This window comes from Rhamphochromis sp. 'chilingali', assembly GCF_963969265.1.
Source record: "Rhamphochromis sp. 'chilingali' genome assembly, chromosome: 13".
NCBI lineage: Eukaryota > Metazoa > Chordata > Actinopteri > Cichliformes > Cichlidae > Rhamphochromis > Rhamphochromis sp. 'chilingali'.
In genome coordinates, this window is record NC_137940.1 from 17,753,256 (window position 1) to 17,825,344 (window position 72,089).

General features: G+C 43.8%; 1 long non-coding RNA gene across 1 annotated transcript; it reads right to left on the minus strand.

Moving 5' to 3' along the window:
- Positions 1-25,185: 25,185 nt before the first annotated feature.
- On the minus strand, positions 25,186-30,136 carry LOC308409214. Its single transcript, XR_013973964.1, has 2 exons — positions 29,408-30,136; positions 25,186-26,892 (listed from the first exon to the last, which is right to left on the minus strand). It is a non-coding gene; the product is annotated as an uncharacterized lncRNA (long non-coding RNA).
- Between the last annotated feature and the right edge of the window lie 41,953 nt (positions 30,137-72,089).

Below are 72,089 nucleotides of genomic sequence, written 5' to 3' on the forward strand. Positions count from 1 at the left end.
TAATTGGAACCACATCCAGCACGAATCAGCAGCTGTGAAAAAGACAGCAGCGAGGAGAGAATTAGAGGAGAAATTAAGAGAAGTTTTAACACATAAAATTGGGGCCAACGGACTTGTGGAGGTTGGGAAGGCGTCCGGAGCATCACAACAAAAAGGTGAAACAAAAACACACACAAGCAGAGAAATCTGAGAGAAAGGCTCCTTTTAAGGTAACGCCTAGTTTGAGAAAAGATAAAATTAACCTGCTTTTATACAAATGCACATACACGCAATGAAGAAACAGCTTACACTCATGAACACGTGAAGATTTTCCAGCAAGGTTAAAGAAAAATTAACATACTTAAATGATGAAGTCTATACATTACTGACAAAGAAACCCTCTGGGTTGCAGGACAACAATTTAACTAAAAAAAAAAAAAAAAGGAACACTGGTCTAACCAACCAGGCAAGACGCAACAAATTTAGTGGTAAAAAGAGTCAAATTGTGACATGTTTTCTGTTGATTGATTAATAAAAGTGATTACTGAATGAAAGAAAATTCCTTTTTTGGGTTTTTAAACATGATCTTAAGAATTTTAACAGGTGCATGTTGTCCTGTCAACTTGGTGGGTTAGGAGTTGATTATATCGGGAGAGAAAAAACAAAAAAAAAAGGGGGAGAGAAGGCTGACACAGGGCCTGGTCCCGGTGTGTCTCCCCTCTGAATAACACAGCCAACACAACATCATTTTCCTGTTCGTTTGTTTTTGTTTTGTTTTGTTTTTGTTTTTTCTATACATATTTAATTACAGGCTGCTTTGCCGGCCCTGAAAGCCGAGGCTGACTGGACTCCTGCTCTCCCCCATACGTGACACTGACCAAATGCTGCAACAGCTGGACCCACAACAACGACCTGAGAATGTCAACAGACCTGCAGGAATGTGATCTCATGCAGCCGAGACGGAGAGCACTAAACCTAAGGCCCGTTTCACTACACGGGGGAAAATTCCCAGACTGCGTCAGCTGACAGAGCTGTGACGAGACGCCCGCCAAGCCCGAATGAAAAGTAAGGCCGAGCGAAAGAATGCTGACCTTGATAACTTTGCATTCACACTGTGCAGGACAGTGATGGACCAACACGGATGATCGGGTGGCGAAAAAGGGCGTGACCGAGACAAGAGGAGTAACTGAGGACAGAAGGCACCTCAGAATGGACAAAAACACAGAAGAAGATGCAGGTTTCACCTGCGGTGAACATCGACACTGGAGAAAGGACTGCCCCAATTGGGGTCAGAACCAGGACGGACTGAATTTTGAGCAGCAGCAGCAGCAATGGTCGCAAACAAACTGAAAAGGAGGGGGGCAGGACCCCAGGGCATGCTTCAGGCCGTGGTTTACCCAGAACACCAGAACAGGAAAGTGATGAACACAAACAGTGCCGTAGCTCCGCAAACGCACATAACGCACACTGCGTAGGGCACCAAATGGCCGGTAGGGCACCAAAAAAATCAGGGTCGTAAAAAAAAAAAAGTAAACCATATTAATACTATAAATATCATATGCATTAATATGGTTAAACAATACAAAAGCAACATAAAACAATTTTCCCGAGAAAAGGGGTGAATCTGCTTTGTGCCCTGTCTCCAGTCTCCTCCTGGTGCCCCCCCACTCCCAGTGGTCTGTTCTATAATTGGTAAACACCTGTTTGAACATGGCCTCGAAACGGCAACAGGAGTCGGGAGCGGAGAAAAGAAAGAAGAAGAGGAAGCGTGATGAAACTCAGGCGTCGCTTGCCGGTAAGGCAATGTTTAAATAATAATAATAAAAAAAGTTCATTATTGTAGCCCTTGCTTGCACGCTCATGTCCGTCAACTCTGTGATAGCTCCTGTTAGCAGTGTTCATACTGTGTTAACAAATGTTGCAAATGATTGATGTTGGGTAGTTTGTTTACGTTGTGGATATGAATATAGAATGGACTACTAAAAGCAACTCATCATGGTCACTCAATTGACGGTTTTCAGATAACGTTAGCAATCGTGACTCACGATTGCTAACGTTATCGTGATTCGTGAGACTAGCATTTCCCTCCTCAGGTTGCTAGCTGGCTAACGTCATGCATGCTACTGATTAACCTTAACTTTGGGATAGGTCAGTGATGCAGTCAAGTATTATTATCAGATTAGACAAGATTACTTTGTATGTTGCTGCATTTCAGGATATCTATAAAGACGCATATCTTATTTATGCCATTGACGTCTGAACACATAAATAGTTCTCGTCTTTCTTTAGGTTCATAGATCAAGGGCGACATCTGTTGGTGAAACTGTAATATGAAACCTATATCTTCCAGTAATATAGATTTCCTACTTGCGCATTTATATCAAATTATGTACAGCATGTTTATATTGCCATTTGCCATTATGAAAATCTATACATGTAAAATATAGTTAGTAATTTTTAAATGTACCAGTGACTTACTTAATTTATTAGTCTTATAATGCAATCTTTCGTAGGCCTACTGTAGATTCAAAATTGTATTTCTGTAAAATCCCTGAATATTTTCTCTTGTATGCAGGGTCAATGCTTAAATATGTTCAAGGAGGATCTCAAGGACAGGATGAACCATCCAGTAGTAGTGCCATCCCTGGACATCAACCACCAGCCATTGTAGACCCTGCAACAATCCCTAGCCAAGAAGAACAAGAACCATCAACCACCAGTTCAGGTACAGTTCCATACACAAGTACCACTGAGAGTCCTGTCACTGAGAGACTATCAGAAAGTGACACTGTGGAGACATGTGTGCCCCCTTCAACCGATCCTGCTCTTTGGCCAGCTCACATTGTAGATGCTGATCGTGTTGAAATTGTGCGGAGAGGTCCTTTTAATGTCAGCTCTGATTTTAATTTTCCAAAGGGGCCTGATGGAAGAGCATTTCACACTAGCCTTAAGTTCAAAATTCTTCCCAATGGAGAAAAGGTTCACCGGAGCTGGTTAGTGTACTCACCGCAGAACAATGCTGTGTTCTGCTTTGCATGTAAGCTTTTCAGTGTGAAGGATATAAAGCTGAGTACAGAGGGCTTCAGTGACTGGTCGAACATCAACATCCGTTTGAGGGGTCATGAGTGTAGCCAAGACCACATACAGTGCATGCTTAAGTGGAGAGAACTGGACACACGGCTAAAGAAAAGCATGGCAATAGATCAACAGGAGTTGACCTTACTAGAGGCAGAAAGGAAAAAGTGGCGAGAGATTCTCAAACGATTACTCTCAATAACTCTCTCACTGGCTTCCAGAAATTTGTCTTTTAGGGGCTCTTCTGACTGTCTTTATGAGCCGGACAATGGCAACTTCTTGAAGGAAGTAGAGCTTATGGCAACATATGACCTTGTAATGGCAAATCACTTGGCCAACATAAAAGATGAAGGTTCCCACACACATTACCTCAGCCCTGAGACACAGAACGAACTAATTCAGATTATCTCTTCAGAAACATTCCGCGCCATTGTGAAGCAAATCCAGTTGGCAAAATACTTCTCCATCATTCTTGACTGTACTCCAGATGTGAGTCACACTGAACAAATGTCAGTCATAGTACGCATTGTTTGTTTCCAAGCACAACCAGATATTAAAGAATACTTTCTTGGCTATATAAATGTGGAGCAAACAACTGGCCTTAACCTGTCCAATGTTGTCCTTGACAAGTTGAAGGAGCTTGGCATTCCATTTGAAAACTGTCGAGGACAGGCCTATGACAATGGGGCCAACATGAAGGGGAAGAAGCAAGGTGTTCAGGCCAGACTGCTACAATTAAACCCGAGAGCATTGTTTGTGCCTTGTGGAGCTCACACGATGAATCTGGTCATAGCTGATGCTGCCAAGTCCTCTCCAGATGCAACTGGCTACTTTGGGTATTTGCAGAAGTTGTTCAATTTCTTTTCCAGTGCCACCCAGCGATGGGCCATTTTAACAAAACATGTGAAATTGACACTTAAATCTTGGAGTGACGTTAGATGGGAAAGCAGGCTTCAAAGTGTAACTGCTGTCCGGAGTCAGACAAAAGAAGTGAGGGATGCTCTCCTGGAGGCCAGAGAAGCTGTAAGTGATGCAGTCGCAAAGGTGGAGGCTCAAGTGCTTGCTGAGGAAGTAGCCTCATTTCGATTTTTGATTTGCTCCATCGTGTGGTGTGAACTTCTTACAATCACAAACCAGGTGAACAAGTTACTACAGTCCAGCTCCATGCAGCTCGATGTTGCTGTCAGGCTCATTGACACTGCCAAAAGTAACCTCTCTAAATACAGACAGTCTGGGTTTGATGAGGCTGTGTCAGCTGCCAAAGAACTCTGTGAGGCCCTGAACATAGAACCACAGTTGAAAGAGAAAAGGCTCAGGAGCACAAAAAGGCAGTTTGCATATGAAGCTGTTGATGAGCCCCTCCATGATGCCCTTAAAAAGCTTGAGGTCACATTTTTCAATTGTGTTGTGGACTCTGCTTTAATCTCCCTACAGGAGAGGTTTGAGACCATGAATCAAGTGAAGGAGAAATATGGAGTGCTGCTTGATTTCAGCAAAGTGAATGGGATGTCCAAGGAGGATTTAAAAAAACACTGCACTGAAGTACGGAAGACACTGACAGATAAGGGAGTAGCTGACATTGATGGACCTGAGATGATGCAGGAAATCATCAACCTTCCTCAGCTGCCACCACAGACGTCTGCTTTGGAAATGCTGTCATTTTTACATGACAATCAGCTTCAAGAGGTATATCCCAATCTGTGGATTGCTCTGCGTATTGCACTGACCCTGCCTGTCACAGTTGCCTCTGCTGAGCGAAGCTTTTCAAAGCTCAAACTCATTAAAACGTACCTGCGTTCATCAATGGGGCAGGAACGTTTAAGTGGTCTGGCTGTTATCAGCATCAATGGTGACGTGGCTCAGAAGCTATCATATGATGACCTTATAGCTGATTTTGCAACCAGAAAATGCAGGCGTGTGCCTCTCTAGGCCCTAGAGAGGCACACCACGCCTGCATTTTCTGGTTGTCAGAGTATGCCCTAGAGTCTAGGGCATACTCTGACAACGAATTGTAAAAATGTTTAACATAGTTACTTAAGGAATGTGGCTTTTGTGTTCAAATTCTTATTTTTCTTATTTAAGTTTCTTATTTAAATTCTATTGTGAAACTATTTGTAAATATATTAATAATAATACTATTATATTATATATATTATTTTTTTATAAAAAAAATTACACATTATTGCCAGGCTCTTTGTTCTTGTTCCAATGTTCAATTTTTGTTTCAGTATTTATTTGTAACAGTATTTTTAACCTCCTTTAACCTTATTTATTTGTTTAACTGTCATGTTTGTTGTTATTTAATTAAACAAATTCCACTGAGAAATTCAAAAGTATTAATGTTTTTTTTTTTTTTTTCAGTGGCGGGGGGGGGCACCATAAAGCATTTGTGCTTAGGGCACCCAAATGGCTAGCAACGGCCCTGAACACAAACACCCACACAAACACACACATCTACATGCACTGACTCAGAATGAAGAGAAACAAACACACACACACACACACACACACACACACACACACACACACACACACACACACACACACACATTGGAATGCTGATTCACTGAGAAGTGATCCACATACACACACACACACACACACGCTGATGCAATGAAGAATGCTTTGCTTATGCTGATATGCAAAATGCTGCACACAAACATCCCAATGCATAATTTTTATGAGGAGCCATTGATTACTTAGAATGTGTTATATGTCACCTAGAAGGCATTTATGTAGATTTTAGGAATAAGCTCTAAAACGGTTTGGTTATGAAAACAATGTCTGTGCGTGATGTCTGTTTATGGCTCAAGGCCTTGACTGAATTCTTTGCTGTGCTTCACACAGCCCTGATGAGGAACAGTGGCACAGAGTGAAATTGATGAATTAATAGTGTAAGGTTAGGTTGGAGTACGGCATTTTCTGTGATTGAGTTTTAATTCAAGGAGGAACAAAAGGTGTTACGGCACCTGAGGTTCTCATTCCCACACAATATTGTCCCGGCAGGAAGCAAAATTTTCCTGTGAATTTCTGGTTGATTGTTTGGTTTTGTTTAGCGCTAGCTTGATTTTATCAGTGAGCTTTGGCTTGTGTTCTTTCTCGTAAGCGAGAGAGGATAGTTTTATGCTTGGACATGTCTGCAACGGGCCCTAGTTTGTGTTATTGTTGTTAGTGTTTTGTTGGTTATGTCTGTTTTCGTTTTGTTACAGTGCACTGAGATAAGAAAATCTGAGAGGTGTGATCCACCGGTGGTGATATGTTGATATTTTGTGAGTTTATGATTTAACAATCAGCTCTTTAAACCAGGCCTGAAAGATTGAAATTTAAAGCGCTATGAAATATTCTTACAAAAACAGTTGCAAAGTGTGCTTCTCCATGATTGTAATTGGCTTGGGAGAAATTCACTTATAGGGAACACTGAGAAGTTCTGAGTCTAAAAGGATTGCACCGAGTCAATCCGGCCCAAAAAACAACAAGGAATTGTTTTCCTTTAAAATGATGACGTCATCTTGCTGGTGATGGATGCTCGAATAGGTTGCGCGTGAGACTCCATTATCAGCAACATCTGGTATGAATGTGTATGGAGGTATGCATGTGAATGGACTGTGATGGACTGACGACTAAAAGCTTTGACTGACTTGATACTGAGACAATGACTTCACCCACTTTAGGATTAGTAAATGCCAATAAACAATTCACCCAGCCGACAAGAGAAGGGTGGATGCTTCGCTTTGTTTTGTTTTGTTTTTTCAGGAGCAGGAGGATAAGAGAGACTGGAGGAGGAGACTCTAGCTTCACATAAGTATGAACTGCAGACTTAACACTGTGGTTGCTGATTTTGAGTTACTGATGTTTGCATTAAGAAAACTGTGCTATATTAGCTGTGTTTTGATTAAGGTATCATGTTATATTATTGGGAATGCCAAATGCTACAGTGGAGATAACTATTGATATCACTCATGACTGGAATATGTTACTATTAACCACAGCAGGCCACTGTAAAAAAGTCAATTAAATTTTATAGAGGAAAATCGCCAAAATTTAACAATACCTATGAATGACTGGCCACATTCAGAATAGAGATATGCAATAATAAACATTGGTCCACGTGATTTAGGTTCTCACTTGAAATAGTAAGTTATTAAATGTAGAATATAATCGACAGGGACATTTGATAGGATGTGGTACTGAAAAAGAACAAGAGCAAAGTAAATAAAGAAAATATTGTGTTTAGTTTGGATAAATTCAAATTAAAATGTACCATTACACTCAGAGGATCAATATGGAATAAAACATGTGCAAAATTTGTAGGAAGACTGATAACTGTTCTGTCCTGAGCGTTTGTTTCCAGAGCACCCACTTGACCACACCAACAGTTTCTCGCCACCGAGGAGGGGTACTTGCAAAAAGAATAAAATAAAAATCTGAGTTTAACAAAACATTTTAAATTTAAATATCAAGCTTACCTTTCTTTTTCCATGAAATGTGCTTGTGGGCACGCCAGCCATTTTGAAAAGGTGGGCAAAACAATTGGCAAGGCCACACCCCCACACGTGTGATATAATTTTAAAGGTACTGTTGCCCTCTCTAAGAAACATCAGGACTTAGAGGAGTGGCAAGTAGAGTATGCGAGCTACAAGCAAAAACTAAAATGTGTACTACAGTGTGCAAAAATGAAATACTGGGTCATCAGGGGGACATGAGGGACATTTATAAAACTAAAAGTCCCACTAACCTTAAAGTGCACTTGAAAAGCTCACACAAGAAGGCTAACCTAGCTTACCTAGAAGACCTCATCAGGGGGAGCACACTCCCCCTCCTTGAAGAGCTCACCCACTCAACCCGCATCCCCAGAAAACAGCTAACCCCAGATAAGGCAGCGTGATGTATCCCGAGACAACAGGACTGGGACATCTAAATAAAGGTGTGAAACAATCGCCTTCAAAAGGTTATCAATTCACTTCAACCAAAATTAGGACCACACGGTGCGGCAAGAGTTAATAGTTATTAGTCTCAACACCCAAGGATAACCAGAAGAGCATGACTGATATGATGGAACTGGGATTTTGTTACACTTAATTTTTGCAAAACACAAATAAAACTAAATTGAAACTAAGGATTTTCAGAAAATAAAAACTAAACTAAACTAGCAAACAATTGGTAAAAACTGATTAAAACTGATGAAAATTGCAAAACTATTACAACCCTGGTCCAGACTAAGATGGTGTTGGACATCTTCAGGGCAGAAAAGGGTTGGTGTGACCAAGGTGTGGTTTGGCTTGTTGTATGTACATTTCAAAATGTTACAGCTCTGGATGGACCAGTTACCAGGGCATGGAAGGATGACAGACTTTATTACATGAGGAGAAGGGACATTTTCGGGATCGAAGATCCTCAGGGATGACAAGGCTGGAGCAACGGTACTCGAGAGAAGAATTTCTGATACTTTCTGAGATATGATGTCACCAACCTTCTCTTTTAATTGTCTAGCTCCAATGAATTGACACATGGGAGTGTGTCAAAAAGGGGGAAGTTGAGTCCGAACATCAAACAATGGTTTTATGAACATCTTATGACGTTATTTCTGTGTTTAATAATTTAGCTATGGTAAAACTTAAGCTTATAATGTGTTAGACTTAGAAAGGGTTCACTAATTTTTGATTTCTTTTACACACACATAGATTATGATTAGAATAAGTCCTGAACATAATATTTTAAACCAAATTTGAATCATTAGAACAACAATGGATAACAATATTAGATTATCAAGGCTAGGGAGAGAGGTGTTTTGGTTTTCTGTCTCTTGCAGAGAAAGGAAGAGACACCAGACGGGGACACGGAGATGTGAGGACCCTTCACAGCAGAGACAGATGTAGGGACAGCCGAGACAGCAACTGGGGTCAAGTGTCATGACGTTTGGGCTCCTGGAGAAGATGGATCCCACAAACACAGCAATAACCATGAAGGGGTTGGCGAAAACCAGGAACACCAGACCAACGAGGTTCGAGAGGCTCTTGGCAAAAAGGGGGACACGCCGGTGAACCCAAAACACACAGATCCTTGTTTGAAATCGGGGCAGAATAATCCCCAGAACTGTGCAATGACTAAAGGGTGGTCTAACCCCGGAGGTCGAAGAAAGAAGCTGAGAATCACCCAACTGGAAGACACTGGTAGCTGCAGCAATAAAAATAAAGGTTAAAAGCTCCTTAGACAGAGGTTCTAGTCTAAGTACATTTGAAAGGTATAAGGTGGCATTAAAATGGGAGTGGAAAACTGGAGCACCAAAATAAAGCTGTGGGAGAATTGGGGAGTGATGGGAGAGTCATCTGTAACTGCTGTTATGGTTGTAAATCTAACTTTGCTTGCATCTGAACTGCGTGAACACAGAGGTCATCCCACATATGGTCCACCCGTTAAAGGGGGACAGAGGGCCTCAGGATCAAGAAAACCTGGACCTTGCGACCCTGGAGTGCATGTTGTAAGTGATCTCTTTCAGAGATCAAAAGGGGGAATTATTAGATTATTCTGTTATTATATGTTACCTTATATATGTAATCAAAGTAGTTGAATTAGAATACTGCTGTAGATCACATTATACCCTTTAATATAGAGTGTGTGAGCTGTATGTAGTGTAGTTCTCATTATACTTTTGAGTTAACAGAACATATTCACATATTAGTTCATTAGATAAATGTGCATCACTCTGTATCCTTGATCTGCTGGGAATGTGTTACACTGTTTTCTTGACATGCTTAATTGTTGAATCATGAAGAGAAGGTTGTAAGCAGGAGACTCTGTGTCTAAAGACAGGGGAGATAGATAGACCACATTCCACACCCCCACCTTACAGAAAGCAGAGAAACAACTGCCGAGGTCATAACTTAGGCGCTGTAACAGAGAAAAAATGTGATGTTTTGGCTTTTACGACTAGCTGGGGGCCACTAGAGACTATAAAAAGCTGAGCAACCCGTCACCATTTTGAGACATGTGCCTGACCCTCTGGTAGCATCTCTCCCGTCCGGACGTTGTAATGCTCTGACTGTTGAATTGTATGGAAATAAATGATTGTTGATTGAGCATTGATACACCGAGTATTGTCCCTCCTTCAGCCCAAAGATTCAAAGAATTGGGAGATTTCAACACTAATTATCTTCTTAACGTTGAAAAATATATGTAAAAAAGTCAATAATTATCTTCTTAACTTATTGACTTTTTTACATATATTTTTCAACGTTACTCATCCCTTTAAAACTCTTCAAGCGCTGCTTTCACGTCCGGTTGCTTGCTCTATTTTCCCTTATCTGATCATCAACTTCCTGTACACAAACTGTCGCTGCTCAACAAGAAAATCATTATAAGCGCCTATTCTACTAAAAGCTCCAAAAGAAAACAACCACTTTAATCAATTACGTTTAAGCATATAAGAGAAACAACTCCTGTGTGTTAACACTAACTTCATTTTAACCTCACATTTCCTATGTTATAACCTGTTTTGGTATAGCCTTTTTATTTCATTTTGCTCCTTTTAATGTAAAAATACGTTCTAATTCTAGTTTATCAGACGTAACCAAAATATATGCTTTCCTTCCTCTTTGGTCCTTCTTTAAGTTCAGTTAAAAGCTAAATGAATTTTAGGCCTTTTCCCTGGAATCCATACTTTCATGTGTGTTTCTGGACTCTGTGTCTGTAAGGGCGTGCAATCCTTCACTTCAACTCATATCATCCTCACAGTAGATTGGCTAATCATAGCGCTAGCCAAAGGCTCGTGACCCTCAAGAGACGAATTGAGCCACAACTCCTTTAAAGGCACAAAATGCAATAAGTATAAAAATAATTTCTACGTATAAGCTCTCCCCTTTATCCTAAAAATAAATCTATGCAATATCTGTATGTGTAAGCCTACATTATAACCACTTCTTCTAGACATCCAAAAAAGAAATCAAACCTTTTCTACTCCTTCAACCCTCACTAATTTTCCCCCAAAGCATATCTTTTTGTCCACGTGTCCCCCAATTTCCCTCTAAGATTTGTATACAGCTTTAAAACACTGGCATTGTATCTTCTAAACAGGATTCAGTTCACTTTAATCCTTTGACCTTAACATAAAAATAACAGTTTCAGTTTTACCATATCCAAATGATCAAAAAACCCAAAAAGTCCTAAAATGATCCTAAATTATTACACAATTAAATTAATAAACCCTAAACCCCCCTTTATTTTGACACATGAAATGTGTGAAAATACTATACAAAACTAAAAATGCTCAGTTTTCCCCACTCATGATCCAATCTATGTCATAAAAATAAACTTAAAACAGAACAGTTATCAGTCATGTATTTCTTCAATTAATGGTAACATGAGTTATATCAAAAAACGTTTCCCCTTTAGCATTTGGCATTCCCCCAACAATATACTATAACCCCATAATCTAACCCCAGTCAATAAAACAGAAATTTTCTCTGGTAAAAGCAAATTGTTTGTCCACATTTATTCATTCACACCTTCATCCAGTCACGCATTCACTCACATGCAGTCACACCATATTTTTTGCTAATAGTGGAGCCTCCCGCGCAAGTGATCAGATTCTCCACCCTCAGCAAAATGAGCTCATTTATTTGTTTCATTTTGTCACAGTAAAATAGTTCTTTATGCGTTTGGGCTGGATTGACTTGCTACAATCCTTTTAGACAGGGACTTACGACCTGATCAGGTCCCCACAGGTAGCTTTCTCCTCAGCCAGTTGTAATCTGGAAAGCCCACCTTATATTTGCTCTATAATGGTTTGTATCATATCTATCTAATAGACTCCAGTTTGTACATGTAAATGGAGAGTCCTCTTCACACACTGAGGTTAATTATGGAGTTCCACAGGTTCAGTGCTAGGACCAATTCTGTTTACACTATACATGCATCCCCTAGGCAGCATCATTAAAAGACATAGCATACAATTTCACTGCCATGCAGATGACACCCAGCTCTATCTGTCCATGAAGCCAGATAACACACACCAATTAGTTAAACTGCAGGAATGTCTTAAAGACATAAAGACCTGGATGGCCGCTAACTTTCTGCTTCTTAATTCAGATAAAACTGAGGTTATTGTACTCGGCCCTGAAAAGCCTAGAAATATGGTATCTAACCAGATTCTTACTCTGGATGGCATTACCTTGGCCTCCAGTAACGCTGTGAGGAACCTTGGAGTAATTTTTGACCAGGATATGTCCTTCAACGCACGTATTAAACAAATATGTAAGACTGCGTTCTTCCATTTGCGCAACATCTCTAAAGTTAGAAAGATCCTGTCTCAGAGTGACGCTGAAAAACTAGTTCATGCATTTATTACTTCCAGGCTGGACTACTGCAATTCATTATTATCAGGATGTCCAAAAAACTCGCTGAAAAGCCTTCAGCTAATCCAAAATGCTGCAGCAAGAGTCCTGACAGGGACTAGAAAGAGAGAGCATATTTCTCCTGTTTTGGCTTCCCTTCAAACCCAGAATTGAATTCAAAATCCTGCTCCTCACATACAAGGTCTTGAATAATCAGGCCCCATCTTATCTTAATGACCTTGTAGTACCATATCACCCCATTAGAGCACTTAGAGCAAAATCCTGATCCTGAATCCTCCCGTAGTTATGCTGCGATAGACGTAGGCTGCCGGGGATTCCCATGATGCATTGAGTTTTTCCTTTCCAGTCACCTTTCTCACTCACTATGTATTAATACAGCGGTCCCCAACCCCCGGGCCTCGGTACCGGTCCATGAGTCGTTTGGTACCGGGCCACGAGAGTTGAGAGTTGAGGCTCAGGTGTGAAATGTATGGTTTTCAGGATTTTTATCGGTTTTTTAGTGTTATTTTGTCATCGTTTTTATCGTTAACTCTGTTTTCCTGGGTCTTTTCACGTGTGTTATGAATAAATCTTCTTTTTTACGGTACCGGTACTAGGCCGGTCCGTAAAAATATTGTCGGGCATGAACCGGTCCGTGGCGCTTAGGGACCGCTGTGTTAATAGACCTCTCTGCATTGAATCATATCTGTTATTAACCTCTGGCTCTCTTCCACAGCATGTCTTTTATCCTGTCTTCCTTCTCTCACCCCAACCGGTCGCAGCAGATGGCCCCGCCCCTCCCTGAGCCTGATTCTGCTGGAGGTTTCTTCCTGTTAAAAGGGAGTTTTTCCTTCCCACTGTCACCAAAGTGCTTGCTCATAGGGGGTCATATGATTGTTGGGTTTTTCTCTGTATCTATGAAGCCCCTTGAGGCGACTTTTGTTGTGATTTGGCGCTATATAAATAAAATTGAATTGAATTGAATTACGGACTAAACCTGGGACATTTGTGGCCCCAGTGCATGTGCCCTATCTGCCTTGTTGGTGTCCTTGATTTTTAAAAGTAAAATGTCTTATTATGCTATAAATAAAGCCAGAGAGTGAAATCTGTGCTGATCCTAATACAAATACCTGAAGACAAAGTGCCTTGGTTGTTTTCGATTGTTCTTTTCATCAGACATAATAACTACTCAGATCTCCTGGACTTCTTTCTTTATTTCTTTATTTCTTTTTCTTTCTTTCTTTCTTTCTTTCTTTCTTTCTTTCTTTCTTTCTTTCTTTCTTTCTTTCTTTCTTTTCATTCCTGAAGACATGCACATCTTCAGGAACAAAGCTACAACCCAGATGACATTGTCAAAAGTGTCTTTAACTGAGCTTTGAGAAAAGGTGGACTGCTGAATGAAAGTAAGATTTGCATTTGGTTTGGAAATCAAACTCCTCGACCAATACTTAATATTCCTTTTCCATATTTTCTAACACACACACACACACACACCAACAGATATTGTGTATATATAAATGGTGAATGCTCATATCGAACATGGGCCAAGTTTCAAATAATGAGGTCAGTATATGTACAAGTAATCCCTGCTCCAAGCACAGAAGTACCACCCACCTGCTATTCAAAACTTCTGAGGAGCAGCCAATAAGACAAAGGTTGGCTCAAAGAGAGGACAGCTAAACTGGCATATTTCAAATGGAAGATAAATTGAAGGACTGCACCAAGACTCAGTATAGGATAAATAAGCATATTTTCAGCAATGAATCACACAAATTTGCTGTAGTGCACAAATTAAAGTATGGAGCTGGAAATAAACATAATTAGCTCGCTTTAAGGGACTAAAACATCTCTAGATTGTATTTTGAATAGATCATGAGTGGTCCATTTTTTTTGTCATTTGCTATAATAAAATCCCCCTCATAATGTAGTGAAGAGTTGCCAAGGCCATCTATCTGCAGCCGTGGTTTTTAAGATGCGGTACTTTTTAAAATACACACAGTGGGACACTGCCATGGACTGGTGACCTGTACAGGGTGTACCTTGCTCAGTCTGTGACAGCTGCTCCAGCCCTTCATGACCCTGAATCAGATACACCATTAAAAAGGGGGTGGATGGATTGACAGGGGATCAGAGGTATGGTGGACTGTAACTAAATAATTAAATAGAAAAAAATTAACTGTAAAAATAAATCTGTTAGGGTGCCTGGGTTCGTTGACCCAAAATTTTGAGTTTTACATTATTATTGAACTTTGATTTTGCCATTATTTATCATTTCTAGTCTTTTGGTTTCTTAGAGTTCTGTCTTCTGGTTTCTGTCTCTGTGTTACATAGTTGTTCTGTCTCCCCCTGTCTGCTGTATCCCCTCGTCAAGTCCGCGTCGTCTGTGTTATGTTTCCTGTTTTACTTTGAAAGTCCATGTCTCATGTTAATGTATCTGGATTTGCTTCCCTTGTCTCGCTACCCTTATTTGTCCCAGCTGTGTTTCTCTGTTGTCTCCCATTCCCTGATGGCTCTCTCTGGGTATGTAAGCCCTGAGTTTTCTTTGGTCTTTGTTGCGATCTCCCTCATCCTATGCTGTGTGTTCTGTTTGGCTGCCTGTGTAAGTTTCTTTTGGTATTCTTGCTTTTGTTATATTTGTGTTTAGCGTTAAAGCTGTTTTGAGTTCACACTTTTACCTCCAAGTGTCTGCACATTGGGTCCACAGTTCCTGCCTGCACACAGCACATGACAAAATCATTGTGTAAAAACAAAACAAAATGCTGTCTTCTTTATTGACCATTTACCGTCAAACACATTTCAACTATAAGCTTTCATCAGTGCAAACCAAAGCCACATCCCCAGATATAGAACCATGGGAGGTTTAAACACTAATTAGTGTGAATGCTTGAAAAGTTAAATCAGAAGAGCAGGCTGTCTTTACACTGTCACCACGTCCATATAATAAACTCCACAGGCATGAAAAATGTGAATTCAGTAGACATGACATATGTGAGTGAAGTTGGCCCCCCCACCTTCTTCAAATCCAACAAAAGTGGTATCAAACGTTTGTGCTGGTTTGTGCTGCAAAAATTGTCGTTTGTGCTGCTATCATTTTAAAGATATTAATCAAAATTTCTAGAGGTCATCAGAGGTCAACCAGCCCCCCCACATTAATTAAATCAAACAAAATGGGTGTCAATCAACGTTTGTGCTGGTCTGTGCGGCTTCTGTTTTAAAGATATTAATAAAAATGTAAAGGTCAACCAGCCCCCCCCCCCCAACACACACACACACACACAAAATTGTCGTTTGTGCTGCCTCTGTTTTAAAGATATTAATGAAAATGTAAAGGTCAAAAGGTCAACCAGCCCCCCACATTAATGGAATCGAACAAAATTGATGTCAAACGTTTGTGCTGGTTTGTTCTGCAAAAATTGTCATTTGTGCTGCTATCATTTTAAAGATATTCAAGAAAATTTGTAGAGGTCATCAGAGGTCAACCAGCCCCCCCACATTAATGGAATCAAACAAAACTGGTGTCAATCAACTGTGCTGGTTTGTGCTGCTAAAATTGTCGTTTGTGCTGCCTCTGTTTTAAAGATATTAATGAAAATGCAAACGTCAAAAGGTCAACCAGCCCCCCCACATCACCCAAATCAAACAAAAGTTGATGTCACAGGTTTGTGCTGCAAAAAATTTTGTTTGTGGTGCTATTATTTTAAAGATGTTAATAAAATTCCATCCATCCATCCATTTGCTTATCCTTTTAAGGGTCGCAGGGGGTGCTGGAATCTATCCCAGCTGTCATAGGGCAAGAGGCAGGGTACATCCTGGACAGGTTGCCAGTCTGTCACAGGGCCAACACACAGTGACAGACAACCATTCGCACTCACATTCACACCTATGGGCAATTCGGATTAACCAATTAACCTATCACCACAAGCTGCATGTCTTTGGAGAGAGCCCGGAGAGAACCCACGCAAACATGGCGAGAGAACCTGCAAACTCCACACAGAAAGACCCTGGCGTGATGGTGGAATTGAACTCAGGACCTTCTTGCTATGCGGCAACAGTGCTAACCACCGTGCTGCCGTAATAATAACATTAAATAACATTTATGAAGAAATTAAAAGGGGCATGCCAGTACTTGCGTATCAGTTTATAATTGGATAAGGTGTTTTGAGCCATTAAGCATGTGAGTGAAGTTGGCCCCCCCACCTTCTTCAAATCCAACAAAAGTGGTATCAAACGTTTGTGCTGGTTTGTGCTGCTAAAATTGTCGTTTGTGCTGCCTCTGTTTTAAAGATATTAATGAAAATGTAAAGGTCAAAAGGTCAACCAGCCCCCCCACATTAATGGAATTGAACAAAATTGATGTCAAACGTTTGTGCTGGTTTGTGCTGCAAAAATTTACGTTTGTGCTGCTATCATTTTAAAGATATTCAAGAAAATTTGTAGAGGTCATCAGAGGTCAACCAGCCCCCCCACATTAATGGAATCAAACAAAACTGGTGTCAATCAACTGTGCTACGTTTGTGCTGGTTTGTGCTGCCTCTGTTTTAAAGATATTAATGAAAATGTAAAGGTCAAAAGGTCAACCAGCCCCCCACATTAATGGGATCGAACAAAATTGATGTCAAATGTTTGTGCTGGTTTGTGCTGCTAAAATTGTCGTTTGTGCTGCCTCTGTTTTAAAGATATTAATGAAAATGTAAAGGTCAAAAGGTCAACCAGCCCCCCCACATTAATGGAATCGAACAAAATTGATGTCAAACATTTGTGCTACGTTTGTGCTGGTTTGTTCTGCAAAAATTTACATTTGTGCCGCTATCATTTTAAAGATATTCAAGAAAATTTGTAGAGGTCATCAGAGGTCAACCAGCCCCCCCACATTAATGGAATCAAACAAAACTGGTGTCAATCAACTGTGCTACGTTTGTGCTGGTTTGTGCTGCAAAAATTTACGTTTGTGCTGCCTCTGTTTTAAAGATATTAATGAAAATGTAAAGGTCAAAAGGTCAACCAGCCCCCCCACATTAATGGAATCGAACAAAATTGATGTCAATCAACTGTGCTACATTTGTGCTGGTTTGTGCTGCAAAAATTTACGTTTGTGCTGCTATCATTTTAAAGAAATCCATACAAATTTCTAGAGGTCATCAGAGGTCAACCAGCCCCCCCACATTAATGGAATCAAACAAAACTGGTGTCAATCAACTGTGCTACGTTTGTGCTGGTTTGTGCTGCCTCTGTTTTAAAGATATTAATGAAAATGTAAAGGTCAAAAGGTCAACCAGCCCCCCACATTAATGGGATCGAACAAAATTGATGTCAAATGTTTGTGCTGGTTTGTGCTGCTAAAATTGTCGTTTGTGCTGCCTCTGTTTTAAAGATATTAATGAAAATGTAAAGGTCAAAAGGTCAACCAGCCCCCCCACATTAATGGAATCGAACAAAATTGATGTCAAACATTTGTGCTACGTTTGTGCTGGTTTGTTCTGCAAAAATTTACATTTGTGCCGCTATCATTTTAAAGATATTCAAGAAAATTTGTAGAGGTCATCAGAGGTCAACCAGCCCCCCCACATTAATGGAATCAAACAAAACTGGTGTCAATCAACTGTGCTACGTTTGTGCTGGTTTGTGCTGCAAAAATTTACGTTTGTGCTGCCTCTGTTTTAAAGATATTAATGAAAATGTAAAGGTCAAAAGGTCAACCAGCCCCCCCACATTAATGGAATCGAACAAAATTGATGTCAATCAACTGTGCTACATTTGTGCTGGTTTGTGCTGCAAAAATTTACGTTTGTGCTGCTATCATTTTAAAGAAATCCATACAAATTTCTAGAGGTCATCAGAGGTCAACCAGCCCCCCCACATTAATGGAATCAAACAAAACTGGTGTCAATCAACTGTGCTACGTTTGTGCTGGTTTGTGCTGCCTCTGTTTTAAAGATATTAATGAAAATGTAAAGGTCAAAAGGTCAACCAGCCCCCCACATTAATGGGATCGAACAAAATTGATGTCAAATGTTTGTGCTGGTTTGTGCTGCTAAAATTGTCGTTTGTGCTGCCTCTGTTTTAAAGATATTAATGAAAATGTAAAGGTCAAAAGGTCAACCAGCCCCCCCACATTAATGGAATCGAACAAAATTGATGTCAAACATTTGTGCTACGTTTGTGCTGGTTTGTTCTGCAAAAATTTACGTTTGTGCCGCTATCATTTTAAAGATATTCAAGAAAATTTGTAGAGGTCATCAGAGGTCAACCAGCCCCCCCACATTAATGGAATCAAACAAAACTGGTGTCAATCAACTGTGCTACGTTTGTGCTGGTTTGTGCTGCAAAAATTTACGTTTGTGCTGCCTCTGTTTTAAAGATATTAATGAAAATGTAAAGGTCAAAAGGTCAACCAGCCCCCCCACATTAATGGAATCGAACAAAATTGATGTCAAACATTTGTGCTACAAAAATTTACGTTTGTGCCGCTATCATTTTAAAGGTATTCAAGAAAATTTGTAGAGGTCATCAGAGGTCAACCAGCCCCCCCACATTAATGGAATCAAACAAAACTGGTGTCAATCAACTGTGCTACGTTTGTGCTGGTTTGTGCTGCAAAAATTGTCGTTTGTGCTGCATCTGTTTTAAAGATATTAATGAAAATGTAAAGGTCAAAAGGTCAACCAGCCCCCCCACAGTAATGGAATCGAATAAAAGCCTTCAGTTTTCAGGCCCCTCTTCTGTGGAGCCAGCTTCCAGTTTGGATTCAGGAGACGGACACTATCTCTACTTTCAAGATTAGGCTTAAAACTTTCCTTTTTGCTAAAGCATATAGTTAGGGCTGGACCAGGTGACCCCGAATCCTCCCTTAGTTATGCTGCAATAGACGTAGGCTGCTGGGGGATTCCCATGATGCATTGAGTTTTTCCTTTCCAGTCACCTTTCTCACTCACTATGTGTTAACAGACCTCTCTGCATTGAATTATATCTGTTATTAACCTCTGTCTCTCTTCCACAGCATGTCTTTTATCCTGTCTTCCTTCTCTCACCCCAACCGGTCGCAGCAGATGGCCGCCCCTCCCTGAGCCTGGTTCTGCCGGAGGTTTCTTCCTGTTAAAAGGGAGTTTTTCCTTCCCACTGTCGCCAAAGTGCTTGCTCATAGGGGGTCATATGATTGTTGGGTTTTTCTCTGTATCTATGAAGCGCCTTGAGGCGACTTATGTTGTGATTTGGCGCTATATAAATAAAATTGAATTGAATTGGGTCCAACTCCTGCCTGCTGCACAGCGATTCATGACACGGGTCTTTTAACCTAAAAATGTTTTAATGGCCAAGAAGAAAGGACTCTTCAATAGATCTTTCAACTCACCTGTGTTTACTGTCTCCACCTGAAATTAATTGCAGTCTGAATTTTTTTTTTCTTCTGTCCTTTTGTCTTCGGTCTTCAGCCTTGGAAGGAAAAAATAAAAATATTGAAAACCTTATTAGCACACTAAATATACAAAACCTTGCTATATTTCAATTGTTTTAGATTGAAGTTGCCACTGCTAGCTAAGTCAGTTTTGAATCATGCTAATGAGAAGAAGAAGAAAAAAACTGCCGAACAATGAGGCTGCTGTTGTAAAAACGCCAACTTTCTTGTGTTGGCAAGTGGTCGTTAAAATATCATTAAGACCCTTTCTTTTTATGTAATTCTTAGTAAAACTGTTTTAATCGGTTAAAACTGACGACATAATCTATGTTTGAAAAAGAGCGCGAACAACAGCGAACTACTATTCACCACCTGGGTCTGTGCTTTTTAACACAACAGCGCATTCGAAATCGAAGTTCTTGCCTGCAACATATTAATATACTTGCTTTTTTACGGAAAAAATAAACATAACGAAGGTTCCGTTTTACTTACAAGTTTCTCCAAATGTGCTCTCCAGTCGCGCGAGAAGGGCAGCCATATTGAACAGAATTTTCTGTCAACGTCGTTCAGGTTAGAGAGAAAACGTCATGACGTAGTTGACATACACATGCGGAGCTCGGAAAAAAAACATTTACTCAAAAATCATAATTAAGAAAGCAGTATTTACTCTTAACTTCTAAGCCATGTACAATTATAACTGTTTGAATCGTTAACAGAACAAAAGTTTTAAGTTGTTTCAACTTTGAGGAATTTCAATTGTTATATCCACAAACTTTATAAGTCAGGTAGACTGTTGGGGTTTACAGTGCAGTAAAACTTGGCAAAGGACAATACTGTGTCATGAACACCTGTGCCTTTGATGCCTTCTGTCAAAGTCTGTGCTGCGCTTACTGTGATAGTCGTACTGCTCAAAACATGTTGAATAGTTCAGAGGAGAACAAAGTATTCCAGCTTGTGAAATCCCTTGCTTCAAAGGGTGTCACTCAACATGCCTATTCATTGAGGGCAGAGGTGCTGAGCTCAATATTCTGCCCTGTTCAGTTGAAGACTGGTGTTCATCGTGTTGATGCACAGTGCCATGTGTCCACAGTAATTCAAAAAACAATGACGGAAAATCCAAGTGTTCACTTCACAAGACAGTGTTCCTCCCAGTACTGCAAACTTTACACACCAAACACAAGGCAAATACCTTTTGTTTCCATTGATCTGTCAGTCCTCTCAGCTTCTGGCATAGCTCACCTTCAGTCTGCTGTTGAACAACGGCTCAACCTTCCAGCATCGCCATGCCTAAGACCAATCGAAAGTCCTGATGCATCTCCAACAGCATTTAAAACAGATTCATCAGGAAAGCAACTTTGCACAGGGACTGTTTGTCACAGTTTCACCCTGAGAGAGCTTGTATGGATTGACACAGACCTTGGAAAATGCTCTACAGAAACTCTGGAGCACAGTTTTCACAGTCCAAAAAGGTTTTTGCTTACTGAATTCCCATCCACTCTGCTACTTCAAGGAGAGAAATTCACACTGAAAGCAGTCATTACATTTGTTAAAGATATTCTATTATCAAGTACTCAGATGCAATGAAATATCACTCAGACACTTAGAGCAGTTTTAAACGTGCACGGGTGAGAGACTCAGGGAGAGACTCACACACCTCCTTGGTGCAGTCTGGCTTTATTTATACACATCATGAAGCATACAAAAAAGGAAATATCATCCTTATCTTGTGTTGAATTCTCCCAATTCTTTGAATCTTTGGGCTGAAGGAAGGACAATACTCGGTGTATAAATGCTCAATCAACAATCATTTATTTCCATACAATTCAACAATAAGAGCATTACAACGTCCGGACGGGAGAGATGCTACCAGAGGGTCAGGCACATGTCTCAAAATGGTGACGGGTTGCTCAGCTTTTTATAGTCTCTAGTGGCCCCCAGCTAGTCGTAAAAGCCAAAACATCACATTTTTTCTCTGTTACAGCGCCTAAGTTATGACCTCGGCAGTTGTTTCTCTGCTTTCTGTAAGGTGGGGGTGTGGAATGTGGTCTGTCTATCTCCCCTGTCTTTAGACACAGAGTCTCCTGCTTACAACCTTCTCTTCATGATTCAACAATTAAGCATGTCAAGAAAACAGTGTAACACATTCCCAGCAGATCAAGGATACAGAGTGATGCACATTTATCTAATGAACTAATATGTGAATATGTTCTGTTAACTCAAAAGTATAATGAGAACTAAACTACATACAGCTCACACACTCTATATTAAAGGGTATAATGTGATCTACAGCAGTATTCTAATTCAACTACTTTGATTACATATATAAGGTAACATATAATAACAGAATAATCTAATAATTCCCCCTTTTGATCTCTGAAAGAGATCACTTACAACATGCACTCCAGGGTCGCAAGGTCCAGGTTTTCTTGATCCTGAGGCCCTCTGTCCCCCTTTAACGGGTGGACCATATGTGGGATGACCTCTGTGTTCACGCAGTTCAGATGCAAGCAAAGTTAGATTTACAACCATAACAGCAGTTACAGATGACTCTCCCATCACTCCCCAATTCTCCCACAGCTTTATTTTGGTGCTCCAGTTTTCCACTCCCATTTTAATGCCCCCTTATACCTTTCAAATGTACTTAGACTAGAACCTCTGTCTAAGGAGCTTTTAACCTTTATTTTTATTGCTGCAGCTACCAGTGTCTTCCAGTTGGGTGATTCTCAGCTTCTTTCTTCGACCTCCGGGGTTAGACCACCCTTTAGTCATTGCACAGTTCTGGGGATTATTCTGCCCCGATTTCAAACAAAGATCTGTGTGTTTTGGGATCACCGCCGTGTCCCCCTTTTTGCCAAGAGCCTCTTGAACCTCGTTGGTCTGGTGTTCCTGGTTTTCGCCAACCCCTTCATGGTTATTGCTGTGTTTGTGGGATCCATCTTCTCCAGGAGCCCAAACGTCATGACACTTGACCCCAGTTGCTGTCTCGGCAGTCCCTACATCTGTCCCTGCTGTGAAGGGTCCTCACATCTCCGGGTCCCCGTCTGGTGTCTGTTCCTTTCTCTGCAAGAGACAGAAAACCAAAACACCTCTCTCCCTAGCCTTGATAATCTAATATTGTTATCCATTGTTCTTCTAATGATTCAAATTTGGTTTAAAATATTATGTTCAGAACCTATTCTAATCATAATCTATGTGTGTGTAAAAGAAATCAAAAATTAGTGAACCCTTTCTAAGTCTAACACATTATAAGCTTAAGTTTTACCATAGCTAAATTATTAAACACACAAATAAAGTCATAAAATGTTCATAACACCATTGTTTGATGTTCGGACTCAACTCCCCCTTTTTGACACACTCCCATGTGTCAATTCATTGGAGCTAGACACTTAAAAGAGAAGGTTAGTGACATCATATCTGGTAACTGGTCCATCCAGAGCTGTAACATTTTGAAATGTACATACAACAAGCCAAACCACACCTTGGTCACACCAACCCTTTTCTGCCCCGAAGATGTCCAATGCCATCCTAGTATGGACTGTCAAAAGTGGCTTTAACGCTGACTATCCTGACAATCCATTTTATAACGTTTCCTGGTCAGATTTGCCAATCTCTGCACCAGGGTTTTAAACTTTTCGCCATTTCCATTAGTTGTTATTTTTATTTAGTTTCGACTCCAGATTTTCAATTTTTACCAGTTGTAATTAGTTTTTACCAATTCTTTGCTAGTTTAGTGTAGTTTTTATTTTCTGAAAATCCTTAGTTTCAATTTAGTCTTATTTGTGTTTTGCAAAAATTAAGTGTAACAAAATCCCAGTTCCATCATATCAGTCATGCTCTTCTGGTTATCCTTGGGTGTTGAGACTAATAACTATTAACTCTTGCCGCACCGTGTGGTCCTAATTTTGGTTGAAGTGAATTGATAACCTTTTGAAGGCGATTGTTTCACACCTTTATTTAGATGTCCCAGTCCTGTTGTCTCGGGATGCATCACGCTGCCTTATCTGGGGTTAGCTGTTTTCTGGGGATGCGGGTTGAGTGGGTGAGCTCTTCAAGGAGGGGGAGTGTGCTCCCCCTGATGAGGTCTTCTAGGTAAGCTAGGTTAACCTTCTTGTGTGAGCTTTTCAAGTGCACTTTAAGGTTAGTGGGACTTTTAGTTTTATAAATGTCCCTCATGACCCCCTGATGACCCAGTACTTCATTTTTGCACACTGTAGTACACATTTTAGTTTTTGCTTGTAGCTCGCATACTCTACTTGCCACTCCTCTAAGTCCTGATGTTTCTTAGAGAGGGCAACAGTACCTTTAAAATTATATCACATGTGTGGGGGTGTGGCCTTGCCAATTGTTTTGCCCACCTTTTCAAAATGGCTGGCGTGCCCACAAGCACATTTCATGGAAAAAGAAAGGTAAGCTTGATATTTACATTTAAAATGTTTTGTTAAACTCAGATTTTTATTTTATTCTTTTTGCAAGTACCCCTCCTCGGTGGCGAGAAACTGTTGGTGTGGTCAAGTGGGTGCTCTGGAAACAAACGCTCAGGACAGAACAGTTATCAGTCATGTACTTCCTACAAGTTTTGCATATGTTTTATTCCATATTGATCCTCTGAGTGTAATGGTACATTTTAATTTGAATTTATCCAAACTAAACACAATATTTTCTTTATTTACTTTGCTCTTGTTCTTTTGCAGTACCACATCCTATCAAATGTCCCTGTCGATTATATTCTACATTTAATAACTTACTATTTCAAGTGAGAACCTAAATCATGTGGACCAATGTTTATTCTTGCATATCTCTATTCTGAATGTGGCCAGTCATTCATAGGTATTGTTCAATTTTGGCGATTTTCCTCTATAAAATTTAATTGACTTTTTACAGTGGCCTGCTGTGGTTAATAGTAACATATTCCAGTCATGAGTGGTATCAAAAGTCTTCTCCACTGTAGCATTTGGCATTCCCAATAATATAACATGATACCTTACTCAAAACACAGCTAATATAGCACAGTTTTCTTAATGCAAACATTGGTAACTCAAAATCAGCAACCACAGTGTTAAGTCTGCAGTTCATACTTATGTGAAGCTAGAGTCTCCTCCTCCAGTCTCTCTTATCCTCCTGCTCCTGAAAAAACAAAACAAAACAAAGCGAAGCATCCACCCTTCTCTTGTCGGCTGGGTGAATTGTTTATGAATTGTTTATTGGCATTTACTAATCCTAAAGTGGGTGCAGTCATTGTCTCAGTATCAAGTCAGTCAAAACTTTTAGTCGTCAGTCCATCACAGTCCATTCACATGCATACCTCCATACACATTCATACCAGATGTTGCTGATAATGGAGTCTCCCGCGCAACCTATTCGAGCCTTCATCACCAGCAAGATGACGTCATCATTTTAAAGGAAAACAATTCCTTGTTGTTTTTTGGGCCGGATTGACTCGGTGCAATCCTTTTAGATCAGTGTTCCCTATAAGTGAATTTCTCCCAAGCCAATTACAATCATGGAGAAGCACACTTTGCAACTGTTTACAGTAATAATATTTTATAGCGCTTTAAATTTCAATCTTTCAGGCCTTGTTTAAAGAGCTGATTGTTAAATCATGAACTCACAAAATATCAACATATCACCACCGGTGGATCACACCTCTCAGATGTTTTTTCTCCAGTGCACTGTAACAAAAACGAAAACAGACATAACCAACAAAATACTACTAAAATAACACAAACTAGGGCCCGTTGCAGACATGTCCAAGCATAAAACTATCCCTCTCTCGCTTACGAGAAAGAACACAAGCCAAAGCTCACTGATAAAATCAAGCTAGCGCTAAACAAAACCAAACAATCAACCAGAAATTCACAGGAACATTTTGCTTCCTGCCGGGACAATATTGTGTGGGAATGAGAACCTCAGGTGCCGTAACACCTTTTGTTCCTCCTTGAATTAAAACTCAATCACAAAAAATGCCGTACTCCGACCTAAAACTTACACTATTAATTCATCATTTTCACTCTGTGCCACTGTTCCTCATCAGGGCTGTGTGAAGCACAGCAAAGAATTCAGTCAAGGCCTTGAGCCATAAACAGACATCACGCACAGACATTGTTTTCATAACCAAACCATTTTAGACCTTATTCCTAAAATCTACATAAATGCCTTCTAGGTGACATATAACACATTCTAAGTAATCAATGGCTCCTCATAAAAATTATGCATTGGGATGTTTGTGTGCAGCATTTTGCATATCAGCATAAGCAAAGCATTCTTCATTGCATCAGCGTGTGTGTGTGTGTGTGCTTCACTTCTCAGTGAATCAACATTCCCGTGTGTGTGTGTGTGTGTGTGTGTGTGTGTGTGTGTGTGTGTGTGTGTGTGTGTGTGTGTGTGTGTGTGTCATTTCTCACTCACTCAACGAGTGCACGTGTTCATGTGTGTATTTCACTTCATTCTGAATCTGTGTGTTTGGAGACGTGTGTGTGTGTGTGTGTGTGTGTGTGTGTGTGTGTGTTCATCACTTTCCTGTTCTGGTGTTCTGGGTAAACCACGGCCTGAAGCATGCCCTGGGGTCCTGCCCCCCTCCTTTTCAGTTTGTTTGCGACCATTGCTGCTGCTGCTGCTCAAAATTCAGTCCGTCCTGGTTCTGACCCCAATTGGGGCAGTCCTTTCTCCAGTGTCGATGTTCACCGCAGGTGAAACCTGCATCTTCTTCTGTGTTTTTGTCCATTCTGAGGTGCCTTCTGTCCTCAGTTACTCCTCTTGTCTCGGTCACGCCCTTTTTCGCCACCCGATCATCCGTGTTGGTCCATCACTGTCCTGCACAGTGTGAATGCAAAGTTATCAAGGTCAGCATTCTTTCGCTCGGCCTTACTTTTCATTCGGGCTTGGCGGGCGTCTTGTCACAGCTCTGTCAGCTGACGCAGTCTGGGAATTTTCCCCCGTGTAGTGAAACGGGCCTTAGGTTTAGTGCTCTCTGTCTCGGCTGCATGAGATCACATTCCTGCAGGTCTGTTGACATTCTCAGGTCGTTGTTGTGGGTCCAGCTGTTGCAGCATTTGGTCAGTGTCACGTATGGGGGAGAGCAGGAGTCCAGTCAGCCTCGGCTTTCAGGGCCGGCAAAGCAGCCTGTAATTAAATATGTATAGAAAAAACAAAAACAAAACAAAACAAAAACAAACGAACAGGAAAATGATGTTGTGTTCGCTGTGTTATTCAGAGGGGAGACACACCGGGACCAGGCCCTGTGTCAGCCTTCTCTCCCCCTTTTTTTTTTTTTTTTTGTTTTTTCTCTCCCGATATAATCAACTCCTAACCCACCAAGTTGACAGGACAACACAAGTACATATTAAAATTCTTAAGATCATGTTTAAAAACCCAAAAAAGGAATTTTCTTTCATTCAGTAATCACTTTTATTAATCAATCAACAGAAAACATGTCACAATTTGACTCTTTTTACCACTAAATTTGTTGCGTCTTGCCTGGTTGGTTAGACCAGTGTTCCTTTTTTTTTTTTTTAGTTAAATTGTTGTCCTGCAACCCAGAGGGTTTCTTTGTCAGTAATGTATAGACTTCATCATTTAAGTATGTTAATTTTTCTTTAACCTTGCTGGAAAATCTTCACGTGTTCATGAGTGTAAGCTGTTTCTTCATTGCGTGTATGTGCATTTGTATAAAAGCAGGTTAATTTTATCTTTTCTCAAACTAGGCGTTACCTTAAAAGGAGCCTTTCTCTCAGATTTCTCTGCTTGTGTGTTTTTGTTTCACCTTTTTGTTGTGATGCTCCGGACGCCTTCCCAACCTCCACAAGTCCGTTGGCCCCAATTTTATGTGTTAAAACTTCTCTTAATTTCTCCTCTAATTCTCTCCTCGCTGCTGTCTTTTTCACAGCTGCTGATTCGTGCTGGGTGTGGTTCCCATTACCTATAATTTTGCTTCGGCCGCTGTGCTTGTGGGGGCAGTTGGTCCAGGTCCGCAGCTTCCTGTATTAACACACTAAGAGATTTATTTTAATTTCATTTTCATTGCTTTTAAACCGATAAGCAGGCAACACGCCTACCTTGACAGCGTAAACTGTACGCCAGTCTCCCAACACATTCCTCTCTCTACTCCTCCATAATTCTCCACTGCACACCTCTTACTATCTCTCCTTTTTATTTTTATTACACCACAGAGTAATACACCCAATTATGCCCGTCTATCTCCATGTGGCTCCAAATTCCCTCTTTATTTTAATTTCACACTCGTCAGGGGACAGGCACACAACAATTTCAACCACTGAAACGAGGAATTCAACCTTTTTATATTTCTTTACTAATCTAGACTCAACGTTTGTTCGCAAAATGTGTCTTGTTCTAGTCCGGAATAAATGTGAACCCGTGATTACACGGCCGTTCCAGTGTTATTTCCGTAGCTATGCGGGGGCCCTCACCTCCCCAAGTCACCACCTCGGCACCCGGACGACGCCGGTCCTGGCCACGCGTCCACGGACAGGAGGGTCGCCACTCCTAGGGCAAAATGTTCCACAGGTACACTAGGCATCAACCTTTGATCCTAAAATGTGTATTTGCTCTAATGTCCTCCTAATCAAACACATCAACCGTCACTGTCACTGTGTTCAGACTTCACACACACAAAAAGCACACTCAGAGCGCGCCTCACCCACGGCCAGAGCGCGCCTTACACACACAGCGCGTTACACCATCAGTGTGACACACAGAGAGCGCCTCTCATCAGCAGAAATTTGCACAGAAACCTCTGAGCTCAACTATTAGATCTTCTTAAAGCACACTGCACCATAGACCAAAATACCCCTTTCTCTGCGCTTATGACCGCCACCACGGGGCAAAGTCGCATCATAAAAGTGATGCTTGCATCCCCGAAGTTATACCTGACATCATAAACCAGGTGTTGCTATGTACTAAATTTTTACTTTGTATTATGACCGCAGCCCTTTATACTCGACTGACGCCACAAACCACCGTCAAAACCTCTATCCAATGTACTAAAACTAGCACCAACCACTACTGCACTTCACGGCCGCACCACCGGAACACGCCGTATCATAAACCAAACCTACGGACGTGTTTCGCTCTCGCGTTGCCAGCGTTCAACTGCACCGTGAAGCCAGCATCTGCTTTTCCTTAAATCAACTTCTATTTCATAGCCGGCAAAAGCCAGGACGTCACTGACACCATAAACAAAATAAACAAACCTCGACTTCAATGTACTGGACTAATGGCCGCGTCTTCAGAAGAAATTCTAACGTATTATTGCTACAGAAGCCAGTATTAGACAAAATTAAATGTGGAAGGTAAAGTGGCTGCAACTAGCTCAACGTAGTATCTTATTAGTTTCTCGGTAGAAGCAGTTTACTGCAACTAGCTCAACGTAGTGTCTTATTAGTTTCTCGGTAGAAGCAGTTTACTGCAACTAGCTCAACGTAGTGTCTTATTAGTTTCTCGGTAGAAGCAGTTTATTTAACACACTGGAATTCAGCCTCAACTTATGTTGTTAGTATCTTGCGCCAAAAACCAGACACCGACAAATTTACTGTGAAAATACATGTGACTCAGTGAACAGATTAATTTGGAAAGCCCAATATGCACATTTGGTATTTATAATACAACAGGCTGTGCTTACCTTTCTGTTTTAGGCCGGCCTTCTGTTCACTTTGCCCCACGATCTCACCAAAGGCCAAATCTACACCTCCTCAGCACACCAAAGATCCGGGTCACACGGCACCAAGTTGTTGAATTCTCCCAATTCTTTGAATCTTTGGGCTGAAGGAAGGACAATACTCGGTGTATAAATGCTCAATCAACAATCATTTATTTCCATACAATTCAACAATAAGAGCATTACAACGTCCGGACGGGAGAGATGCTACCAGAGGGTCAGGCACATGTCTCAAAATGGTGACGGGTTGCTCAGCTTTTTATAGTCTCTAGTGGCCCCCAGCTAGTCGTAAAAGCCAAAACATCACATTTTTTCTCTGTTACAGCGCCTAAGTTATGACCTCGGCAGTTGTTTCTCTGCTTTCTGTAAGGTGGGGGTGTGGAATGTGGTCTGTCTATCTCCCCTGTCTTTAGACACAGAGTCTCCTGCTTACAACCTTCTCTTCATGATTCAACAATTAAGCATGTCAAGAAAACAGTGTAACACATTCCCAGCAGATCAAGGATACAGAGTGATGCACATTTATCTAATGAACTAATATGTGAATATGTTCTGTTAACTCAAAAGTATAATGAGAACTAAACTACATACAGCTCACACACTCTATATTAAAGGGTATAATGTGATCTACAGCAGTATTCTAATTCAACTACTTTGATTACATATATAAGGTAACATATAATAACAGAATAATCTAATACTTGTCAAGAAAACAGGTGTGGTTTATCAAAAAACTTCGTGTTCTCTACAAGGTTGTTTCTTACTCGTGGGTGGCGGTTTCCTGCTAGTGTGAAGGCAAACAGTGACAATGTGAAGGCAAAGACTGATAATGTGAAGGCAAACAGTTTCCGTTATAGAGTAGGGAGCCAGCAATTAAAATATGCAGCTGGTTGAGTACAGAACAGAAATATAAACACTCTTAGCTGATTATTATATGAATAATAAAACCTTTAAAAGCAAAAATACTCTGACATTCCCTCCTGTTGTTTAGATTTCTCACATGACAGTACTGTTATTTTTGTCAGTTCATAACCTCTTGTCTAAACATTTTCGGTTTGAACGTCATAAAACAGTCCTGTGTTCAATTAAACTAAACATTACTGTATGGATCATCTTTCAAAATTTCTTCCATTTGAGACGTCATCACATAAGCATTGATAGAAGTTGTCACCATGTTTGATACCATTTTATTCAGACAGGGTACTACACATGTTGTGAAAACACATAACAGTAAAAGCAAAAATGCAATTCCAACAAGTCCTTTAATCAGTAGGGACTTCCATGAACCACCTAGTAACCATGTCAACCAATCATCAGTGCTTGTGACATAGTCTTGTTGTTCAGCATCTTTAATCTTTCTCAAGGTGTTCAAAGCGTCGGTCATGTTTTGTGAGTGTATGTTGTCTGGGATGTATGTACAACATGTAGTGTCAAACAATACACACAAACCTCCTTTTTCAGCTAGAATCATGTCTAGTGCGACTCTGTGTCGCATCACTACAATGCGTATTGCGTCGATTTCTTCATTTTGCGCTTTGTTGATCTTCATTGAGGCATTTAGGAACAGTCCAAATCGATAGTCAAGTGTCTCGATCCTCAGCATGTTTTTCCCAGCTCCCACCCAAGGGCACAAGGAGTGGAGGACTTTCTAACCATCAGTCCATAGTTTGAAGTTCTTGGGCACATCTGATCCATAGATTGAGTCATGTGGCATTACTTCAGCGACTTCAGCAACTTCACGTTTTGCTCTTGACGTGTGTGTCTCTGCTGTGATCTTGAAGGTGTGGTCTGAAATTAGTACTGGTGCACACAGACCGGTGGAGTTCGGTGGGAGCATGAAGTAGGTTTTAGGCCCGCAGGCCCAAGCGGCTCCCTGGACCCAGAAAGTTCCAATTTTGAAGGTGTGTATTCCTTTGGATTGGGTCAGGTCAAGTGTCTGTGTGCAGTTGCGGTTTCATCCAAGTTTCCTGTTTCCATCAGAGAAGTTGAAACACATTGGGTGCTGTATGTCCGGCGGCAAAACTATGGCGAATGATTTGTTTTTTGTGTTGTTGGCTTTGACGTTTACCCAATGTTTTTCGTTGCAGGTGTAGTTCCAGTTCGTCAGATTGTAGGCACAAGGGGTTGTCTGTTCAATTAGGATCTGTCGTTGTGAAAGTGGTTTCGTGACACGTTTGACGTCTGTGTCACTACACCATGGAATTAGGTCTTCTTTCTTTGTGCTTTGACCTTTTAGGGTCAGTCCTGTTGCCATCAAATCTCTGCGTGTGCAATTGCCAGTTGTTGCTTTGTTGAACACACACATCGCTTCGTCAAGTTCAGGTGCCTTTCCATATATTGTTGCGTGTACGGCTGTTGTTGGCATATGTGAACACACATAGCATTCCGTGCTGTTGTCGGTGCGTGTTCTATCATACACATATCTATACCACGCGTTGTTCATCCATGGGTGGTTATGGTCTTGGTTCAGGTCACGCAGATGCGAATTGTCATGTGTCCATCTTTTTTGCAGGTGGTGTTGTTTATTTCCTCTCATCTGGGTGAGTGTTAGTAGGCTCACTAGGAGCGCAATGCTGGCCACTAGGAGGACAAGTGTCTTCATGATGACCAGGCACACCTAGACCTCTGGTGAGTAGACTATTGGCGAGAAGTAAAAAAAAGGGCGGGATATACCCAATCAGCCCTTCCCTTCACCAATAGATCACCTAGAAGCCAGGGAAGCCGGCGTCTAAGCGTCTGGATTGTCACTCACTTTTTTACAGTGGCTTTGGTGGATCCAAGATGGTCTTTCTGCTATTTTGCAGGCGGTGGGTGTGGTAAGTAGGACTTGGTATGGGCCCTCCCACCTTGGTGAACTCCAATTCTTTCTCTGGAGTACTTTGATCAGGATCCAATCACCTGGTTGTAACCTGCAAGACACTGGAGAGATATCACTCGGCAGTTGGTTGTTTAACATAATCTCTTTATTTTCAAACAGCTTAGTCATCCATTCTGCTAGGGTAGTTTCCCTTATTGATTTGTTAATTGGTTCACTGGTAATTGGCAATGGAAACGCTCTCCCGTGGATGATTTCAAAAGGTGTAAGTTTCTGAGAACCTTGTGTTATTCTCATCCACATCTTTACCAAACCTAAACATTCGGGTTTCTTCCATGCATTTTCTTAATCTCTGTTTTATTGTGCCATTAGTTCTTTCCACTAGTCCTGCACTTCGTGGGTGATATGCACAGTGATGTTTGATGCTAAATCCTAGAGCTTCAGAGACTTTGCTGATGATGTCATTAACAAAATGTGTTCCATTGTCTGACCTTATCAGACTGGGAATGCCATATGTGGGGATGAAGTGATTGCATAAACACTTTGCCACTGATATTGCGTCTGCTCTTTTTACTGGATAGATTTCTGGCCATTTTGAAAACACATCTATAATTACTAGAGCATATTTTGATGCTTGGCATTCGTTAAGTTCAATGAAATCCATGTGGATTGTATGGAAAGGGTGAGGTGGTGTGGGAAAATGACCTCTTTTTGGTCTAAGGTTTCCCTGTGCATTATGTCTTTGGCAAATCATGCATGTTCTGATGAATTCTTTTGCTGAATTTTCAAAATTTTGAGTGTAGAAGTGTTTAGAGAGGACATTCATCATTCCACCCGTTGACAAATGCGTTAAGCCATGTGTCACTAATGCTGCTGTCTTATGTAGAGATTTTGGCAGTATTGGTTTGCCATTACAGGTCATTAGGTCATTTTGTAGCTGTGCTCCACACTTTAACCATTTTTTCTGTTCTGTGATAGATGCAGCTTTCTGTTCATCTTTAAGTACATCAAGTGGTATTAACGTTGATGTTTCAGACATTAAGGTTTGTACAGTGGGGCAAAAAAGTATTTAGTCAGCCACCGATTGTGCAAGTTCCCCCACCTAAAATGATGACAGAGGTCAGTAATTTGCACCAGAGGTACACTTCAACTGTGAGAGACAGAATGTGAAAAAAAAATCCATGAATCCACATGGTAGGATTTGTAAAGAATTTATTCGTAAATCAGGGTGGAAAATAAGTATTTGGTCAATAACAAAAATACAACTCAATACTTTGTGACATAACCTTTGTTGGCAATAACAGAGGTCAAACGTTTACTATAGGTCTTTACCAGGTTTGCACACACAGTAGCTGGTATTTTGGCCCATTCCTCCATGCAGATCTTCTCGAGAGCAGTGATGTTTTGGGGCTGTCGCCGAGCAACACGGACTTTCAACTCCCGCCACAGATTTTCTATGGGGTTGAGGTCTGGAGACTGGCTAGGCCACTCCAGGACTTTCAAATGCTTCTTACGGAGCCACTCCTTTGTTGCCCGGGCGGTGTGTTTTGGATCATTGTCATGTTGGAAGACCCAGCCTCGTTTCATCTTCAAAGTTCTCACTGATGGAAGGAGGTTTTGGCTCAAAATCTCACCATACATGGCCCCATTCATTCTGTCCTTAACACGGATCAGTCGTCCTGTCCCCTTGGCAGAAAAACAGCCCCATAGCATGATGTTTCCACCCCCATGCTTCACAGTAGGTATGGTGTTCTTGGGATGCAACTCAGTATTCTTCTTCCTCCAAACACGACGAGTTGAGTTTATACCAAAAAGTTCTACTTTGGTTTCATCTGACCACATGACATTCTCCCAATCCTCTGCTGTATCATCCATGTGCTCTCTGGCAAACTTCAGACGGGCCTGGACATGCACTGGCTTGATTCCCTGCCGTTGTAGTGTGTTACTGATGGTGACCTTTGTTACTTTGGTCCCAGCTCTCTGCAGGTCATTCACCAGGTCCCCCCGTGTGGTTCTGGGATCTTTGCTCACCGTTCTCATGATCATTTTGACCCCACGGGATGAGATCTTGCGTGGAGCCCCAGATCGAGGGAGATTATCAGTGGTCTTGTATGTCTTCCATTTTCTGATGATTGCTCCCACAGTTGATTTTTTCACACCAAGCTGCTTGCCTATTGTAGATTCACTCTTCCCAGTCTGGTGCAGGTCTACAATACTTTTCCTGGTGTCCTTCCAAAGCTCTTTGGTCTTGGCCATGGCGGAGTTTGGAGTCTGACTGTTTGAGGCTGTGGACAGGTGTCTTTTATACAGATGATGAGTTCAAACAGGTGCCATTCATACAGGTAACGAGTGGGGGACAGAAAAGCTTCTTACAGAAGATGTTACAGGTCTGTGAGAGCCAGAGATTTTCCTTGTTTGAGGTGACCAAATACTTATTTTCCACCCTGATTTACGAATAAATTCTTTACAAATCCTACCATGTGGATTCATGGATTTTTTTCTCACATTCTGTCTCTCACAGTTGAAGTGTACCTCTGGTGCAAATTACTGACCTCTGTCATCATTTTAAGTGGGGGAACTTGCACAATCGGTGGCTGACTAAATACTTTTTTGCCCCACTGTATATGTTGCTGTGCTGCCTTCTTTGCGGCTTGGTCTGCAAAGTTGTTGCCTTTAGTAACTTCTGAGTTATCTTTTTGGTGTGCGGCACATTTGCACAATGCTAATTTTTTCGGCAATGTTATCACTTCTAGCAGTTCTTTTAAAAGGTGTGAATGCTGTACTGGATTGCCAGTAGAAGTGACCATACCTCTGTTTAGCCAAATCTTTGCGAAATGATGTACTGCTGCAAAAACATACTGACTGTCTGTGTGTATGTTTATGCTTTTTCCTGCATTCAACTTACATGCTCTCACAACAGCTGTAAGTTCTGCACTTTGTGCAGAGTTAGAGGAAGTTAAAGGTCTTGCTTCCAGAACTGTGTCTACTGTGGTTACTGCATAACCGACGCAGTTGCGACCTAAGCTATTTTTAGAAGCTGATCCATCTACAAAAATGTCAGTGAAAGTTGGCTGTGGTGTGCTATATATGTCGGCTCGTGGCTTTGTTTCTTCATCTAGCTTTTCCATACAGCAGTGTTTTTCACCATCCTCTGATGTGGGGAGAAGTGTGCTGGGATTTAGCTGACCACACTTCTCGATTGTAATGTGTGACTGTGATAACAAGATGCCTACGTATGAGAGCTGTCTTGCATGTGTGAGATAAGACAAGTTCGCCTGCAGTAAGATGGAGGTTACAGCGTGGGGAACTTTGACGATCAATGTGTCCTAAGACGATGTCAGCTGATTTCTTAACTGCCTCTGCTGCAGCTGCGCATGCCTGCATGCACGAGGGCAGTCCTGAGGCCACTGAATCTAGCTTACACGAATAAAATGCAAGAGGGCGTTGCTTTTCCCCAAAGGCTTGTGTTAGAACGGCCTTCATGTAGCCTGCACCTCCGTCTACATGCAAGTAAAAAGGTTTTTCATAGTCTGGCAATGCCAAAACTGTGCGCGTCTGCAGTGCAAGTTTTAGATCATTAAATGCTTTTTCTGCTTCTGGTGTCCATTCTATTTTATCTTTCAGTGCTAGATTTTTTTCCATAAATTAAGTTTTGCAAAGGTTGAGCTAGCAGAGCATATTCAGGTATCCAGCATCTGCAAAAATTGCAGAGACCTAAATAACTCATCATTTGTTGTTTTGTGAGAGGTTTTGGAGCATTCTGTACTGCTAGCTTTCTGCTGTCTAACAGTGTTCTTCCCTCTCCTGTGAGTTTGTGGCCAAGGTATGTGACCTCTTGGCTCCACAGCTGTAACTTGTGCTGTGAGACTTTATGGCCCTGCTCTGCTAAATGTTTCAGCACAGTCATGGTGTTTTTTCTGCAGTTGTCTCGTGTATCTCCCGTGACGAGAATGTCATCAACGTACAGAAGAAATTGCCCTGTGACAGGGAGCGTGCATAGTGACATAGATTTCTTTAATGCCTCTGCATACAGGGTGGGACTGTTCTGAAAACCCTGTGGCAGTCTTGTATAAGTATACTTTTCGTTATCAAAAGTGAAACCAAACAGATTTTGTGGGTCTGGGTGTAACGGCACAGAGAAAAACGCGTTTGACAGATCTATGACTGAGAACCATTGTTCTTTTTGTGTCACTTGATTTAAGATTGTGTGTGGATTTGCTACCACAGGTGGGATTTGTTCAGTTATTTCATTTATTGCTCTGAGGCCATGCACTAAGCGATATTTTCCTGTGTTTGCTTTTTTCACTGGAAAAATTGGAGTGTTACAGGTTATTTCAGTTGTTTTCACTAAAATGCCTGCTTTTTCCATATCTGCAATTACTGGCCTGATCCCTGCTTTTGCTTCTGCCGTCAAGGGATATTGTGGTTTAACTGGCCTGTAGGTTGTAGTAGTTTTTACTACAACAGGATCTGCTCCTTTAATTAATCCTACATCTGTCGATCCTGTGGGCCATAGTGTTGTGGGCAATTCTTGTAGTTCTGGGTGTAGTTCTAATGAGAGTACATGTCAGTTTTCACTATCTTCCTGCACATGCAAATCAGTGCTGTCAGTCATGTATGTGGCTGGGTGGGTAGTAATTACCCACCCTAATGTGTATCTCATGCATCCTGTTCTGCGACCTTGGAGCCATCCCTCATGCGTGTCTTCAGTCTTTTCATATCGGTCTCTTTCAACTTGGGCGAGAACGCGGCCTAAATCTTTCCACTCAGTGCTGTCATTGTGTGCTACTGACACATGTGGATTTGGCATCCTGTTTACTCGTTGTACTGCCTCAGGCTGCAGCACAGAGAACACTGCATTACCACTTTGGGTGACATATAGGTGTTGTAATGTCAGCTTTTGTGGGCCTAGCTTATGTACCTCTTGGTCATACACGGGATTAGGACCTGGACTCTGTTTGAACCTCAATGTGTTGTGATACTGAGTGTAGTCCTGTCGTGTTGAATGAGTTGGCAGATATCGATTTGCTATGTGTTGTAAAGGCTCTAGTGAGGGCAGGTCTAATGTCCAGTAGTAGTGAGGCTCTCCGAGTCCTTTACACACATTAATCTGATAATCTGCTGGACTTTGTTTCTCGTTTAACATTAGCTTTGCATACATGCCCTCTGGTCCTGGCAAGACTCCTATTTCCAGCCTCTCTAGTGCATCTCTCCCTAGAAGATTAACTGGGCAAGATGGGTCATATATGCACTGGTTTTTACAGCTGCGGCCGCTGTCTTCATGAGATAACGGCGGCTAAGCTGTCATCCCTGTTGGACAACATCTCCCACCCCATGCAGCAGACTGTGACAGCACTGAGCAGCTCCTTCAGTGGGAGACTGCGGCACCCACGGTGTGGGACGGAGAGATTTCGCAGGTCTTTCCTCCCCACTGCTGTCAGACTCCATAATAAAGACTTTAACTGATCAAGCACACACATCCATACATATGCAATAATACTAAGTGCAATAATCCTTTCTGTCATCGTTGTATTTTTACACAGTTGTATATATATAATATTTGTATTTGTATTCTATTTTTATCTTATTGTATATTTATTTTATTTTATTCTACTGTATATAGTATTTTATTCTATTCTGTACAGTTGTGTACTGTATTTATTCTTATTGTATTCTAATTTTTGCCTCATAACTTTTGCACTGTCCACTTCCTGCTGTGACAAAACAAATTTCCCACGTGTGGGACTAATAAAGGTTATCTTATCTTATCTTATCTTATAAGAGTAGAGGCTCAGTCAGTGATTTAGTACTGACATGTCCTGATGCTGACTTAACTATCAGAGTATCATTAGAGAATTTCACTTTTGGTGGTTTTTTAATCAGTACAGTTTTGCATGCTCCAGTATCGCAGAGCATCGTCATTGGCTGCCCATTTACGTATATAATTACAGTTGGTTTATGTTCAGAGCCCAAAAGCAATTGCTCTATGTTATACACGTCCGTGTTTTCATTGCTCTCTGTTTCTGTGCCTTTTCCTAGTCATTTGTTATTTCTGTCATCCTCTTCCTCACTGTCATCCTTTTTTCTATGTCTACACTCGCGGGCAAAATGCCCTTCCTTTCCACAATTGTAGCAGCTTGTATTTTTCACTCTTCTCTCTCCTTTTCTCCCTCCTCCTGCCTTTGCCTTTCCTCTGTATGGGCCTGGTTTATGTCTCCTGTATTCTGCAGAGAGTGCCACGAATCCTGTTACAGGATCTACAGCAAAGACTCCTCCTTTTTCCTTTTGCTTCTGTATTTTGACTGCGTGTTCAGCATATTGCAGTGCATCTGGCAGACTTCCTGTATTTTTGTGTGACCCAATGTTTTTCTACGTGGGCCCTCACTTTTGGGAGGAGGCCGTTCAGAAATGCATTTTTTAGCTGTTGCTGAAATGGTGTTTGTGGCTCCTCCTGGTAATTTAAACCTGAATGTTGTCTGAAAACTGGGCGTAGGCGATCGAGGAAGTCAGAGGCAGTCTCAGCTTCCTTCTGCTTTATCTCGCCTATTTTGCCGTAATCTGCTCTTGGGGCTAGACGGACTCTAATCCTTTCATATAATCCTCCTGCCAACTGAGCCCTTAGAGGTTCAGAGGTGGGGAGCAGGGCTATACCCTGGTCATTTGACCCCGTGAAGTCTCCCTTTACTGTTCCCATTTTTAGACCTAATAAGTCCTGAATTACCTGGAGCATTTCATGGCCATTCAAGTGCCAGTGTGTTCTAATTAACTCAACTGCCTCCCTCCATGGCTCAAAACCTTCATTTAACAGTGGAACGTCCTTTAAGACGTTTAATCTGTCAGTTTGGGACCATGCTCTGAAAACGTACAGGTAAGGGTTGTTGTCTCTTTCATTATTATTGCCACCCGTTAGTTGGCCATATCTTGGGTTTGGCGTGGCTATCATTGGAAACAGACCTGACGGCCCTGGGGGGTCAATCTGTCCTCCCATATCCCTACCTGACGGGTCTTTCCCTATGTTTTCCTCTTCCTTATGGTGATTTGTTGTCATTAAATTTAATGCCTGTCTTGCTGAATCATATGGGCTTGGCGCGTCGGCGAAGGGTTTTTTTGATACTGGCGGGTTAGATGGGCCGGGGGCAGGCACATATGGAGGTGGTTTTGGGTTTTGTGGATCTTTTTGTTCACTACTTTGTTCGTTTTTCTTTTTCTTTTTCTCTTCGCGCACCTTTGTGCGTTTGTCATTTTCTGCCATCCAGACTTTAAAATGTTGCCACTCCGTGAGACGTTTGGCTTTCTTTTTAAAACTTTTTTCATTGTTTAGTTCCGCTTGGAGGGTCTCTTTTAAAGCAGTCACTGCAAAGGGAGTACATTTTCCCTCCCACGCAGGGCAGTTTAGTTTCTTTGGATTTCTCCATCTTTTTTTACTAATTAGTCCGGCGTTTGGACATTTTTTCTCTAGCCACTGCTCGTCAGCAGTGAGTTTTGTTGATTTATTACCCATTATTATTTTTTCCTCTTATTATTATTATTTATTTATTTATAAATATATTTGCGTTTACACATACACATACACACCCGTGGTGCTTTCTCTGGCACGAGGAATGGGAGAGGCTATTGACACGGCCTTCTACTTTCAAGCTAGCCTTGAAAGCGGTGTCAATTTTATGTGATGAAACACAACCTTTTCCCGTTCCACCAGAACTCGAGCAACCAACGGTAAACAATTCGGTGGAGTAGTTCAGCCTCCTTAATGTGCTGTAAAATCAACTTACTCCACCAACAAAACAGTAAAACAACAGATCATACGCGTAATGAGTATTATTCTGGGCAACTCTGTGTCTTTTTACATTGCTCCGAGCCCTCTTTCAGGCGAGCTGCGTAACTCTCTACCAGTCCTTTTTCAGACGAGAATGTTACTATCCTGTCGTATTTTGACATAAAGCTTGCTCCAAGCCCTCTTTCAGGCGAGCTGCGTAACTTTTCTACCAGTCCTTTTTCAGACGAGACTGTTACTAAGCTGTCATATTTTGACGGGAAACTATTTTATGTACAGACCACAGGTTGCCTCAGTCGTTTTGCGCAAGATGTCAGTGAGTGTTAAATATTCACCTGAGTTATTGTATGGTTTTTTTTGGTTTCCTTCATCAACCCCCAAAGCCGTGGACCTCTTATAAGAACGCTGGCCAGAACCCGAACATCACGCCTCTGGACTTTATCCTCTGCCTGGAGAGGAGTCGACAGCGTGGGCTTCTCACGACGTCAGGACTTGATGAAGTGCAGTAAAACTTGGCAAAGGACAATACTGTGTCATGAACACCTGTGCCTTTGATGCCTTCTGTCAAAGTCTGTGCTGCGCTTACTGTGATAGTCGTACTGCTCAAAACATGTTGAATAGTTAAGAGGAGAACAAAGTATTCCAGCTTGTGAAATCCCTTGCTTCAAAGGGTGTCACTCAACATGCCTATTCATTGAGGGCAGAGGTGCTGAGCTCAATATTCTGCCCTGTTCAGTTGAAGACTGGTGTTCATCGTGTTGATGCACAGTGCCATGTGTCCACAGTAATTCAAAAAACAATGACGGAAAATCCAAGTGTTCACTTCACAAGACAGTGTTCCTCCCAGTACTGCAAACTTTACACACCAAACACAAGGCAAATACCTTTTGTTTCCATTGATCTGTCAGTCCTCTCAGCTTCTGGCATAGCTCACCTTCAGTCTGCTGTTGAACAACGGCTCAACCTTCCAGCATCGCCATGCCTAAGACCAATCGAAAGTCCTGATGCATCTCCAACAGCATTTAAAACAGATTCATCAGGAAAGCAACTTTGCACAGGGACTGTTTGTCACAGTTTCACCCTGAGAGAGCTTGTATGGATTGACACAGACCTTGGAAAATGCTCTACAGAAACTCTGGAGCACAGTTTTCACAGTCCAAAAAGGTTTTTGCTTACTGAATTCCCATCCACTCTGCTACTTCAAGGAGAGAAATTCACACTGAAAGCAGTCATTACATTTGTTAAAGATATTCTATTATCAAGTACTCAGATGCAATGAAATATCACTCAGACACTTAGAGCAGTTTTAAACGTGCACGGGTGAGAGACTCAGGGAGAGACTCACACACCTCCTTGGTGCAGTCTGGCTTTATTTATACACATCATGAAGCATACAAAAAAGGAAATATCATCCTTATCTTGTCAAGAAAACAGGTGTGGTTTATCAAAAAACTTCGTGTTCTCTACAAGGTTGTTTCTTACTCGTGGGTGGCGGTTTCCTGCTAGTGTGAAGGCAAACAGTGACAATGTGAAGGCAAAGACTGATAATGTGAAGGCAAACAGTTTCCGTTATAGAGTAGGGAGCCAGCAATTAAAATATGCAGCTGGTTGAGTACAGAACAGAAATATAAACACTCTTAGCTGATTATTATATGAATAATAAAACCTTTAAAAGCAAAAATACTCTGACAACATTTCAGGAGGGCCCAACACCAGAAACACTCGGGCATTATATGACATTCTGTAACAGGACCCCGTACATCTGGGAGATGTATGATGACCTAAGAAAGGATGTAACCATAGCATCTGAAAACACCAGTGTATGTCCGCACGCTGTGCTCTACACAAAGGAATGATGGCAAGATCTCATGAAAGAAAGTCCTTTTCTAGTTTGTGAGTTAGATGATGGAAATAGCTGTTATTTTTCAGTTATTGTATTAGACTTGTGAGGCTCAGACAGTTCAATATATTTACCTTTTCTAACAGGAAACATATATACTACATTGTTCTCGTAGTTTTGTATTTTGTTACCAGCAAATAAAGTTTTTTCTCTAACCGAATGCATTAATTATTTTAAATGCTATATTTAACCTAGTTTTTAAATAAGTTATTGCAGTTTGATTACTAGGTTTAAGAGTGTGATCATAAGAAAAAAATATCCAATGCTGGTTAATATCTCTCAATTTCTTTACGGTAAAGAAAGTGGCTGGTTGAGCTTTAGAAACTTTTGGTAATATCTTTAAAATGAAAGCGGCACAAACGACAATTTTAGCAACACAAACCAGCACAAACGTAGCACAAACGTTTGACACCAGTTTTGTTTGATTCCATTACTGTGGGAGGGCTGGTTGACCTCTGATGACCTCTAGAAATTTTTATCAATATCTTTAAAATGAAAGCGGCACAAACGACAATTTTAGCAGCACAAACCAGCACAAACGTAGCACAAACATTTGACATCAATTTTGTTCGATTCCATTAATGTGGGGGGGCTGGTTGACCTTTTGACCTTTACATTTTCATTAATATCTTTAAAATGAAAGCGGCACAAACGACAATTTTAGCAGCACAAACGTAGCACAAACGTTTGATACCACTTTTGTTGGATTTGGGTAATGTGGGGGGGCTGGTTGACCTCCGATGACCTCTAGAAATTTTGATTAATATCTTTAAAATGATAGTAGCACAAATGAACATTTTTGCAGCACAAACCAGCACAAACGTAGCACAAACGTTTGATACCACTTTTGTTGGATTTGAAGAAGGTGGGGGGGCCAACTTCACTCACATGACTTTTCTGTTCATTTTAAGCAGCAGAAGTGAGGCGCATGTCTGTGTGCGTGTGTATGGAGCCATTGGGTGCAGTCACTATAGCAACCAGGCTCACACCTGCCTGCTAACTAGCTCTGTCTCTCACTCTGCCAAGATTCATCTTAAACACTTCTCTTTCAACTGCTGCTGTGTCCTCAGTGTTTGCTCTACAGGTATGATTTTACCCTCAAAACGTTGCCATCGTTGTTCTCTTTCCAACACCTTGTCTTTCAAAGCTCAGACATTTAAAATTTTTAAACTGTGTGGATCCAAGTGGAGGGATCACATTTTAGTCATTCAGTGACTCAAAGAATATGAACTTTTAATATTCATTCAGAGGTTTTCTGACTCTAAATTTTCTTTTCTCATTTCTAAGGTTTTTCTAATTTACAATTAAAACATTTTCAGCTTTTTTCCAACTTCTTCTTCTGTGTAAACGTCAGCTTTTAGCACTTCAGCACTTTTGTTTTCAGATTAAATTCTTTTTCTTTTTATCTCATTCAAACGTTTTAACTTAAAATTCAGCAATTAATTCATTTCAATTCATACATTCAGATTCAAGCATTCACACTGCAGTTTCTTCAGAAAATGCACTTTCTAGTTGACAACTAGAATACATACTTACATCATGTATGGACCAATGAAGAGGAAGCCATGAATCAAGCCAAAGTTAGAAACTTAAGAAAACTTTTTTTTTCCTTTTCTTTTTTTTACCAATGTTTGTAATTAGGGTGTAGATAGGTACACAAAGCTACATCATCTGGGGCTGGAAAAGAAAAGCAGCACTGAGGTGCTGAAAGATGCAGTTCCAATAGTGGCCACTTGAGGCTGGGAATCATGGGTGTCCCATGTTAAAATGTCCAACTTTAAACATGGATAGTTTCTGTCTATGATAACTGAACTCTTTCTCAGAACTAAACTGCTTCAGTTTTGCTGAGGCTTAAAGTTTGGGTGCATGTCCTCTTTGATGAACTCTTTGGCTTCCACTAATACACTGTGGCTGAACTGAACCTCTCAACTGTGTTTGTGCTCATGGTGCCTTTTGGAGTATTTTTTTTTTATGACAAATAGTCTGGCCTGCTAACTGCTACAAACCATTCACAAACCATCCACTTCAGTTTTGCTGAGTAAAATGCTAGTATTTTATTCATCTGTTTCTTTGCTTTAAAAGAGTCTTCACGTGACATCAGAGCTACTGGGACATGCACACATGAAAGTCAAAACAGTAGTGCAGTCCTTTGCTCTCCAGCCATCTTATGAATGTCTTTGAGTTTAGCCAAAATGCCGGATAGCTGCTGCCTTTTCGTGTTTCTTTACAGCGGCCAGAAGGGCGTAGAATATGGCACCAACATGTGAACACACCCCTCCTGACCCTGCCTTACAGGTCAAATCACGCCAATCCCTGCATTTCCACAGTAACCTAGTCTGTCAATGGAGGCTCATTTAAACTGTAGGACTGATTCACTGTAAAATTCCAAGTCAACAAAATATAAGATTTACACGTGATCATTCATTTCAGCAAACAACAATTCTTCACCTCTCTGATGACAACCATATTTACCCATCCAGATCGAAAACGCATGTAGATGTCCGTACTTTGAAAGCTTTGATCTTGGTACCAGTGTAAGGTGATCGAGCCATATAAGACGCCACCGAACTGGAGCTCTGGGAGAGACATTGATTTAATTTAAATGTAGATAAAGCTGCCAGCGAAAAGTATGGCTCACAAGTCCCAAAATCCATAGTTTCTCTGAATGCAGCTTGCTAACGTTAGCCCAGATTTGTGACTCCAAAAATCCAACATGGTGGCCATGTTGTTTTCTTTGCAGGGTCCTGAAATCAGTGTGAGATGTCCATGTGGCTACAAACACATCATAGTCTATGAATGATAGAAAATAAAATCTAAACCATAGCAACATTACATTACACGTGTGATATCTTTAGCATTGAAGGTGTCTTTATTTGGTATTCAGTAAATGTATCTCCTCATCTTTGTTAATGCTACATTTTTTTAACTACCATTTGTTGTTACCATGGCAATGATTCCCTTCAATAAAGATTGTTGTTGTTGTTGTTGTTGTTGTTGTTGTTGGCATCATCCAGCACCACAGGCCCTGGTGTGCTGATGATGGCCTGACAGGAAGCACTGTCCCTGATGTAAAGTATATGGCCTCAGCCAACAACAGTGGCCCTGCTGAAATGTGGATGGTATCATCAAGTAGCACAGGCCCTGGTGTAATGTGGATGGAATCATCGAACAGTACAGTCCCTGGTGTGGTGAAGATCGCCTCACAGGAAGCACTGTCCCTGATGTAAAGTGTATGGCCTCAGCCAACCACAATGGACCTGGTGAAATGTGGATGGTATTGGCCAGCACCACAGGCCATGTTGTAATGTGAATGTCCTCACCAGTAGACCAGGCCCTTGTGTACTGTGGATCGCATCAGCCAGCAACACAAGCCCTGGTGAAATGTGGATGGTATCAACGAGTAGCACAGGCCCTGGTATAATGTGGATGGCCTCATCCAGCAACACCACAGGCCCTGGTGAAATGTGGTTGTTTTCGGCCAGCAACACAGGCCTTTGGGTAATTTGGATGGCTAGCAGCACAGGCCCTGGTCTGGTGAAGATGGCCTCACAGGAATCACTGGCCCTGGTGTATTGTGGATGGCATCAGCCATCAACACAGGCCCTCGTGAAATATATTTGGCCTCAGCCAGCAACACAGTCCCTGGTCTAATGTTAATGTCCTCAGCCAACACCATTGGCCCTGTTGTAATGTGGATGGTATTGGCTAGCACCACAGGCCCTTGTATAACGTGAATGGCCTCATCCAAAAACACTGGCCCTGGTGAAATGTGGATGGTATTGGCCAGCACCACAGGCCCTGGTGTAATGTGAATGTCCTCAGCCAGTAGCACAGGCCCTGGTGTAATGTAAATGTCCTCAGCCAGTAGCACAGGCCCTGCTGTGATGTGGATGGCCTCATCTAACAACTCTGTCGCTGGTGAAATATGGATGGTATTGGTCAGCACCACACATGCCCTGGTGAAATGTGCATGATATCGGTCAGCACCACAGGCCCAGGTGTAATGTGGATGGCATCAACAAGCAGCAGAGGCCCTGATGTGGTGAAGATGGCCTCACAGGAAGCACTGTCCCTTGTGTAATGTGTATGGCCTCAGCCAACAACAGTGCCCCTGGTGAAATGTGGATTATATTGGCCACCACCACAGGCCCTGGTGTAATGTGAATATCCTCAGCCAGTAGTAAAGGCCCTTGTGTTTTGTGGAACGCATCAGCCAGCAACACAATCCCTGGTGAAATGTGGATGGCCTAATCCAGCACCACAGGCCCTGGTTTGGTGATGATTGCCACACAGGAAGAACTGTACCTGGTGTAATGAGGATGGCCTCATCCAACAGTACAGGCCCTGGTGTTGTGAAGATGGCCTCACAGGAAGCACAGGCCATGGTGTAATGTGGATGGCCTCAGACAGCAGCCAGGCCCTGGTGAAATGTAGATGGCCACAGCCGGCAACATGCGCTCTGGTGAAATGTAGTCTGCCTCAGCCAGTAGCACAGGCCCTGTTTTGGTGAAGATGGCCTCACAGGAAGCACTGTCCCTGGTGTAATGTGTATTTCCTCAGGCAGCAACACTGGCCCTAGTGAAATGTGGATGGTATTGGCCAACACCACAGGCCCTGGCGTAATGTGAATGTCCTCAGCCAACACCACTGGCCCTGGAGTAATGGGGATGGCATCAGCCAGTAGCACAGGCCCTTGTGTATTGTGGATCGCATCAGCCAGCAACACAAGCCCTCGTGAAATATAGGTGGCCTCAGACAGCAGCGCAGGCCCTGTTGTAATGTGGATCTCCTTATCTACCAACACTGTCCCAGGTGAAATGTGGATGGTAATGGCCAGCACCACAGACCTTGGTGTAATGTGGATGGCCTTAGCCAACACCACTGGCCCTGGTGAAATGTGGATGACATCGGCAAGGACCAATGGCCCTGATGTAATGTGGATGGTTTTAGCCAACAGCACAGCCCCTGGTGTGGTGAAGATGGCCTCACAGGAAGCACTGTCCCTGGTGTAATGTGGATGGCCTCAGCAAACAACACTGGCCCTGGTGAAATGTGGATGGTATTAGCCAGCACCACAGGCCCTGGTGTAATGTGAATGTCCTCAGCCAGTAGCACAGGCCCTTGTGTATTGTGGATCGCATCAGCCAGCAACACAAGCCCTGGTGAAATGTGGATGGTTTGGGCCTGCACCACAGGCCCTGGTTTAATGTGGATGGTATTGTTGAAATCTCCCAATTCTTTGAATCTTTGGGCTGAAGGAAGGACAATACTCGGTGTATAAATGCTCAATCAACAATCATTTATTTCCATATAATTCAACAGTCAGAGCATTACAACATCCGGACGGGAGAGATGCTTGCAGAGGTTCGACAGCATGTCTCAAAATGGTGACGGGTTGCTCAGCTTTTTATAGTCTCTAGTGGCCCCCATCTAGTCGTAAAAGCCAAAACATCACATTCTTTCTCTGTTACAGCGCCTAAGTTATGACCTCGGCAGTTGTTTCTCTGCTTTCTGTAAGGTGGGGGTATGGAATGTGGTCTGTCTATCTCCCCTGTCTTAGACACAGAGTCTCCTGCTTACAATCTTCTCTTCATGATTCAACAATTAAGCATGTAACACATTCACAGCAGATCAAGGATACAGAGTGATGCACACTTGTCTAATAAACTAATAAGTGAATATGTTCTTTTAACTCAAAAGTATAATGAGAACTAAACTACATACAGCTCACACACTCTATATTAAAGGGTATAATATGATCTACAGCAGTATTCTAATTCAACTACTTTGATTACATATATAAGGTAACATATGATAACAGAATAATATCACAATTCTCCCTTTGATCTCTTTTCTTCAAAGAGATCACTTACAACATACACTCCAGCATTGCAAGGTCCAGTTCTTCTTGGTCCTTAGGCCCTCTGTCCCCCTTTAACGGGTGGACCATATGTGGGATGACCTCTGTGTTCACGCAGTTCAGATGCAAGCAAAGTTAGATTTACGACCATAACAGCAGTTACAGATGACTCTCCCATCACTCCCCAATTCTCCCACAGCTTTATTTTGGTGCTCCAGTTTTCCACCCCCTTTTTAATGCCCCCTTATACCTTTCAAATGTACTTAGACTAGAACCTCTGTCTAAGGAGCTTTTAACCTTTATTTTTATTGCTGCAGCTACCAGTGTCTTCCAGTTGGGTGATTCTCAGCTTCTTTCTTCGACCTCCGGGGTTAGACCACCCTTTAGTCATTGCACAGTTCTGGGGATTATTCTGCCCCGATTTCAAACAAGGATCTGTGTGTTTTGGGATCACCGCCGTGTCCCCCTTTTTGCCAAGAGTCTCTCGAACCTCGTTGGTCTGGTGTTCCTGGTTTTCGCCAACCCCTTCATGGTTATTGCTGTGTTTGTGGGATCCATGTTCTCCAGGAGCCCAAACGCCATGACACTTGACCCCAGTTGCTGTCTCGGCAGTCCCTACATCTGTCTCTGCTGTGAAGGGTCCTCACATCTCCGTGTCCCCGTCTGGTGTCTGTTCCTTTCTCTGCAAGAGACAGAAAACCAAAACACCTCTCTCCCTAGCCTTGATAATCTAATATTGTTATCCATTGTTCTTCTAATGATTCAAATTTGGTTTAAAATATTATGTTCAGGACTCTTTGACCCAGGGACTTATTCTAATCATAATCTATGTGTATGTAAAAGAAATCAAAAATTAGTGAACCCTTTCTAAGTCTAACACATTATAAGCTTAAGTTTTACCATAGCTAAATTATTAAACACAGAAATAACGTCATAAGATGTTCATAAAACCATTGTTTGATGTTCGGACTCAACTCCCCCTTTTTGACACACTCCCATGTGTCAATTCATTGGAGCTAGACAATTAAAAGACAAGGTTAGTGACATCATATCTCAGAAAGTATCAGAAATTCTTCTCTCGAGTACCGTTGCTCCAGCCTTGTTATCCCAGAGGATCCTCAATCCCAGAAATTTCCCTTCTCCTCATGTAATGAAGTCTGTCATCCTTCCATGCCCTGGTAACTGGTCCATCCAGAGCTGTAACATTTTGACAACAAGCCAAACCACAGCTTGGTCACACCAACCCTTTTCTGCCCTGAAGATGTCCAATGCCATCTTAGTCTGGACCAGGGTTGTAATAGTTTTGCAATTTTCATTAGCTTTTATTTTTATTTAGCTTCGACTTCAGATTTTCAATTTTATATCAGTATAAATCAGTTTTTACCAATTGTTTGCTAGTTTAGTTTAGTTTTGATTAGTTTCAGTTATAGTTTTAGTTGTGTCTGCAATAATTAAGTGTAGCAAAATCCCAGTCCCATCATATCAGTCATGCTCTTGTGCTTATCCTTGGGTATTGTGACTATTAACTCTTGCAGCACCGGGTGCTCCCAATTTTGGTTCAAGTGAATTTACAAGCTTTGTGAAGGGAATTGACTCCTCTGCACACTGGAATAAACATAATCAACATGATCCACATTTTACTGCGTGTTATTTCACCATCTTATTGATTCAAATGCTCCATCCTTATGTGGTTTGCGACATTATGTTTATCCACTCTGTCTCTAAATGTTTGAAGAATTTTCAAGTTTGGGGTCAAATTTTAAGAATTTGACCATAAGTGAAAGTCATGGTGTCATCACCCCCTTCGGGGCTTACCTTTCCCAGTTTTGATGATATTCCTCCCTATTCTTTGCAAATACCCCCTGTTGGTGGCAAGAAACTGTTGGTGTGGTCAAGTGGGTGCTATAGAAACAAAAGCTCAGGACAGAACAGTTATCAGTCATGTACTTCATACAAATTTTGCATATGTTTTATTTCATATTGATCCTCTGAGTGGAATGGTACATTTTAATCTGAATTTATCCAAACCAAACACAATATTTTTCTTTATTTACTTTGCTCTTGTTCTTTTGCAGTACCACATCCTATCAAATGTCCCTGTCAATTATATTCTACATTTAATAACTTACTATTTCAAATGAGAACCTAAATCACGTGGACCAATGTTTGTTATTGCATATCTCTATTCTGAATGTGGCAAGCCATTCATAGGTATTGTTAAAGTTTTGGCGATTTTCCTCTATAAAATTTAATTGACTTTTTTACAGTGGCCTGCTATGGTTAATAATAACATATTCCAGTCATGAGTGGTATCAAAAGTCTTCTCCACTGTAGCATTTGGCATTCCCAATAATATAACATGATACCTTACTCAAAACACAGCTAATATAGCACAGTTTTCTTAATGCAAACATCAGTAACTCAAAATCAGCAACCACAGTGTTAAGTCTGCAGTTCATACTTATGTGAAGCTAGAGTCTCCTCCTCCAGTCTCTCTTATCCTCCTGCTCCTGAAAAACAAAACAAAACAAAGCGAAGCATCCACCCTTCTCTTGCCGGCTGGGTGAATTGTTTATGAATTGTTTATTGGCATTTACTAATCCTAAAGTGGGTGCAGTCATTGTCTCAGTATCAAGTCAGTCAAAACTTTTAGTCGTCAGTCCATCACAGTCCATTCACATGCATACCTCCAGACACATTCATACCAGATGTTGCTGATAATGGAGTCTCCCGCGCAACCTATTCGAGCCTCCATCACCAGCAAGATGACGTCATCATTTTAAAAGGAAACAATTCTTTGTTCTTTTGTTCTGGATTGACTCGCTGCAATCCTTTTAGACTCAGGACTTCTCATGTGATCAGTGTCCCTTATAAGTGAATTTCTCCCAAGCCAATTACAATCATGGAGAAGCACACTTTGCAACTGTTTTTATAAGAATATTTCATAGCGCTTTAAATTTCAATCTTTCAGGCCTGGTTTAAAGAGCTGATTGTTAAATCATAAACTCACAAAATATCAACATATCACCACCGGTGGATCACACCTCTCAGATTTTCTTATCTCAGTGCACTGTAACAAAAACGAAAACAGACATAACCACCAAAATACTACTAAAATAACACAAACTAGGGCCCGTTGCAGACATGTCCAGCATAAAACTATCCCTCTCTCGCTTACGAGAAAGAACACAAGCCAAAGCTCACTGATAACATCAAGCTAGCGCTAAGCAAAGCCACAAAATCAACCAGAAATTCACAGGAACGTTTTTGCTTCCTGCCGGGACAATATTGTGTGGGAATGAGAAGCTCAGGTGCCGTAACACCTTTTGTTCCTCCTTGAATTAAATCTCAATCACAGAAAATGCCGTACTCCAACCTAAAACTTACACTATTAATTCGTCATTTTCACTCTGTGCCACTGTTCCTCATCAGGGCTGTGTGAAGCACAGCAAAGAATTCAGTCAAGGCCTTGAGCCATAAACAGACATCACGCACAGACATTATTTTCATAACCAAACCGTTTTAGACCTTATTTCTAAAATCTACATAAATGCCCTCTGGGTGACATATAACACCTTCTAAGTAATCAATGGCTCCTCATAAAAATTATGCACTGGGATGTTTGTGTGCAGCATTTTGCATATCAGCATAAGCAAAGCATTCTTCATTGCATCAGCGTGTATGTGTGTGTGTGTATGTGGATCACTTCTCAGTGAATCAGCATTCCAATGTGTGTGTGTGTGTGTGTGTGTGTGTGTGTGTGTGTGTGTGTGTGTGTGTGTGTGTGTGTGTGTGATCATCACTTTCCTGTTCTGGTGTTCTGGGTAAACCACTGCCTGAAGCGTGCCCTGGGGTCCTGCCCCCCTCCTTTTCAGTTTGTTTGCGACCATTGCTGCTGCTGCTGCCCAAAGTTCTGTCCGTCCTGGTTCTGACCCCAATTGGGGCAGTCCTTTCTCCAGTGTCGATGTTCACCGCAGGTGAAACCTGCATCTTCTTCTGTGTTTTTTGTCCATTCTGAGGTGCCTTCTGTCCTCAGTTACTCCGCCTGTCTCGGTCACGCCCTTTTCGCCGCCCGATCATCCGTGTTGGTCCATCACTGTCCTGCACAGTGTGAATGCAAAGTTATCAAGGTCAGCATTCTTTCGCTCGGCCTTACTTTTCATTCGGGCTTGGCGGGCGTCTCGTCACAGCTCTGTCAGCTGAAGCTGTCTGAGAATTTTCCCCCGTGTAGTGAAACGGGCCTTAGGTTTAGTGCTCTCCGTCTCTGCTGGATGAGATCACATTCCTGCAGGTCTGTTGACATTCTCAGGTCGTTGTTGTGGGTCCAGCTGTTGCAGCATTTGGTCAGTGTCACGTATGGGGGAGAGCAGGAGTCCAGTCAGCCTCGGCTTTCAGGGCGGCAAAGCAGCCTGTAATTAAATATGTATAGAAAAAACAAAAACAAAACAAAACAAAAACAAACGAAAAACAAAAACAAACGAACAGGAAAATGATGTTGTGTTGGCTGTGTTATTCAGAGGGGAGACAACGGGGCCAGGCCCTGTGTCAGCCTTCTCTCCCCCTTTTTTTTGTTTTTTCTCTCCCGATATAATCAACTCCTAACCCACCAAGTTGACAGGACAACATGCACCTGTTAAAATTCTTAAGATCATGTTTAAAAGCCCAAACAGAAATTTTCTTTCATTCAGTAATCACTTGTATCAATCAATCAGCAGAAAACATGTCACAATTTGAATCTTTTAACCCCTAAATTTGTCATGTCTTCACTGGTTGGTCAGACCAGTGTCTTTTTCTTTGAAGTTAAATTGTTGTCCTGCAACCCAGAGAGTTTATTTGTCAGTAATGTATTTATCCTTTAACAACAGATGTATGTTAAGTTTCGCTGCTTTAGCCTTGCTGGAAAATCTTCACGTGTTCATGAGTGTAAGCTGTTTCTTCATTGCGTGTATGTGCATTTGTAGGCAAGCAGGTTAATTTTATCTTTTTCTCAAACTAGGCGTTACCTTAAAAGGAGCCTTTCTCTCAGATTTCTCTGCTTGTGTGTTTTTGTTTCACCTTTTTGTTGTGATGCTCCGGACGCCTTCCCAACCTCCACAAGTCCGTTGGCCCCAATTTTATGTGTTAAAACTTCTCTTAATTTCTCCTCTAATTCTCTCCTCGCTGCTGTCTGTTTCACAGCTGCTGATTCGTGCTGGGTGTGGTTCCCATTACCTATAATTTTGCTTCGGCCGCTGTGCTTGTGGGGGCAGTTGGTCCAGGTCCGCAGCTTCCTGTATTAACACACTAAGAGATTTATTTAATTTCATTTTCATCACTGTTAGACAGATAAGCAGGCAACACGCCTACCTTGACAGCGTCATCATTCTCCACTACACACCTCTTACTATCTCTCTTTTTTATTTTTATTTTATTACACCACAGAGTAATACACCCAATTAAGCCTGTCTATCTCTATGTGGCTCCAAATTCCCTCTTTATTTAATTTCACACTCGTCAGGGGACAGGCACACAACAATTTCAACCACTGAAACGAGGAATTTAACCTTTTTATATTTCTTTACTAATCTAGACTCAACCTTTGTTCGCAAAATGTGTCTTGTTCTAGTCCGGAATAAATGTGAACCCGCGATTACGCTGCGGTCCCAGTGTTATCCCGTAGCTATGCGGGGGCCCTCACCTCCCCAAGTCACCACCTCGGCATCCGGACGCCGCCGGTCCTGGCCGCGCGTCCACGAACAGGAGGGTCGCCACTCCTAGGGCAAAATTATTTCCACAGGTACACTAGGCATCAACCTTTGATCCTAAAATGTGTCTTTGCTCTAATGTCCTCCTAATCAAACACATCAACCGTCACTGTCACTGTGTTCAGACTTCACACACAGAAACACACTCAGCGTGCCTCACACACAGCCAGAGCGCGCCTTACACACACAGCGCGTTACACCATCAGTGAGACACACAGAGAGCGCCTCTCATCAGCAGAAATTTGCACAGAAACCTCTGAGCTCAACTATTAGATCTTCTTAAAGCACACTGCACCATAGACCAAAATACCCCTTTCTCTGCGCTTATGACCGCCACAACGGGGCAAAGTCGCATCATAAAAGTGATGCTTGCATCCCCGAAGTTATACCTGACATCATAAACCAGGTTTTGCTCTATGTACTTCTTGGCAAGTAAAATTTTACTTTGTTTTATGACCGCAGCCCTTGAGACTCGACTGACGCCACAAACCACCGTCAAACCTCTATCCAATGTACTAAAACTAGCACCAACCACTACTGCACTCCACGGCCGTACCACCGGAACACGGCCGTATCATAAACCAAACCTACGGACGTGTTTCGCTTCCGCGTTGCCAGTGTTCAACTGCACCGTGAGCCAGCATCTGCTTTTCCTTAAATCAACTTCTATTTCATAGCCGGCAAGAGCCAGGACTTTACCGACACCATAAACAACTCCAAAACCTCGACTTCAATGTACTGAACTAATGGCCGTGTCTTCAGAAGAAATTCTAATGTATTATTGCTACAGAAGCCAGTATTAGACAAAATTAAATGTGGAAGGTAAAGTGGCTGCAACTAGCTCAACGTAGTATCTTATTAGTTTCTCGGTAGAAGCAGTTTACTGCAACTAGCTCAACGTAGTATCTTATTAGTTTCTCGGTAGAAGCAGTTTACTGCAACTAGCTCAACGTAGTGTCTTATTAGTTTCTCGGTAGAAGCAGTTTATTTAACACACTGGAATTCAGCCTCAACTTATGTTGTTAGTATCTTGCGCCAAAAACCAGACACCGACAAATTTACTGTGAAAATACGTGTAACTCAGTGAACAGATTAATTTGGAAAGCCCAATATGCACATTTGGTATTTATAATACAACAGGCTGTGCTTACCTTTCTGTTTTAGGCCGGCCTTCTGTTCACTTTGCCCCACGATCTCACCAAAGGCCAAATCTACACCTCCTCAGCACACCAAAGATCCGGGTCACACGGCACCAAGTTGTTGAAATCTCCCAATTCTTTGAATCTTTGGGCTGAAGGAAGGACAATACTCGGTGTATAAATGCTCAATCAACAATCATTTATTTCCATATAATTCAACAGTCAGAGCATTACAACGTCCGGACGGGAGAGATGCTTGCAGAGGTTCGACAGCATGTCTCAAAATGGTGACGGGTTGCTCAGCTTTTTATCCGGTTGTTCAGTGATGACGCGACGAATCCTACTTCCGGGTCTAAAGTAGTCTGCGTTTAATATGGCTTTTGTGTTGTTAACATGTTTAATGTTATGTATTTTCTTCTATTTGATCTCAAAAAGCTCCTAAAACAGTCAGTGATCCCTGTTGACCTCCCTCGGCTTTTATTACCGCTAATCATTTATTTAAGCTCAGTTTTTAAAACCCTAGGATGTAACTACAGTCCAGCCCATGCAGCAGTATATGAATGACTAACCTCGTATTGTGGATGGATTATCTCAGTTGTTCTCCTGGCTGAAGTTTGGTCCTTTTACAGCATCCTGCCATGCGATTACATTTGTTTCTGACCACCGAGAACACTCACGTTAACTTTTATCGAGTGGAAAAAAGGTTAGCTTGTTTATATTATGCTAACATAGCTGTGTCGCTAGCGGTCACGTAGCACATCATTATATACCAGCTAGCCCAACTTCAGTAACCCTACAAACGTCACTGCTGTTTAGTTTTCTGTCTTCATTTATGCTGGAAGTGATAACAGAGCTGCACGTTTTAATTTGTTTCCAAAACCCCGCAGTCAGGACATGCTATATTGTATTTAGATAGAAGCTAGCGAGCTAACTCCCTGCTAACTTCTAACTCCGTTAAATGTCATAAATTCGGTTTTCATGGATGCCTGGATGTTAAACTCAATTGTTACACCTGGTAGAGCAGAACGCTGATCATTTTATTAAAGATGAAAGACTTTAGACAGTTTTCAACTCTCAGTAATGCCATAGTGATCGTTTGATATATGGACCTGCAGCGGAGTTTAGACCCAGACACGGCTAGTGACGTCAGACTGAACAACCGGATAGTCTCTAGTGGCCCCCATCTAGTCGTAAAAGCCAAAACATCACATTCTTTCTCTGTTACAGCGCCTAAGTTATGACCTCGGCAGTTGTTTCTCTGCTTTCTGTAAGGTGGGGGTATGGAATGTGGTCTGTCTATCTCCCCTGTCTTAGACACAGAGTCTCCTGCTTACAATCTTCTCTTCATGATTCAACAATTAAGCATGTAACACATTCACAGCAGATCAAGGATACAGAGTGATGCACACTTGTCTAATAAACTAATAAGTGAATATGTTCTTTTAACTCAAAAGTATAATGAGAACTAAACTACATACAGCTCACACACTCTATATTAAAGGGTATAATATGATCTACAGCAGTATTCTAATTCAACTACTTTGATTACATATATAAGGTAACATATGATAACAGAATAATATCACAGTATCAACGAGTAGCACAGGACCTTGTGTAATGTGGATCACATCAGCCAGCAACACAGGCTCTGGTGAAATGTAGATGACCTCAGACAGCAGCGCAGGCCCTCCTGTCGTGAAGTTGGCCTCAGAGGGAGCACTAGCCCTGGTGCAATGTGGATGGTCTAAGCCAGCAATAAAGGCCCTGGTGTGGTGACGATAGCCTCACAGGGAGCACATGCCGTGGTATAATGTGGATGACCTCATCTACCAACACTGGCCTAGGTGAAATGTGGATGGTAATGGCCAGAACCACAGACCTTGGTGTAATGTGGATGGCCTTAGCCAACACGACTGGCCCTGGTGAAATGTGTATGACATCGGCAAGGACCAATAGCTCTGATGTAATGTGGATGGTTTCAGCAACACAATCCCTGCTGTATTTCCTCAGGCAACAACACAGGCCCTGGCGTAATGTGAATGTCCCCAGCCAACACCACTGGCCCTGGAGTAATGGGGATGGCATCAGCCAGTAGCACAGGCCCTTGTGTATTGTAAATAAATAAATGGTAAATGGCCTGTATTTATATAGCGCTTTACTAGTCCCTAAGGACCCCAAAGCGCTTTACATATCCAGTCTTTCACACACACATTCACACACTGGTGATGGCAAGCTACATTGTAGCCACAGCCACCCTGGGGCGCACTGACAGAGGCGAGGCTGCCGGACACTGGCGCCACCGGGCCCTCTGACCACCACCAGTAGGCAAACACGGGGTTAGTATCTTGCCAAAGGATATTTGGCATGCAGCGAGGAGGCAGCCTGGGATCGAACCACCGACCTTCTGATTAGTGGCTGACCTGCTCTGCCACCTGAGCTACAGCCACTCCATACAGCCACTGTCCATGGTGTAATGTGGATGGCCTCAGCCAACAACAGTGGCCCTGGTGAAATGTGGATGGTATTGGCCAGCACCACAGGCCCTGGTGTAATGTGGATGGCAACAACGAGTAGCACTTTCCCTGGTGTAATGTGGATGGCCTCATCCAGCACCACACGCCCTGGTGTGGTGATGATGGCCTCAGCCAAAAGCACTGTCCCTGGAGAAATGTGGATGGTATTGGCCAGCACCACAGGCCCTGGTGTGGTGATGATGGAATCACAGGAAGCACTGTCCCTGGTGTAATGTGGATGGTATTGGTCAGCACCACAGGCCCAGGTGTAATGTGGATGGTATCAGCAAGTAGCACAGGCCCAGGTGTGGTGATGATGGCCTCACAGGAAAAACTGTCCCTGGTGTAATGTGGATGTCCTCATCCAACAGTACAGGCACTGGTGTGGTGAAGATGGCCTCACAGGAAGCACTGTCCCTGCTGTAATGTCGATGGCCTCAGCTAAGAACAGTGGCCCTGGTGAGATGTGGATGGTATTGGCCAGCACCACAGGCCCTGGTGTAATGTGTATGGCCTCATCCAAAGCACACTCCCTGGTGTGGTGAAGATGGCCTCTGTCATGAGGCTGAACTGAGGGTGACACTGGAGACTGAACTGAGGGTGACTCTGGAGACTGAGCTGACAGTGATACTGGTGACTCTGGTGACCGAACTGACAGTGACACTGGTGACTCTGGAGACTGAGCTGAGAGTGGCTGCGGGGTAGCTAACCGAGCTGAGAGTGGCTGCTGGGTGGCTAACCGAGCTGAGAGTGGCTGCGGGGCGGCTAACCGAGCTGAGGGAGGCTGCGGGGCGGGTGACACTGGGAGCTGAGCTACTGGAGACACAGGTGACACTGGTGTACTGGGGTGAAGGCAGCGAGGATGCAGTTTCTCTCTTAAGGGAGGATCGAATGATTTAGTGATGAATCTTGATGGGAAAGGATGCTGATGCTGAGAATACCAGCCAGCGAGGGCTTCCAGGAGGGTAGCTGACCCTTCCTTGCCTGGACCGCCCATGCCAAACAGTTCGAAGCAAATCCTGGCCCTCAGAGCTGTTATTAGTTGTTTTAATCTGTTAATGTCCAAAAAACCAGCTGTGCAGAGGGTGGAAGACAAAAAGTTGTCGAAAAAGACCACCTGAATGAGTCTCTTGGGGGTGTCCTCAGCGTGGATTACGCCCCGGCAGTAATTCCACAACTGCGCGAGATACTGAGACTGTGAGTCCGCAGGATCCATTTGATGGTTGCGTCGTTCTGTCATGTTTGGCTGTGTGGCAGGCGGGCAAGCAGGAGTGGTGGATCCAAAATGCAGGACTCAGACACAGAAGTTCAACTTAAAGCGCAGCTTTATTGCTGGAAACCCTCTTACTAACTAAAGGCATCAAAAGACAAACAAAAACGCTGGTGGACTAAAACACTGAAGCAGAAAACACTGAACTGGAAACAAAACACTGAACTGGAACTGGAAACAAAACACTGCCAACACGGAGGCAAAACACACACACAGCTTGTTGAGGGTACGACGCAACACTGACTCAGAGAAACACAGGGTCTAAATACACTGGGAAGTAACGAGGAGAATGAGACACAGAAGGAGAGCACAGCTGGGGGAAATTAGAACTGACGAGACAAGCAAAGCAGGACACATTCACATAAGTCACGGACCTTCAAAGTAAAACAGGAAGGATCACACAGAGACGCGAACTTGACACCGTGGAGACAGCAATTAAGAAACACAGAGACATAAACCATAAGGCAGAGGACTCTAAGAACCGATAGACACGGAGGGGAACTCAAACATGCAGACACAGACTTACAGAACAGAGGGGACACAGAGAAACGAGAAGGGCAAGGAATCGAAACTAGAAACCATAGAATACAGTGGGGCAAAAAAGTATTTAGTCAGCCACCGATTGTGCAAGTTCCCCCACTTAAAATGATGACAGAGGTCAATAATTTGCACCAGAGGTACACTTCAACTGTGAGAGACAGAATGTGAAAAAACAATCCATGAATTCACATGGTAGGATTTGTAAAGAATTTATTCGTAAATTAGGGTGGAAAATAAGTATTTGGTCACCTCAAACAAGGAAAATCTCTGGCTCTCACAGACCTGTAACGTCTTCTGTAAGAAGCTTTTCTGTCCCCCACTCGTTACCTGTATGAATGGCACCTGTTTGAACTCATCATCTGTATAAAAGACACCTGTCCACAGCCTCAAACAGTCAGATTCCAAACTCCGCCATGGCCAAGACCAAAGAGCTTTCGAAGGACACCAGGAAAAGTATTGTAGACCTGCACCAGACTGGGAAGAGTGAATCTACAATAGGCAAGCAGCTTGGTGTGAAAAAATCAACTGTGGGAGCAATCATCAAAAAATGGAAGACATACAAGACCACTGATAATCTCCCTCGATCTGGGGCTCCACGCAAGATCTCATCCCGTGGGGTCAAAATGATCATGAGAACGGTGAGCAAAGGTCCCAGAACCACACGGGGGGACCTGGTGAATGACCTGCAGAGAGCTGGGACCAAAGTAACAAAGGTCACCATCAGTAACACACTACAACGGCAGGGAATCAAATCCCGCAGTGCCAGACGTGTTCCGCTGCTGAAGCCAGTGCATGTCCAGGCCCGTCTGAAGTTTGCCAGAGAGCACATGGATGATACAGCAGAGGATTGGGAGAATGTCATGTGGTCAGATGAAACCAAAGTAGAACTTTTTGGTATAAACTCAACTCGTCGTGTTTGGAGGAAGAAGAATACTGAGTTGCATCCCAAGAACACCATACCTACTGTAAAGCATGGGGGTGGAAACATCATGCTATGGGGCTGTTTTTCTGCCAAGGGGACAGGACGACTGATCCGTGTTAAGGACAGAATGAATGGGGCCATGTATCGTGAGATTTTGAGCCAAAACCTCCTTCCATCAGTGAGAACTTTGAAGATGAAACGAGGCTGGGTCTTCCAACATGACAATGATCCAAAACACACCGCCCGGGCAACAAAGGAGTGGCTCCGTAAGAAGCATTTGAAAGTCCTGGAGTGGCCTAGCCAGTCTCCAGACCTCAACCCCATAGAAAATCTGTGGCGGGAGTTGAAAGTCCGTGTTGCTCGGCGACAGCCCCAAAACATCACTGCTCTCGAGAAGATCTGCATGGAGGAATGGGCCAAAATACCAGCTACTGTGTGTGTGCAAACCTGGTAAAGACCTATAGTAAACGTTTGACCTCTGTTATTGCCAACAAAGGTTATGTTACAAAGTACTGAGTTGTATTTTTGTTATTGACCAAATACTTATTTTCCACCCTGATTTACGAATAAATTCTTTACAAATCCTACCATGTGGATTCATGGATTTTTTTTTCACATTCTGTCTCTCACAGTTGAAGTGTACCTCTGGTGCAAATTACTGACCTCTGTCATCATTTTAGGTGGGGGAACTTGCACAATCGGTGGCTGACTAAATACTTTTTTGCCCCACTGTAACTCACACCAAGTACAATAATACAAAAATCACAAAGAACTAAAACGCTGGGTCAGGAGACCCAGGACCCTGACAGTACCCTCCCCCCAAGGGCTGGCTCCCGACAGCCCAACACAAGAAAACGAAAAAAAAAAAACGAAAACCGCCCAAAACAGAAAACCACCCGACCAGGGCGGGCGGCGGGGGTCCAGGAAGGAGGGCACGAAACAAAAACACCGAAGCACAAGAAAGCCCCAAAACAAAACACACGTCCAAAAAGAACAGTTCAGGGGGCTGGCCAGGGGGCCGACAGCACAGGAGTCCAAACAGTTCAGGGGGCCGACCGTGCGGACGGCAACGGCGGCGACGTGGACACAGTTCAGGAGGCCGGCCGTGCGGAAGGCAACAGCGGCCACTCAGGCGACGAGGGTCCAGGGGCCGGCCGTGCGGACGGCAACGGCGGCCACTAAGGCGACGAGGGTCCGGGGGCCGGCCGTGCGGACGGCAACGGCGGCCACTCAGGTGACAATGGTCCGGGGGCCGGCCGTGCGGACGGCAACGGCGGCCACTCAGGCGAAGGCGGTCCGGGGGCCGGCCGTGCGGACGGCAACGGCGGCCACTCAGGCGAAGGCGGTCCGGGGGCCGCCCACGATGGCAATGGTGCCCGGCCAGTGGCCTAGCTAGCGGTCTAGAAAACGGCCGTTTAGCTCCAGACCGAAACGAGGCCGGGCCAGGCGAGGCTGAAGGCACGGAGGCTGGGCCAGGCGAGGATGATGAGGAAGCTGCAGCAGGCGAGGATGATGAGGAAGCTGCAGCAGGCGAGGATGATGAGGAAGCTGCTGCTGGCGGCTGGACGGGCTCCTCGGGCCCCCCAGCTGACGAGGCAGGAAGCTGGACGGGCTCCTCGGGCCCCCCAGCGGAGACAGGAGACAAAGGCCGGAGCGGTCCCTCGGACCCTCCAGCGGAAACAGGAAATGAAGGCCGGAGCGGTCCCTCGGACCCTCCAGCGGAGACAGGAGACGAAGGCCGGAGCGGTCCCTCGGACCCTCCAGCGGAAACAGGAAACGAAGGCCGGAGCGGTCCCTTGGACCCTCCAGCGGAAACAGGAAACGAAGGCCGGAGCGGTCCCTCGGACCCTCCAGCGGAGACAGGAGACAAAGGCCGGAGCGGTCCCTCGGGTGGCTGCTTAAACTCCAGGGGTCCAGAATCAGCTGAGGACTGGGACCTAGCCTCTGGGGGAGCCTTGGAGCGGCAAACTGTGCCAAAGGCAGCTGAACTACGAAAAGCACCTTGAGGTAAAATTATACTTTCTCCCTGCATGGAGTGAGTGTGTGAGACCACTATTACTGGAGCCAGAGCTACGGGTAGCGGGGGCACTGGAGTTACTGGGGCCTGCGCTACAGGCGGCACTGGAGCTACTGGGGCCTGTGCTACGGGCGGCACTGGAGCTACTGGGGCCTGCGCTACGGGCGGCACTGGAGCTACTGGGGCCTGCGCTACGGGCGGCACTGGAGCTACTGGGGCCTGCGCTACGGGCGGCACTGTAGCTACGGGGGCATGCGCTACGGGTGGCACTGGAGGCTCTGGAAACTGAACTGAAAGGGACGAGGGTGACACTGGAGACTGAACTGAGGGTGACTCTGGAGACTGAACTGAGGGTGACTCTGGAGACTGAGCTGAGAGTGGCTGCAGGGCAGGTGACACTGGGAGCTGAGCTACTGGAGACACAGGTGACACTGGTGTACTGGGGTGAAGGCAGCGAGGATGCAGTTTCTCTCTTAAGGGAGGATCGAATGATTTAGTGATGAATCTTGATGGGAAAGGATGCTGATGCTGAGAATACCAGCCAGCGAGGGCTTCCAGGAGGGTAGCTGACCCTTCCTTGCCTGGACCACCCATGCCAAACAGTTCGAAGCAAATCCTGGCCCTCAGAGCTGTTATTAGTTGTTTTAATCTGTTAATGTCCAAAAAACCAGCTGTGCAGAGGGTGGAAGACAAAAAGTTGTCGAAAAAGACCACCTGAATGAGTCTCTTGGGGGTGTCCTCAGTGTGGATTACGCCCCGGCAGTAATTCCACAACTGCGCGAGATACTGAGACTGTGAGTCCGCAGGATCCATTTGATGGTTGCGTCGTTCTGTCATGTTTGGCTGTGTGGCAGGCGGGCAAGCAGGAGTGGTGGATCCAAAATGCAGGACTCAGACACAGAAGTTCAACTTAAAGCGCAGCTTTATTGCTGGAAACCCTCTTACTAACTAAAGGCATCAAAAGACAAACAAAAACGCTGGTGGACTAAAACACTGAAGCAGAAAACACTGAACTGGAAACAAAACACTGAACTGGAAATGGAAACAAAACACTGGCAACACGGAGGCAAAACACACACAGCTTGTTGAGGGTACGACGCAACACTGACTCAGAGAAACACAGGGTCTAAATACACTGGGAAGTAACGAGGAGAATGAGACACAGAAGGAGAGCACAGCTGGGGGAAATTAGAACTGACGAGACAAGCAAAGCAGGACACATTCATATAAGTCACGGACCTTCAAAGTAAAACAGGAAGGATCACACAGAGACGCGAACTTGACACCGTGGAGACAGCAACTAAGAAACATAGTGTCACAGGCTGGGTCTCCGACCCAGCACTCTGAGTTTTCTTTGTATTTTTTGATATGTTATTAGTTTGTGTTATTTCCTATTTGCCTTTAGTTTAGGCAGTTATTGTTCCTGGGTTTTCTATGTTTTGGGGTTTTCTATTTATTTCATCACGTATTAGGTCTGTTAAGTTGTGTTGTCATTTCCTGTTTTATTCTGACAATGTCATGTGTTCTTTGTTCATTGTATTTAGCTTTCCTCTCCTGGTCCTGTCATTAGGTTTATGTCTGTCAGCTGTTTTCCCCCATGTGTCGCCACTTCCCCTGATCACCTCATGTCTGTATTTAAGCCTTCTGTTTTTTGCATGTCATTGTCAGGTCGTCTGTTTGCATCCCCATAGTGTTTCGTCATAGTTTACTCAGTGTTCATAGTTTGTCATCGCATTTTCACTGAGTTTCTTAGTCCTTTAGTTTTCTGAGTGTTCACAGTTTTCTTAGTTTTCATAGCTTCATGCTTTTTCGTGTGCCAACATCCAAATAAAGGATCGTCTTCTGTTCAGCCAACAACTCCGCCTTTCAGCATCTGCTTTTGGGTCCTGTTTCCATTCACATCGGCGCACCCCGCCGTAACACATAGAGACATAAACCATAAGGCAGAGGACTCTAAGAACCGATAGACACGGAGGGGAACTCAAACATGCAGACACAGACTTACAGAACAGAGGGGACACAGAGAAACGAGAAGGACAAGGGATCGAAACTAGAAACTATAGAATAACTCACACCAAGTACAATAATACAAAAATCACAAAGAACTAAAACGCTGGGTCAGGAGACCCAGGACCCTGACAGCCTCACAGGAAGCACTGTCCCTGGTGTAATGTGTATGGCCTTGTGATGTAGCATAACTTAAGCAGCAAGGAAGGTGATAAGTAAATAGCATTAGCAGACAATTGAAGTTCTTTTTAAGCATACTTTATTGCTAGCATCTCCCTTTTACCATAAAACAATCAATCAGGCATGCAAAAATCCCACTGGCTTTATACAAGACTTTGCCCACACCTGACCTCGTTAGTCCCTACCATTGAGCAAAATAGGTCAAACCAAATAATACAATTCTAAACAAAGAACAGGAATAAAGTCATGCATGAAACTGACAAACTCATTTACTCAACTAAATAGTTTGTAAAGTAAAACACTGCATACAATATAACTCAAAAGGCTACTTTAAAGAAAACAAACAATACTATACAAAATGAAAAACCCTCCATTTGGTTACACCCAGTGATCCAATCATTGACCTCATGACCCTATATAAACAGGAAGTAGTGGGCGGCCCTTCCCATACACCTGTCTCACATATAGGACCTGCAAGCACAACATGGACACCATGGTAAGTATAACCAAAGAAACATAATTTACTAGACATGTGCCTGTAAACAGAAGAGAATTCAGATGATCTGATGGTTAGTAGTGTTTGCTTTAAAACACATGCATGGATGTAAAGAATGTAACTACTGTTACCACAAACAAAACCCGGGATATTGTGTGTTAACAGAAGTTACACCAGCAATGTCTAAATTAAAGCATTATGGCTGACTGTAAAATAAGAGAACACAGAATAACAATATACGCAAGTGACAAATGGCAAATGAATTCTGTCCTAGCCACTTTGTCACAGGCCTCAGCTAAAAACAGTGGCCCTGGTGAAATGTGGATGGTATTGGCCAGCACCACAGGCCCTGGTGTGGTGATGATGGAATCACAGGAAGCACTGTCCCTGGTGTAATGTGGATGGCCCCAGCCAACAACACTGGCCCTGGTGAATTGTGCATGATATTGGTCAGCACCACAGGCCCAGGTGTATTGTGGATGGCATCAGCAAGTAGCACAGGCCCTGGTGTGGTGATGATGGCCGCACAAGAAGAACTGTCCCTGGTGTAATGTGGATGTCCTCATCCAACAGTACAGGCCCCGGTGTGGTGAAGATGGCCTCACAGGAAGCACTGTGCCTGGTGTAAAGTGTATGGCCTCAGCCAACAACAGTGGCCCTGGTGAAATGTGGATGGTATTGGCCAGCACCACAGGCCCTGGTGTGGTGATGAATGAATCAAAGGAAGCACTGGCAGTGGTGTAATGTGGATGGACTGAGCCAACAACACAGGCCCTGGTGAAATGTGGATGGTATTGGCCAGCACCACAGGCCCTGGTGTAATGTGGATGGCCTCATCCAGCACCACAGGCCCCTGTGTTTTGTGGATGTCATCAGGCAGAAACACAAGCCCTGGTGAAATGTGGATGGTTTCGGACAACACCACAGGCCCGCGTGTAATGTGGATGGCCCCTGACAGTAACACAGGCAGTGGTGTGGTGAAGATGGCCTCACAGGAAGCACTGTCCCTGGTGTAATGTGGATGGTAGAAGCCAACAACAGTGGCCCTGGTGAAATATGGATGGTATTGGTCAGCACCACACACCCTGGTGTAATGTGGATGGCATCAACGAGCAACAGAGGCCCTGGTCGGGTGAAGATGGCCTCACAGGAAACACTGTCCGTGGTGTAATATGGATGGTAGAAGCCAACAACAGTTGCCCTGGTGAAATGTGGATGGTATTGGCCAGCACCAAAGGCCCTGGTGTGGTGAATATGGCCTCACAGGGAGCACTGTCCCTGGTACAATGTGGATGGCGTCTGCCGGCAACACAGGCAGTGGTGTGGTGAAGATGGCTTCACAGGGAGCACTGGCCCTGGTGTAATGTGGATGGCATCAGCCAGTAGCACAGGCCTTTGTATGTTGTGGATGGGATCAGCCACCAACACAGGCCCGGGTGAAATGTAGTTGGCCTCAGCCATGACAACAGGCCCTGGTGAAATGTAAATGTCCTCAGCCAGTAGCACAGGCCCTGTTGTAATGTGGATGGACTCATCTAACAACACTGTCCCTGGTGAAATATGGATGGTATTGGACAGCACCACACACCCTGGTGTAATGTGAATGGCCATAGCCAACACTACTTGATCTGGTGAAATGTGCATGAAATGGTTCAGCACCACAGGCCCAGGTTTAATGTGAATGTCCTCAACCAACACCACTGGCCCTGGTGTAATGTGAATGGCATCAGCCAAAAGCACAGGCCCTGGTAAAATGTGGATGGTATCAGCCAGCAGCACAGGCCCTGGTGTGGTGAATATGGCCTCGCAGGGAGCATTGGCCCTGTTGCAATTTGGATGACCTCAGCCAACAACACTGGCCCTGGCGAAATGTGGATCGCATCATCCAGTAACACAAACCCTGGTGAAATGTGGTTGTTTTCGGCCAACAACACAGGCCCTTGGGTAATTTGGATGGCTAGCAGCACAGGCCCTGGTCTGGTGAAGATGGCCTCACAGGAATCACTGGCCCTGGTGTATTTTCGATGGCATCAGCAAGCAGCACAGACCCTGGTCTAGTGAAGATGGCCTCACAGAAATCACTGGCCCTGGTGTATTGTGGATGGCATCAGCCATCAACACAGGCCCTAGTGAAATATAGGTGGCCTCAGCCAGCAGCAAAGGCCCTACTGCAATGTGAATGGCCTCAGCCAGTAACACAGTCCCTGGTGTAATGTTAATGTCCTCATCCAACCCCATGGCCCCGGTGCAATGCACATTGAATCAGAATCAGAAACTTTATTGTCATTGTCATGAGAACAACGAAATTAAGAATGGTCCCCGATCATTGCATCATCCCTAGCAATTGCTGGCTGAGGATGGCATAATCTAACAACACTGGCCCTTGTGAAATATGGATGGTATTGGTAAAGCACCACACACCCTGGTGTAATGTGGATGGCCTTGGCTTACACCACTGGCCCTGGTGTAATGTGCATGATATCGGCCAGCATCACAGGCCCTAATGTGGATGGCATCAACGAGCATCAAAGGCCCTGGTGGGGTAAAGATGGCCTCACAGGAAGCACAGGCCCTGGTGTAATGTGGATGGTAGAAGCCGGCATCACAGTCTCTGGTGTAATGTTGATGGCCTAAGCCAACAACAGTGGCCCTGGTGAAATGTGGATGGTGTTGGCCAGCACCAGAGGCCCTGGTGTAATTTGAATGGCTTAGGCCACCAGCACAGGCCCTCGTGTGGTGAAGATGGCCTCACAGGAAGCAGTGTCCCTGGTGTAATGTGGATGGCCTCAGCAAACAACACTGGCCTTGGTAAAATGTCGATGCTATTTGCCAGCACCACAGGCCCTACTGTAATGTAGATAGCATCAGCCAGTAGAACAGGCTTTTGAGTATTGTGAATGGCATCAGCCAGCAACACCACTGGCCCTTGGGTAATATGGAAGGCTAGCAGCACAGGCCCTTGTGTAATGTGGATGGTATTGCTTAGCACCACAGGCCCTGGTGTAATGTGAATGTCCTCAGCCATGACCACAGGCCGTGATGAAATGTAGTTGGCCTCAGCCATGACCACAGGCCCTGGTGAAATGTAAATGTCCTCAGCCAGTAGCACAGGCCCTGTTGTAATGTGGATGGCCTCATCTAACAACTCTGTCGCTGGTGAAATATGGATGGGATTGGTCAGCACCACACACCCTGATGAAATGTGCATGATATCGGTCAGCACCACAGGCCCAGGTGTAATCTGGATGGCATCAACGAGCAGCAAAGGCCCTGGTGTGGTGAAGATGGCCTCACAGGAAGCACTGTCACTTGTGTAATGTGTATGACCTTTGCCAAAAACAGTGGCTCTGGTGAAATGTGGATTATATTGGCCAGGAACACAAGCCCTGGTGAAATGTGGATGGTTTGGGCCTGCACCACAGGCCCTGGTTTAATGTGGATGGCATCAACGGGCCTGTGTTGCTGGCCAATACCATCCACATTACACCAGAGCCAGTGTTGTTGGATGAGGCCATTCACGTTACACAAGGGCCTGTGGTGCTAGCCAATACCATCCACATTACACATTACGCTGAGGCCATACACTTTACATCAAGGACAGTGCTTCCTGTAAGGCCATCATCAGCACACCAGGGCCTGTGGTGCTGGATGATGCCATCAACATTACACCAGGGCCTGTGCTACTCGTTGATGCCATCCACATTACACCAGGGCCTTTGGTGCTGGCCAATACCATCCACATTTCAACAGGGCCAGTGTTGTTGGCTCAGGCCATCCACATTACACCACTGCCAGTGCTTCCTGTGATGCCATCATCAACAAACCAGGGCCTTTGGTGCTCGCTGAGGCCATCCACATTACACCAGGGCCTGTGCTACTCGTTGATACCGACCACATTTCACCAGGGCTTGTTTTGCTGGCTGATGCGATCCACAATACACAAGAGCCTGTGCTTCTGGCTGAGGACATTCACATTACACCAGGGCCTGTGGTGCTGGCCAATACCATCCATATTTCACCAGGGCCACTGTTGTTGGCTTAGGCCATACCCTTTACACCAGGGACACTGCTTCCTGTGAGGCGATCTTCACCACTCCAGGGACTGTACTGTTGGATGAGGCCATCCACATTACACCAGGGCCTGTGCTACTCGATGATACCATCCACATTTCACCAGGGATTGTGTTGCCGGCTGATGCGTTCCAGAAAACACAAGGGCCTTTACTACTGGATTCACCACAACAGGTTCTGTGCCACTGGCTGAGGCAGACTACCTTTCACCAGAGCGCATGTTACCGGCTGAGGCCATCTACATTTCACCAGGGCCTAGCTGCTGTCTGAGGCCATTCACATTACACCAAGGCCTGTGCTTCCTGTGAGGCCATCTTCACCACACCAGGGCCTGTGGTGCTGGCCGATACCATCCACATTACACAAGGGCCAGTGCTGCTAGCCTTCCACATTACCCAAGGGCCTGTGTTGCTGTCTGAAACCATCCACATTTCACAACGGCCAATGGTGTTGCTTGCTGATGTCTTTCACAATACTCAAGGGCCTGGGCTACTGGCTGATGCCATCCACATACACCAGGTCCTGTGCTGCTGGCTGAGGCCATCCACATTGCACCGGAGCCATGGGGTTGGATGAGGACATCCACATTTCACCAGGGACTGTGTTGCTGGCTGAGGCCATTCACATTGCAGTAGGGCCTGTGCTGCTGGCTGAGGCCACCTATATTTCACGAGGGCCTGTGTTGATGGCTGAAGCCATCCACAATACACCAGGGTCAGTGATTTCTGTGAGGCCATCTTCACCAGACCAGGGCCTGTGCTGCTAGCCATCCAAATTACCCAAGGGCATGTGGTGCAGGCCGAAAACAACCACATTTCACCAGGGCCTGTGGTGTTGCTGGATGGGGCCATCCACATTACACAAGGGCCTGTGCTACTGGCTGAGGACATTCACATTACACCAGGGCCTGTGGTGCTGGCCAATACCATCCACATTACACCAGGGCCAGTGTTGTTCGATGAGGCCATCCAAATTACACCAGGGACAGTGCTTCCTGTGAGGCCATCATCACCACACCAGGGCCTGTATTGCTGGCTTAGGCCATCCACATTACACCAGGGCTAGTGCTCCCTCTGAGGCCAACTTCACGACAGCAGGGCCTGCGCTGCTGTCTGAGGTCATCTACATTTCACCAGAGCCTGTGTTGTTGGCTGATGTGATCCACATTACACAAGGGCCAGTGCTACTAGTTGATGCCATCCACATTAAACCAAGGCCTGTGGTGCAGGCCGAAACCATCCCCATTTCACCAGGGCTTGTGTTGCTGGCTGATGCGATCCACAATACACAAGGGCCTGTGCTACTGGCTGATGCCATCCCCATTACCCCAAGGCCAGTGGTGTTGGCTGAGGACATTCACAATACACCAGGGTGTTTGGTGCTAACCAATACCATCCACATTTCACCAGGGCCAGTGTTGTTGGATGAGGCCATCCACATTACACCAGGGCCAGTGGTGTTGGCTGAGGACATTCAAATTACACCAGGGCCTGTGGTGCTGGCTAATACCATCCACATTTCACCAGGGCCAGTGTTGTTGGATGAGGCCATCCAAATTACACCAGGGACAGTGCTTCCTGTGAGGCTATCATCACCACACCAGGGCCTGTGGTGCTGGCTGATACCATCCACATTACACAGGGGCCAGTGCTGCTAGCCTTCCACACCAGGGCCAGTGGTGTTGGCTGAGGACATTCAAATTACACCAGGGCCTGTGGTGCTGGCTAATACCATCCACATTTCACCAGGGCTTGTGTTGCTGGCTGATGCGATCCACAATACACAAGGGCCTGTGCTACTGGCTGATGCCATCCCCATTACACCAGGGCCTGTGGTGTTGGCCAATACCATCCACATTTAAAGAGGGCAAGTGTTGTTGGCTGCGGAAATACACATTACACCAGGGACAGCGCTTCCTGTGAGGCCATCTACATTTCACCAGGGCCTGGCTGCTGTCTGAGGCCATCCACATTACACCAAGGCCTGTGCTTCCTGTGAGGCCATCTTCACCACACCAGGGCCTGTACTGTTGGATGAGGCCATCCACATTACACCAGGTACAGTTCTTCCTGTGTGGCAATCATCACCAAACCAGGGCCTGTGGTGCTGGATGAGGCCATCCACATTTCACCAGGGAATGTGTTGCTGGCTGATGCGTTCCACAAAACACAAGGGCCTTTACTACTGGCTGAGGATATTCACATTACACCAGGGCCTGTGGTGCTGGCCAATACCATGCACATTTCACCAGGGCCACTGTTGTTGGCTGAGGCCATACACATTACACCAGGGACAGTGCTTCCTGTGAGGCCATCGTCACCACACCAGGGCCTCTGCTGCTCGTTGATGCCATCCACATTACACCTGGGCCTGTGGTGCTGACCGATATCATGCACATTTCACCAGAGTGTGTGGTGCTGACCAATACCATCCATATTTCACCTGCGACAGAGTTGTTAGACGAGGCCACCCACATTACAACAGGGCCTGTGCTACTGGCTGAGGACATTTACATTTCCCCAGGGCCTGTGGTCATGGTTGAGGCCAATTACATTTCATCAGGGCCTGTGGTGCTAGCCAATACCATCCACATTACATCAGGGCCAATGGTGTTGGCTGAGGACATTCATATTACACCAGGGCCTGCGGTGCTGGCCAATACCATCCACATTTCACCAGGGCCAGTGTTGTTGGATGAGGCCATTCACATTACACCAGGGCCTGTGGTGCTTGCCAATGCCATCCACTTTACACCGGGGCCAGTGTTGTTGGATGAGGCCATCCAAATTACACCAGGGACAGTGCTTCCTGTGAGGCTATCATCACCACACCAGGGCCTTTGGTGCTGGCTGTTACCATCCATATTACACAAGGGCCAGTGCTGCTAGCCTTCCACATTACCCAAGGGCCTGTATTGCTGGCCGAAACCATCCACATTTCACAAGGGCCAGTGGTGTTGCTGGCTTATGCCATTCACAATACTCAAGGGCCTGTGTTGCTGGCTGATGCCATCTACATTAAACCAGGGCCTGTGGTGCTGGCCAATACCACCGATATTTCACCAGGGCCAGTGTTGTTTGCTGAGGCCATCCACATTACACCAGGGACAGTGCTTCCTGTGAGGCCATCTTCACCACACCAGGGACTGTGCTGTTGGCTGAAACCATCCACATTACATCAGGGCCATTGGTCCTTGCCGATGTCATCCACATTTCACCAGGGCCAGTGGTGTTGGCTAAGGCCATCCTCATTACACCAAGGTCTGTGGTGCTGGCCATTACCATCCACATTTCACCTGGGCCAGTGTTGGTAGATGAGGCCATCCACATTACAACTGGGCCTGTGCTACTGGCTGAGGCCATCCACTTTATACCACGGCATGTGCTCCTTGTGAGGCT